Source organism: Pan paniscus, chromosome 2 (genome assembly GCF_029289425.2).
Source record: "Pan paniscus chromosome 2, NHGRI_mPanPan1-v2.0_pri, whole genome shotgun sequence".
NCBI lineage: Eukaryota > Metazoa > Chordata > Mammalia > Primates > Hominidae > Pan > Pan paniscus.
In genome coordinates, this window is record NC_085926.1 from 145,275,983 (window position 1) to 145,347,299 (window position 71,317).

General features: G+C 44.0%; 2 protein-coding genes across 5 annotated transcripts; one reads left to right on the plus strand and one right to left on the minus strand.

Annotated features, from left to right (window-relative positions):
• Positions 1–7,734: 7,734 nt before the first annotated feature.
• ZIC4 (Zic family member 4) lies at positions 7,735–28,186 on the minus strand. Of its 4 annotated transcripts, none has more exons than XM_008951893.6 (5): positions 28,049–28,186; positions 24,428–24,512; positions 17,530–18,147; positions 12,621–12,936; positions 7,735–10,548 (listed from the first exon to the last, which is right to left on the minus strand). In XM_008951893.6, coding segments are annotated over exons 2-5 (1,005 nt in total). In that variant the 5' UTR covers positions 24,498–24,512; positions 28,049–28,186; the 3' UTR covers positions 7,735–10,547. The 4 variants fall into 4 exon arrangements, with proteins under 4 accessions (XP_008950141.1, XP_003826542.1, XP_008950143.1 ...); XM_003826494.7 differs by lacking the exon at positions 28,049–28,186 and adding an exon at positions 25,662–26,284; XM_008951895.6 differs by lacking the exon at positions 17,530–18,147.
• Positions 28,187–29,029: 843 nt separating this feature from the next.
• Positions 29,030–36,280, plus strand: ZIC1 (Zic family member 1). Its single transcript, XM_003826493.8, has 3 exons — positions 29,030–32,807; positions 34,242–34,405; positions 35,079–36,280. Exons 1-3 carry the CDS (start codon positions 31,826–31,828, stop codon positions 35,274–35,276), a joined length of 1,344 nt encoding a protein of 447 aa, XP_003826541.1. The 5' UTR covers positions 29,030–31,825; the 3' UTR covers positions 35,277–36,280.
• Positions 36,281–71,317: the final 35,037 nt, after the last annotated feature.

Sequence of the window (71,317 nt, forward strand, 5' to 3'; positions counted from 1 at the left end):
TCCCGGCAGTAATCTTGCGCAAACACCCTGCCACGCGCAAGGACGCCAGCTCAGACACGCAGCGCCCCGCGCATACAAAGGAATGTTCCCCTTTTAAAAAATTAAAGAAAAAGAAAAGAAAGAAAGAGGAGGAGGAGGAGGATGGGGGAGAGGGAGAAGGAAGAGGAAAAAGGGGAAGGAGAAAAAGAAGGAGGGGCAAAAGAATAATAATAGATATGAGAATGCATTTCCCAGATGGTAAACTACCCACGAAGGGGGAAATGTAGTGGGGAGGAGTGTTGAGTAAAAAGAGAAGAGGAGAGGGGAAAATGATAACTGCTGAGGTGTCAACACCAATAGACAAATAATCTCCTAATAATAAACGAAACAATGAAATGGCTGCATTGTGTCCTATTAAGCTTTCCGTACATGACCCCATCTATACCTGCACCTCCATGCTTTGATGACTTATAGTATATGCAAAAGCAAACTTTCCCTCAGTGTTTTTTTTTCTTCTTCCCCTCTACCTGTCAATCTTTTCCTTCCAAACAGTCAGATGGTTTTAAAAGAAGGAAAAAGAGAGGAAGAAAAAAACCCTTTACCATCATCACCACCCAAGAAATGATAAATAGCATCGCATAGCTAATCGCTGGAGGGCGCATTTACCAATTCATAATCATTTATTCTTGGTGATGTATGGCTCTTACTCCTAAATCTGAAAAGCTTCTATTTGAAGGTGTAAATAGCTTTTTTTTTCTTTCCTGCAGTAAACCTTCCTGCGTTAGCAGTGATTGATCTCATGTACAATTCGTCCCAGAGTGCTATTTTACAGGGGGAACACTAGCTTTTGGAGATTAACTGGGGAGTCTGTTACATATTAATGAAGCCTGGAGATATACTAACGTTTTGGTAATTTAGTTATTTGTGTCTATAGCTATCGTCGTTATTTTCTTTTAGACCCCTGCGGTTGCTATCCATCGAATTAAAAAGTGGTCCTTAGAATTTTTTTTCCACTGGCAACTACATGCCATTTAATGTGAAAAACAAATGTTGACTTCTCTCTTGAAGGAAGTGTGTTTCTTGGCAAGACATCAAAGTGTTTTATACTGTATTAGTGGGTTATGTTAGTTTTCTTACCCAGAGCCTGATCTAAAGTAATAACTAAGGAGGAAGAAAAAAGAAGGCTTAGACATCTCTATACTAGAAAAATTATTTGATCTTCTATGATAAAGGGAGGAAGTTAAAACGCTAGGAGAAAAGTGTTCTTGGCAAGAGGGTCCTTAATACATGTGACAATCCAAACTGAATCAATGTTGGGAGTGGAGGTGAGGGAGGAGGAGCAGAGGTTGCTCATTGATTTGCAACCTGATAATTAATATCCCACCAAATGAGACATCAACGTCATTAATGCCTGTGTGTTCCTGGGGAGAGACTGTGAGTGAATTCCCATCCGGAATGAAAGCCAGATCCGACAGAGGTTGCTTCTCTGCCCAGTATAAAATGGTATTAATCCTTTGTTTTCCCGTAGGATTTTTATGGGGCGAGAGTTTTCCTAAAATACTCTGCGGCCTCCCATAAAAGATCTGAGGCATTGTCTGTGGGCAGGAAGCCCCTCCATATGCCCCCACAACTCCCTTGGCTCTTTGGAGAATGCAGGACTACAGCCAATTGAGGGCGTGGGGTGAAGTGGGAAGAAAAGTTTGCAAAACGCCATGATCAGAGTGCAGTAAGCGCCAGAACCTGCCTTGTGTAAGAAAGGTGGATCACTCCTTTCCACTTTCATGACATCCAGAAACTGCCTGATGAGTTCCAGTTAGCTCAGGGAATCTGCATCACATCTCTAAAAGACACATCCTCCCCTTGGTGCCTAGTATATGAGTCTTACCCCATTGCCCTTCTGACTGTCTACCTCCCCCACCCACTAAAAAGGAGGGCCCTCTGCATTCCCTTTTAAGGGGCCCTGTCGCCATCCTTCTCCCAGAAGCCCAGATCTGGAGCTCTGGAGAACTGGGGCCTTCTAGCCCAGTGTTTGCTTAGATGGAAGCCTCAAGAACCAACAGTCTTTCTGGAACCGTGAAACGCTGAAGCGTGATAGCGCCAGTTGGCCAGGACGCGCCCCTTTTGTTTTCGGGGGGCGATTTATGTCCTTTATAAAAATGTGGTTTGGAAAAATAGAAAGGGCCTTGAAAACATTGTTACAATGAAAAAGGGACAAATTAGAAGACATTTTCCGTGATCAAAGGAGAGCGGGAGAGAGCGCATGGGCATTCACAAAGCTTGACTTATTCACTTCCCTCCTTTGCAAGCCAGGGCAACAAGCGTGTCCCCCATTGACAAGGAGCCCTATTCAGACTGCAGGTGCGAAGTGGGCCGGCGCGCCCGACCACATTATGTCAAGGTTGTTGGAGATTAGTGTTCAGCCCTAATAACTAAAGCGCTTGATTTACATTGGAAAAAAGCCCCCTCAGCCGTGAAAACAAAATCGTTGAACGCGTGATCATTGCGAGGGCGGCTGATATCCTAATACGTGCATTGTTCTCGGCCTGGCCCAGGCGCGCCCCGGCCTCCTTAGGAAGGGCAAGGCCTGGGCTGCTGGCCGTGGACCAGGTCCCCAATCACACACCCTGTCAGGGTCTGAGAAGAAAAGGTGATGGGTGGGGCCTGCTTTAGTGAGGCCTAAGGAAGGCAGAGTGTGGTCTTCCCTGAGAGTCCCGATCTGGGATCCGAACTGTGGCAAAGCCTGAGACAGGAGAACAGTGGGGGCTGCAGGGCCTCCACAGGTCTAACACAGTCAAGTGTTCCAAGGCTGAGGCAGCTCCAGCTTTACTATGGTGGAACACCTGGGGAACTTGCCATGAAGTATTGTGAGTAAGAAAAATTTTACTCACAGGTGAAGAACACTTCGGGGTAACCAGGGAGCTGAAAAACTTACAAAGGACTAATGCACCCCCACTGGGATTGGCTGCCTCCAAAACCACTGTGGAGTGTTCAGGCCAAATTTATTTCCTGCAAGAAGAGCCCACTTCAGAAAAGCCCAGAACAACCTGCATCCCAGGACTTGGGTGTTTTTTTAAATTTGTTTTTGTTGTTGTTTTTTGTTGTTGTTTTGAGTTTTTTTCTGTTTCATTTTCTCAGGAATGGAGGGGTGGGGGTGTTCATTTTGCCCTTGGGTCTGTGTGCCCCTGTATGCCTATTTCAGGGCAGATTTTATTCCCTCATCTACTTTCTGTGCCTCCTAGACACCACCCTCCCCCACCCATGAGAAGGGATCCAGAGAACAAGAGATCTGTAGTTGGGACTGAAGAGCAGGCATTTCAATATGGATATGTATCCATTCTATCCATTCTAACTGCAATATCTTTTGTGAAAGTGAAGCTACTTAAGGCAATTTCCATAAGATCCGTCCTAGAAGAAAAGGTTCTGTGGGGACAAGGTGAGAAAGCTGTTAACTATTGTCTGGCTCTGAAAAGGTCGTAAGTCAGAGCCTCAGTAGCTGACCTGTCAGGGGAAGGTATAAAGGCTTTATTCATGCAGTTGCCGCAATGTTCTCAGCTCTCACAAAAGTGTTTTTATGATTCGATTTTCTTACCTCTTTTCTTAATTAAAAAGCTGAACCGTTAGAATAGCACCTGCATCGGTCCTGACAGTGCCTGCATACTAATTCCAGAGTCTTTACAGCTTGCAATTATAACATAAAATCAGAGATTCAATAAAACAGAAGGATTTTGCTCCCAAAGCCCTGCTAATCCCCTTTTAAAAGGGTCTGGTGAAATAATTCACAACAGTTTCCGGAAGTTGGATTACCACTCCTTTTTTTTTTTTTTTTTTTTTTTACTTTTTACAATGAAATGATAATTCACACTTTTAAAAAGGCTGTTTTTCTACAACAGGTTTTTATTTTTTTATTTTTTATAAAAGAAAGTTTGCCAGCCTTGGGGGCAATAGAAAACATTTCACTATAAATTTCTTACTCACTAAATGCAGTGGCAGGAAATGTAGGGAAAATTTTGTGGTATGTTTGAAACAATTTTCTCAGGTGAAAATGGCTAAAGTGTGACGAGGAACTGCTTATGTGCATCAGGCAACTCACTTCTCTCAGAGGAAATAAACAAGCAAATCTTTTGGGGGAAGATGCCTATTTTTCATGGCTTAGAAATATGAACATTTTAGGAAAAACATTTTTCACCGAGATGCTGGGTGTACTCTTTAAAGGATTAATGAATACATTAATGAGTTCAAAAGCTAGAGGTCTCTGTTAAACCCTAAGTAAGACCTTGCAATGACACAAATCAAGGACCTTGAGGTGTCAGTAGTTTCTCTTTAGTTTTTGGCAAAGAATACTATTCTCATGTGGCTAATCCGGTCTTACATGGGCCAGCCTTCAGTCATAGACAAGGGAAAACCAAATCATCCTTCTGATAGCCTATATACATCATCTAATGTTGTTATTGGTAGATTATTTTTTCTTATTTTTGCAATTCTACAACTACATGTCACAGCTATGATGATAGGTAATTCTTTAATTTTGCTTTCTTCTCTCTGCAGACATTTCCCAAGGCTGTTCAGGTTCAGGATCATGTACAGCCTTGCTCACCTTGTTTTGAATTGCTTTCCCTGCATTTTGGCTCACGTAGTCTACACTGGCTCTAAATGAGGGGGGGGGGAAGAAGGCAGGACAAGTTTCAAAGTGCATCCTCATGGTCACATTTACACTAGATTGACCTGTACCCATGCCCTAAGGTACTTTTTTTCTTTCTCTTCTTATCCATGCAGTTGCTTTGGATGTTTGCAAAGCCACTGGGCAATTTGGACAATTCAGGGACAAAACTCAAAACCTCCTCAAAATGTCTACTGAATTTCTGTTTTTCCTGAATGACTTTGGGTTCTGAGCTCCAAAACATTCCTAGGAATCTCCCGCTTGTTTTTCTCATTGGAGATATTTGGGTGAAAATGCAAACCTATCCTGATGCCTAGAAATGAAGTTGGTGAAGTACGTAATTTTGGGATCTTCAGTCACTTGTTGATCAAGATGTTATTAATTTTTCTGAAATGAGGATTTAGTAAGAAAAAAAATCATGATTGTGAAAAATGTCCTGATGCCTTCTTGGGAAAAATGTACTTTTTTGTGACTTTTGCCCAAACACCCTGTCCTCAGCCCCCTAGCTGCCTGCCCCCTCTCTCAACTCGCATTTTCCCACCTTACACACCCAAGACTTGAAAAGCCCAAACCGCAGAGGCTTATGATAAAATAAATTGACACAAGGCAGACTGAGCCATTGTGTTTACTGAAATGCCAGTCTTAACAAGTCATGGGGCGACATTAAGGCAATTGGTTTCTTCAGCTTCGTTCCTCACCAAAATAAACTCAATTCTCTCTAATTTTTCTTGTGCCTTTAAAAACTAATTTACGTTTTTGTCTCAGTGCCCGGGTGCCCTGGGCTCTGGAACTCTCAGAGAATAAACTTCTCAGAGAGTTAGTCTCAGAGAACAAAGTGACATTGGGGCTCTCAGCTATTCTTCGGATTGCCTGAAGGAGGTGCACGCTGCTATGGAGTTTAGGGCCCCTGAGGGCACCACAGTTTCTGCTAGGGACTGAAAATATTCACCTGATTCAGTGAGGAGCTAGGGGAATGTTTCTGAAAGACAGAATACCAAGATAAGTAATAGTAATAACAACTAGCACTAGCAAGTACATTCTAAATGTTTAAAGGATTATCTTATTTAACACTCAAAACAAACTTGCAAAGGAGGTTCATTTTAATTTCATTTTACAGATGAAGGAACTGAAGCACAGAGACGTTTCATCATGTATCCAGGGGCACAGGGACAGTAGGTGTACAAGAGGGCAGACCGCCTCCTCTTATCCAAGATCTTTTCACCAGGCCAGCATAGTTTCTACCTGGTGCTCTAATTAGGAATAGCGAATAAAAGAGCAGGATGAGGTGTAGGGATCATTAGCCGACTAAAGCGCCCCCAAGCTTCCCTGAGCATTGTCAGTTCAGGGTTGGAGGCGGGTAACTTCCCCAGAAAGCAAATGAGATAATTCTAGGGTGAGGCTAGCCAAGGGCACTTGGGGACCAGTAAATTCAACCCTCTGTCAAAGGTTACACTATTCAACTCTACCAAACAATAATGACTCAAAGGAAATCTCACCTCTCCTAGTGGCTGGGGCACTGAGGTGTCTAAGAGCACTTTCTCTTTCCTCTTCTACTGCCTCGCAATTAGAACTTGGAAGGTTCAAAGACAGGCCTTTCCTTCTCCAAAACTCTTTCGCGGAATGTCAAGGACAGCGGAGCCTCCCGGGCACCCTGTCTTTTCTCTGCATTCCAGGGAATGATTTAGGCCTCAACTCCTGGGCGCCCTCTCGTGCAAGGCTTTCCTGGGGGAATGGGAAGGTGTCGGTAGAAGGGCTGGTATCCTCTCTGGAGCCATGGGCAGGCACAGCTGTGAAGACTCCAGGCAGCAGGATTGAGCGGAGAGCTCCGAGCCCCAGAAAAGCCTTGACTGGAAGTCTCGAGTTCATTCCTAATCCCCACCTGCTCCTCACCACAATGCTTAGTCGGTTAAAGAGCTTTAATGAGTGCTGTTTCTCAAAGAGGCCGGGTCGAGGAGAGGCCCCTCTAACCTGTCCGCGAGACGGAGGAAGGGGGCCCTTTCGCGAAATGAACGGGAGGGGGCGCTAACTCCAGTGTTAATGCCCAGGGACCTCCTTCCTCAGGGACATGTCTTGGTTTCCCCTCGTGGCCTCCTTTATCACACCTGCGCGTCTCTCGCGCGCCGGGATCCTTTCTCCCAATGGTTTACCCAGGACTGCAGCCCTTGCCCTAGGAGTTGAGTCTCTAGTGTGTTATCTAAGGAGACACAGCATTCCCACCCCAGGAGTCGTTGTCTTCCCACTCCATCCAGCCCCTTGCTCCAACCAAGCCCACGGGAACCAACTCCTCAGGAGTTAAAAAAAAAAAAAAGTGTCAGGCGAACTGCTCACTGAGGTGGCTCCTGAGCAGTAGGTGCAGAGGCAACAATGTATGCGGGTATCTAGAGGTCCAGTGACCACGCAGTGGAGGAGGGAAGATGGCTCTGGTGATTCATTTGAAATAAGTCTCCCAGTGGCTGGGCCAGATAAGAGTGTGCGTGCATCGGATGCTAAAACTCACCAGCTATCTCAATCGGGGCCCAGGGAAGTGTCATGTGGGCTGTAGCCTCCCAGTCTTCAGGCATAGACCTTCGCGCAGGTATCTGAATGGAGCCTTGAGGTCTGAGCAATCACTTCTCCCAGAGGGGGCAGGGTCCAGCTAGGAAGATCTCTGCGGCCAACTGTGCCTCAGACACTCCACCAGCGCTTACTCAGGTCTTACAGCCGAACTGTCCTGTCTTTTTCTTTCCTTGTTTTGATTCCCACCAGCTATTGGACTTTTCTCTGGGAATTCAGGGGTGGTTATTTGACGTTGCTCTGAGCTGGAAATGTAGAAAGGTAGCCTTTCCTGGTAGACACTGAGAGGATCCTTTCAACTTTTTCCATTCTATAAAGTATTAATAAATTGGTTGATGATGTCAGTGTCATTAGGGTGAAATTGAGATGAGAGAAGTCTTTCTCACAATGGCTGCTTTAGGGGGTCCCTCCATTTTGCTGTCCTGAGACTAGGCCCCCAGAGATATTTGTGTGAAGCGGTGAAGAAAGACTGAGGAGAGAATTGGAGGCTTCTGGAGGGCCTCGAATCTCGTCCAGGATGAAGAAACAATAACAGGACACCAGGATTCAAAAGAGGAAGAGAAACATCACATTATTTATTTCCAAAGAAAATAGCCAAATGCAGCGCCATGTACACAAAAGCCTTTGGAGGGAAAAGGAATCACAGATTTAATATCATTTACATTTATATATTTACAAGATCAAGCCATGGCTTTCAACTTTGTTGTTCATTCAACAATCACTTTCAGTCAAACAACTTTTATTTTCAAGTTAGTTCATAATTTAACTGACACTAAAGAGACAGATGATAAATCACAAACAGTGTGGGTAGAGAGGGTACAAATAGTCTAAAGATTTCAGCCAGGTTTTTGTGTATATGTGAATTATGATTACAAAATGTTTGCCTGTCTGTATAATTCACATTCATTGCAATTATTACATTTTCTCATAAATTAGCAATATAAACAAACATATGGAGACCTTCAGTTAACAAATAAAATCAATATCAGGAAGAACATTTTGCAGCAACTGTAATAACAGCATGGGTTACAGCTTGGAAAAACTTCTTTACAAGCCATTTATTCAGCACACACAGAGTAGGGAGACCAGCACAGCCTTATTTATTTAAACCACCTTTAAAACCACCACAGGAGTTTTGGGGAAACCTGAACTGGGTGAAAGTTTCTTTGCTGGGCACAATATAAAATGAACAACTTCACATGTGAATGAAGGGAAGGATGGGCATTTACATGCATTTTCGATCACTGTGTTGTAGACCAAACCTTCTAAACTTCAATTGCCAAGACTCTGAAGGAAACAGGAAATTAATAAAACATCTCTCTCCTTCAGCTATTCTCCTTCTTATTAACGGCAGAAAGGGCTTGTTGATTGCTGCTAGTGAGAAGAAACACACAATGGGTCTATTTTTAGCAGAGGTGGCTTTGAAGGAGCAGGAGATATTAACAATTGCTTGGCTGCATTCTTAAGTTCCAAAGATCCTGGGCAAGAATATTAGGAGCCTGAGGGGTACCCAAAGGAAACCCATCTATGTGACCCAACTTGGGCTGATTGAATGCAAACCAGAGCAGAAAGAAGCAGAAACACAATTATGGACTTAGGGTATGTATTCTGCTTGCACCCTCTCTGCATTCTTTTCCTCGTGTCCCAAAGCTTGTCCCGAGGGCCCCCCAACTTCTGCATACTTCACCAGACCAGGCCCTGACCCTGATGTATAGGCATTGCTTTTGTTTATCCCTTAGCAAGACTTAGACCTAAAGTTATGTATTGATGCAGTGTGTGGATATTTTTTTAAAAGAAGTTTGATTTTTATCTCTTTAGAAACGGTTTGAAACTAACGGGGCAGAGGGAGTTTGACAGAAAGGAGAACAAATCGCTGACAAAGAACCTTTTACGTTTCATCAGCGTTGTTAGGACGACAAGCAGGAATGTCTCAGATAATAACTCCCACTTCAAAGATTTCTCAGCTCAATAGAAAGCGGACCATCCTTTTTATTCAACCACAAGGACTGGCACTAAAGAAGACTCCACTGTTTGATTTTTTTTTTCACTGTGTTTATTTTTCCCCTATTCACTGGGGTACTTGGATAAAATAAACAACAAGACAATTAAGGGAACATGGACTTCTAACTTTCCTGCCATCTTCCCCACATCCCCTTGGCCTTGGGCTCTTCAGTTTGCATCTAGGACTAGTCCAGGCCTAAGGGTACCACACACCCTGCCTTAGAAAGAAACAAGTTTCAGGGGCCGCAAGAGACTTTTGGGATGGAAAGGAAGAAGAGTGGCACGGAAAGCCAGAGTGGAAATTCCCAAGGGCACAGTCTGAACTCCTCAGACTCCCCCAGGGTGGCTCCCTTCCCCTCAAGTCACCATTAAATTTAAGCCTCCATCCTACTCAAGAGTCAGAAAGGCGATTTGCACAAAACTGAGCTTGGAATGCTCATTTGTTAAGCTTCGGAGGCTGCTTTAAAATCTTTCACTCCTGATCCTGGAGCCTCTTTGGGGCGCAGTCAAGATGCACAGAGTCCTTGTGCTCCTCCCTTTCCTGAAAGTGTCCCCTGCGCCAAAGCCTCCCACATCAGGGTGCAGAGTGAACCCCTAAACGTGGGCAAGTCGGGTTCTAGAAAGGAAGTATATACTGGAGAGCGCAGTGACAGTATTAAATGGCGTGAAAGCAAAGGTCAGCGCAAATGTATCTTAATAGAGTGTCTGTAGTGAAGTGTGCCGCCTTTGAAGCGGCCGCTCCCCGCGCGTATTTCCATGGCGAGCCTAACGCGGCATGCTGATGCACCGTCAAACTCACACTTTCAACCCCAAAACCCGACTCTTTGAACAACCCGAGCTTGATTAGACCTTTCTCCTTTTCTTTCCCCTCTTACAAACCATTTCCTCGCCTTTAGAAACTCGCCATCAAACCCAAATGCGCCCTCTGATCACCGCAGAAAGCAGAAACAAAGGGGGCTGAGCGGCGATTCAAGCGGCTCTTTTCTTCCTTCACATTATTATCCATTTTTATTATGATCGGGTACAAGTGCCCATTCGCGTGGGTTTTGTTTACCGGAAATTAAATGAAAATGATTTAGTCCGCGTCAAACAAAAATATATACTTGTATACACAAGAAAAAAGGTCTGTTAGACGTAAATATTATGTCCTTAATGAAAAGCCTGGACGGGCTCCAGGCTTGGCCTTTCAGGATTTCAGTGTGACTTGCATATTGCCATAGAAATCCTAACTTACCATGAAGATGCACCGTGGCGAAGAAACACTGCTTTGTGCGCGGGCCCTTTGATGTAGCAGGCGCGAGATGCGGGGCGCTCAGCTGCGCGGAGCGAGATTACCTTGAGAGCAACGCGGTGGACATCTGTAAGAAGCAAATGAAAAATTAAAGGCGATTAGTGACCGACCAAACATTTTTGTTTTATTTCATTATTTTAGATTGAGATAGAAAGCAAAATTGGGAGCTTAGAAACAGAAGACAAAGAAAAAAGTCCTACTTCAGGAAGGGGGACTTTTTAAACATTGGCAGAAGCAGCAAGTTCCGCAAATGCCCTCTGCACCTTAGTGGTGGGGTTGGTGTTTCACTATGGGAAGGAGTTGTTTGTTGCCGACTGCCCGCGCTGGGTCAGGCAGCCTCTGGGCCCTATTGTATTAGGTGTAGGTAGGAATTTCAGTCCCCCTTTCTCAAGGACGGATTCACTAAGGGTGTATTTGGAAGATTGCATTTTTTATTTGGAATCATGAAAATAGTTCCACTCCAGTTAGGATGTTATTTCATCTGATGAAAGTTCTGGGGGCTGCGGGCAGGAGTGCTAATTGTCTAATTGCGTCTGAAGAGGATAGAGCAGAAGAAAATTCATCAGTGGCAGGGCCAGGAATTGTTTGCTGGGCTCAGATTTTAAAATTGAGGTCTTTTGTGGGGCCCTCCCCAGAGACAAAACCTACCTCCCTCCCCAATACACACACACTGATTTTCAAATTCTTAGGGAACTGAGATGAATCTGCCAAAGCTTTATTATTTTATTTTCCTTTACTTCTTCAAGTCTTAGCTAGGATTTTGGGGCAGCCGCATTCTCCCTGCAGATGGGGGGAGGGGGGAAAAAGGACCTGATTTTTTTCCCTTTGGCAGCAATTGCAAAGGCCTTTCTCGCCCCCTCCTTCAACATCTGGTTCTTTTTTTCTGGGGACTTCATACGCAGCATATCAAATACACATTCAATCTAGACCCACTGGGTGTTTGCCTTTACAATATTTATTATTGTGGATCATTTCTCTAGTTCCTCCTACACCTTTTTAAAAATAAGACGAACATTGTGCAATTACTGACAAAGACCATCACCGAATTGACGCAATTCACCCAGACACGGCCGCCTAGGTCAGGTCTCTCCACTTTAGAGGCTTCGACTCAGTGACGTCATCAGCTCGCTCTACCCCCGGAGCCCAAGCACCTACAAGACTACACAGGCAACGCCCCTACAGGGGTTGGGGTGGGAAAAAGGCCCGGGGAGGCCTCACAGCATTGAATCCTGAAGCCTCTCTGGTGTTCCTTTGTCTGTATTTCTTGTTGTTTTGAATTCACTCCCTACTCCAAGTATACAATGTATATTGAGTCTGTGGACGACAGGCAGATGTTTATCTGTGTGCCCAGGCCACTCCATAGGGGTGGAAGCGTCTAACCACCACCCACCCACCCCCTGCTGAAAAGACGATGAATCTCCCTTATCTCCTTTATAGAGGAGGTTGGAAAAATTAGGACTTGTGTGTTTTTTGTTTCAAAGGATACCTAGGGAAGGGGAAACCATAGGAAGGCAAAGAGGAAAGAAACTGGAGTCAAGAAAACGGCTCTGGAATTCCCTTTGCCCCCTTCCCTTGATCTGAACTTCTGAGGTTGGAATTAATGTGGGGGAGGGGAGGGTTAGAGTGGGGGTGGGAGCGGCCCAGTCCTCGAGAAAAATATTTCCCATTCTGCGAAGCATGCGGGAAATTTGTGGCTTTACTTTTGTCATCTGCAGTTGACAGGATTGCACATAAATTCTCCAACTTTTTTTTCCATCTCCCTGTCTCTTTTCGCCCCTAACCCTGGTTTTATGATACCCAGTCATGAAGGCGCGTGTGGGGGTGATGGTGCTGATTGTGACTATAGAATAAATAGGGGGACCATATTTATCTTTTAAAATAATGGACATTATATTAGCGTATTCAGTGAGCTCCAGCAACTATTACAGGTGGCCGGCCGGCCTTCCTTCCTTCCGCCCTCGCCCTCTTCATGCCTCAGAAACGTGGCCTACTCTGCATTCGGTGTGTGCGGAAGCAGCAATCACAGAGGCAGCCCTAATACCGGAGGCGGCGGCAGCAGCAGCAGGGCCAGGTGGTAGCTCGGGGCTGAGGATCGCAGCGGGGGCAGCCGCTATGGGGCCCAAGCCCTGACACACGTACCATTCGCTCAAGTCGGCGGTACGCGCCGCCACCGCCGCCGAGGAGGCCACCTGGGACTCGTGGCCGCAGTCCGACGAGGGCGACACGAGGGCAGACGGTGTAGCCGAATCGTAGCCAGAGCTGGGCGGCGGCGAGCGCCCGTGCACCTTCATGTGCTTACGCAGCGAGCTGGGGTGCGTGTAGCACTTGTCGCAGCCCCGCACCTTGCACGTGTATGGCTTGTCGCTAGTGTGCACGTGCGAATGCTTCTTACGGTCGCTGCTGTTGGCGAAGCGCCGCTCGCAGCCCTCGAACTCGCATCTGAAGGGCTTCTCGCCTGGCGGAGGCAACGCAGAGACATTAGTGCTTGTAGGTCGTGTTCCCGTCAGGTGCTTGCCACCCTCCCCCATTCGTCTCTCATTTTCTGGAAAATAACTACAAAATATTTTCAGAAATCCCTTTCCACGGCGCCTCAGGTCGAGCACCCCTTTCCCTCGTGCAGAGAGCGCCCCCGGTGCCCTCTCCTGAACGCCTCCATCCCTCCCGCCTTCCTCGTCTGGGCTCATGGGGAGGGTATGGAGGAGGAGCGACAGTGACTCCATCTTAGTCGAGTTTCCATCCTCGAAAATCCTGATCCACTCGGGTTGTTTCCTCCAAATTTTCTCCACTTGGAACCAGAAGCACTTCTGCTCGGAAATACATTAACGGAGGAGCTCACAATATAGTTAACGGGGAAGCTCACATCTGCTCGATTTAAAGTTGCTGTTTCAGACAAACTTCTCTGCCGCTACCCCGCCCAGCCGTTCATCCCCCCCACCCACCCCCATCCTGGCCCAAATTGTTTCCTAAAGTAGGTTTTGCGCAAACGCCAAAGCGATGAAATAATTTAAGGATGCGCAGCCGATGCACATTGTTTGTGCATAAAGTGGATTCGTGCTGCCGGGAGAGGTATTCTGAGCAATGATTCACTTCAGAAGAGATTTTTACAGGAATGGAGCCCCCTCCCTCTTTCCTTCTACCCCCTGAGGGCAAACATTTAGCAGCATTCTTCAAATCTTGCCTAAACCTTCCGGGATCCCTCCAGATACGCTCGCCAGTAATAATATTTCATTACGCTGCTCCAGAGGCCTCCCGGAGACCGTGCTGTGGGCAGCTGGCCCTCCCAGTCCGCACTGACTTGCGATGTCGACCGGTCTGCCCAGACCACCCCCACCTGGCTGTCGGGCCTCTGGGTCCTAAGACGAGGGGTTGGCGCGGTAGGGTCCGCACAGGCCAAATGGGATCCGAGGTCTCTACCGCAACCACGCCCTTGAGCGCTGCGGCTTCGGGAAGAAAACAGCTGCTGCTGTCAGGCCAGGCCTGGCTCCGCAGCCCGGAGGGCGACCAGGCGGCTGGCATAGGCCGGGGAGGGGCTGGGATCGGTGGCTGCGATGCCCTGTAGAGCCGAGGGAAGGCGCGAGTGCACGTTAGAGTGACAATATTGGCCGGACCGAGCCCCAATCGGGGAGCTCACGGCCCCCTGAATTCGCTGACGTGTAGGAGAGGAAAGGACCCCGAGAACCCGGAAGCCTAGATTCCTGCCGGAGCTGCAAGTGCTGCGGAAATGGGGGAAGAAGGTTTCTGGGCGCTTTAAACAAATGGCTGCCTCCCAGCGCTCTGAGTTAAGGGACCGGCTACCTAGCGTCTAGCTGAGGAGGAATACGCGCAGCTGGAGAACTGTTGCCTTTGTAGTTGCTTCTCCCGCCGCATCCAGGAAAAACAGGCGCTTTGGGGCTGGTTAGAACAAACAAAGCCCCAATTCCCGAGCCCTGTTGAGGCTCGGACAGAGAGGTTTGCGCACAACCTGCGCTTCTGCGCAATCAGCGGCTCCTGAGCCCGTGTCTCCGGCACCACTCGGTCGCTGGATTCCCACCCTACAGGAGCACAGCTAGTACACTGAACACTCTGGAAGGTGTTGGCACCTGCCATTTCGCGGGACACTGGCACCGTTTTATAAAACAGTGATAGAAAGATGCGGAATAAATCAGTGTTCCTATTTGCCCCTATTTTTAACTCCTCTGATTCCTGCCAGCATTTGCAAACCCAGAACTTTCTTCCTTCTTCTCTTTCAAAAAAAAAAAAAATTACAAAAAACATACAATTCAGGGCCTGCAAAAGAACCAAGGTTATTCTGAGAAAACAGAGGTGAAATGGAATTAGAATTTGGTGCCCCTCCCCAACAACCCCCACCCCCAACAAAAATCCCGCCAAACGCTTATCCGATCTCGTGAGCGCCTCACTGGACATTCACGTAAAACAAAAACAATTATTTCGCTCCAGACGAGGAGCAGAGGAGAAAACAGCAGTGCACTGAGTGATACCGGCAGCCGGGAAGTTCGCAGGCCCCTAGGAGGCCAGGTGAGGCCGCGCCCCAGCTTGCTCCGGAGCTGCAGGAGGCGCCCTGGTCTCCGCGCTTGACATCACCCCCGCCCCCCGCCAACACCCGGCCTCCAGTCCTTCCCCCTCCCTCCAGCTCCCTGCACTGCGCCCTGGGTGGGTGGGTGAATGTGAAGAGGCGGCGTTGGGCTAGGCCCCTGCAGCCCGCTCGGAGCGTCCTAGGCCTGGGGCTGCGCTGTGAAAGACCCAGATTCTCATCCCAGAGGCCCAGCAGTCCTGAAAGGCCTCCTCTCCGACCCTGAGCCGGGTCCGCGGGACAAAGTTCGGAAGCTCGGGCTAGCTGGGCCAGCGCCATTTTCTCGCACTTGTGGCTGGATCTGGTTGTCCCGGCGACTGCGCCCCGGCGCGGTCTCTTCTCCTCTACCTCGGATCCCCAGCACTGACTCGCCCTCAGACGCCGGGGAAGGTGTGGTGAGCTCCCGGCCCCGGCCGAGGGGTCCCTGGAGAGGAGCTGGGTGGCGGTGGCCAGGCCGAGCGCGGTAGCTGGCCCGCGCCTCCCTCCCCGAGGCACCATTGTTCCGGGATCGCTGTGACCGCCACAAAGTGAATCCTTTCGGTGCGGACAGTCGCCTTCAAAGCCAGGCCCCGGATTCAGGTCAGGGAGAATCTCAGCTCCTGAGAAATTTGCTCCTGTTTGCCGCTTCCGCTACTCGAGGAAATGAAACGCCATTAATATTTGAAAAGGCAATTATTTTCCTGTTGAATCGAGAACTGTCTTCATGAATAATTTGTAGTGAGGTCTATTGCCATTTGAGAAACATTTTTTTCTCTCTCTCTCTCTCTCTCTCTCTCTCTCTCTCTCTCCTCTTTTTATGACTAGGAGGGGGATTTGAGGGAAATGCCCGAGCAGGCCAGACTCTGTAGTTCGTTGTTGGTCGTGTTTGTTTGTTTGTTTTTGTTTGTTGTTTCCCCCACCCCCCACCGCTAATGAATCAGGACCGCGAACCGAAAGAAAGCACAAAATTCTGTCCTGAAAACACGAAAACCTGAGCCAGCCATGGCGCACTGAACTTGCTTCTCTGCTGTAGGTCGACTGTGCTAAGAATTTAACCATTTTCTGCTTCACAGAATTCAAACAGTGGGCCGGCAAAGAGCTGTAAAAGTTTGTTTGTTTAAAAAAAAAAAAAAACCCTGTCATTAAAGATGAGTTCCTTCTCCAGCTCAGGACTGCGAGTCTACCTTCCGGGTGTCCGCCGCCAGCTCCCGGAGTAGCAGGCCTGGGTCCAGGATTCCAGTGTGACCTACCGCCCCTTCCCGAAGCTAAAACCTCGGGTGAGGGGGTGAGATCCATGCGACATTGTGGGAAACCCTGAAAAGAGCTCAGGGAAACCGTACACTTCCAGACAAGCTTTAGAAATAAAGTGCCAGGCTCCAAGTGGACTTTGGTCTGGTCTCCGCATGTGCCAGTGTCCGGGCCATGGACCTTCCCCGGGAACGGAGAGTTTGGGGAGAAGATAGGTGTTAGAACAACTAGCCTTAGGAAGTTCTTTGACTCCAACAATTGTCGATGTTCCAGCAAGAATAGGGGCGAGTAAGGCAAGGCACCGGGCAGTAGGAGAAGTGGGGCACCAAGCTGGAATTCATTTTATTTTCTCCTGTCCCCACCAGTCCCCTTCTCCCGCCCCCAAAATGGGGGAGGGGAGAAGATGTTGATTTCTTAAACTTCCAGTGAGGAGGAGCGAGAAAACCCTAACTAAGGAGAGTACAAACAATGGCTGCTAAACTAATTAATGTAACTTCACAGGCTGTTCTGGAAGTGTGAAAACTTTCTCCTTGCAGTTGTATTAATTAGAGATGCTCTGGCCAGAGGAGTTCAATTTTGCAGGCTCTTGAACGATACTCCTTTTTTTCTGTTAACTAGAATTAGCAGATGTAGTTGACACATGTCCCCATTTCCCTTAGCAGCTTGGTAAATGATATTTAAGGTGGATAGGTCTGTGCTAAAGCGAAAGTGAGGGTCCACCAAACATCCCTAGTGTCTGGCCACCAAGGCTCAAAAATACGTACAAAGTTAGCCCATTCGACCCCCAACTCCTAAAGAAGGCTCCAGGGCCTGGTAACCTCCCAGTCCAGGTGGGCCAGGTTATCAGGACGACAGGTGGAAGAGTTCTGCTGCGCAATTCCAAAGGGACAAGGAAAAAAGTTAGACAGCTGTTCTTATGTCTTTACGACTTTGGGGAACAATGCTGTTTTAAAATATCTTAAAATCAAACTCTTAAGCAGAGAGCACATGTTTGCACACACAGGGTCCTTAGGCATGTTCACCCTTGTCCCCACCAGAACAGAAATCCCGCACTATCCTCCCTACACACAGCCTCCGGAAACTTCTGTGATTCTAAGAATAGAAGCGCATAATTAATATTTTATGGCCTTGGCTCATGGAAACAACCCCAAAATATTTCCCCCTCCCCTCAGTTGGGACTTGAGGAAATCCAGACCCGAGGGCCTGCTTCCCCAGAGGGTCCGCACGCGACAGACAGCGCCGAATACTGACCTGTGTGAGTTCGTTTGTGTATTTTGAGATTTTCTGATCTAGCAAAGACCTTCCCACACCCCGGGAAAGGACAAGGGAAGGGCTTCTCGCCCGTGTGCACGCGGATGTGATTTACAAGTTTGTATTTGGCTTTGAAGGGCTTTCCCTGGCGCGGACACTCCTCCCAGAAGCAAATGTGGTTGGCCTGTTCCGGGCCGCCGACGTGCTCCACGGTGACGTGCGTGACCAGCTCGTGCATGGTGCTGAAAGTTTTGGAGCAGAGACTCGGGGTCGCGGTGCCGTCGGCCGCCAGCCACTTGCAGATGAGCTCCTGTTTGATGGGCTGGCGCATGTAGCGGAAGAAAGCGCCAGGACCGTGGGGCGCAGCGAGGTTCACCGTCAGGTTCATGCCCCCGTAGCCATGCAGGGCTGCGGCAGCTGCCAGGGCGTCGCTGCGGGCCGCAGGCCCTGGCGGGAAGGGCTCCGGCCGCGCGTACATGTCTCCAGGGAGCCCCAGACGCAGGAGTCCATTCAAAGGACGGCTGGGGGAGGCCTGGGGAGGCTCCTCGTGGAGGCCCGGAAACACCGAGGGGCTGGAGGCGGCGGTGAGCTGGGGGCCATGGTGTCCAGAGCTGCTACCTGTTGTCGAAACAAATAGCGCGCATGAGAACGGGTGGCGTGGGCTGCGCGCTCTTCCCTGGGCCCCGGGGGGCAGGCCCAGCCCTGCCGCACTACGGCCTCTGCAGTCAGCCGTGGAACTCAGAGCCAGACAGCGCCAGCAGTGAACCCGGTGGACAGAGCAAGGCCAAACACCTCCGCCGCCATTGGGCCGGATTGCTGTTCGGCCAAGTCCCCCGCCGCGCCATGAGCTAGAGAGGGATGGTAGCGGCAGAGTAGATGTAAGGGGTAATGGAAGGCGCAGGGCTGAGTCTGTGGGTTGCTGGGGGTTCTGCTCCGGAGGGGTAGGAGCTGAGCCCCAAGCGCACTTTGGCGGCTAACACCCCGGGGCTCTCCGGGGCACGATGCCCTGCGGGGAGTGGAGGTGACAGAAATGATGATGTTGGAGGTGGTGGTGGTTCTGAAGCGCCCCAGCCATATATATTTTCAGTGCCCCGCTTGGCTAGGAGAGGGCGGCCGGCTGCTTGCCGACCCACGCTCCCCGGAGCTCCCTGTACCGGGCCGCTAACACCACTGCCACCTGACAGTGGGGAGGGGAAAGGAAAACCACACAAAAAAACTTCTGTAAAGTTTTTTTTCTTTCTTTCTTTCTTTCTCTTCTTCTTCCCAAGGTTTGGATTTGGGCGCGCCCACCCCCTTGGCTATTAATGCCTACGCGAAATCCTGCACACTACAGAAGTAGCAGCAGGGCGCGTTAGGAAGTCAATAGAGATTCAGGGCCGTGGCCTGGACCCACAGAGAGGAACAATCGCCTGGGTAGCCCATTGGCCCGCGGCCGGGTCCGACGTCAGTGATGACAGGTCCTGCCGCACGCGGTCGGTCTCTCTCTCTCTCTCACACTTCCCCGCTCCAACCGCCACCCCCTCACACACCTCTCCCCCAAACATATACCCTCTTTCCCTCCCTCACCCCACCCCCACAGCATCTCAAGCTTCCACTGCTCATGCGCTCTGACCCGGGCACAAATCCTTTTCTCTCCCCTTGAGCCTCCTCCCCCTCCTCTCCGGAAAGCTGAGTGGATCAGCTTTGACTCAGGGCTCCTGGAAGTACTCGGGGCTGGGTTATGCCACCATTCACCACAACTTTGGGGAGGCAGCATTGCGGGACCTCAGTCGGGGCTGATGGGCAGCATCGTGTGCGCAGAGATGGCGGTCTCGTTGGGCAGTTTGTCCCTGCAGCCTGCGAGAGGAGGGGGTCGGGATCGAAGGACCGAAGGAGGTTGCTGACTCAGGAGCCAGGAGCTGAGAAACTCCTAGGCTAGCAGCCGTTGAGCCTAATTTTATTTTCTGGCTTTCTCCGAAATGTCTCGTTTCCCTCATCTTTCTGGTCCTTTTCGTCTCTCTTATTTTCCCCAAAACGTCTACCTCACTTCGTCTTCCTTTCTCCTCCCCTCCCCCTCTCTTTCCTCTATACTCTCTTCCCATTTAGCCTTGCAGGCCCCTCCTCCCCGGTGTTGGAGAGCTCAAAGACGCGCGAAACCCAAGGATCTGGCCCTGACCAGGGACAGGATAAGGCGGGAAGTGGTGACGGCCTGAAAAGGCTGGGCTCGAACCCGTGCCTTCCTGAAAGGACTCTCCCCGCCACAAGTCACACCCACCCGCAGGCCTGCTGGCCAAAGAAACAAAGGAGTCGGGCGTGGATCCAGGAGAAACAGGTTTTCGCTCTCGGATCTCCCTGGGCAAATCAGGGATCCTGAGCGCTATACCCTGCAGTCGTACGGAACCTCTGGGAAAGGGGATTTAAGGGTAACTTCCACTTTCAGCTTCGGCTACTTGTTGCCTGCGGTCCGAGCCTCCTCTGCTTCCTCCTACCTCGTCTTAGACCTCTGTAGAAAGTGCACGCCGCGTTTCCCCTTCCAGGCTCTGAGAGGGCCTGCAGGCCCGTGGCCGCCTCCGACAAGATGCCTTCCAGTGCTAGGGGGGCCACTTTGGCGGGATGGGGGTCGGTTGGTTAAAAAAAACTTAAGTTCTGGCTCAGTCGAGTGTGGCAAAAGCCGAGGGTCGGGGGTTGGGGGGCTTTGGGGGCGGGCGGTAGTCCTTTGTCTGAGCCGACCGGCTAAGGTCAGCTGCGTCGTCCGGCGATTTAAAGGGCTGCTGGCCGGGACTCCTGCCTTGTCGCTGCAGCCGAAAATGCCAGTCTAATTGCTTGGGCTTCCCTGGCGGCCATAAAAAGTGTCCCCCAAACAGAGAAAGGCTTGTATCTTTAAGAAAAGTTTTAAAGATTGAGTAAAATATCCCATGCCCCTTAGCAGAGGCAAGAAGTTTTGGCAGATACCAGCAATGCTGAATAGAAATTGACTGAACTGCCCCTCCTCCCATCCCCAGCACCAAGGACTATTCTTATACATTTCCTGGTCAGTAAATAAGGCCTTAAAAATTTTTTTTTAAAATAATTAACTGATGTATAACAGTTGGCAGATTCTTTGAGACCTTCATTTAATGCATTGTTCCTCCCTTGGGTGCACTTTAGGGAGGGATTAACTTCCACAACAATTTCTCTCCACTTAGACACGTCCAGGTCTTTCTGCTCCTCCTACAAGAAGAGCTTGGATAACTCTACCAATAGATACTCCTCAGTATTTAAAAAAAAAAAAATTAGAGAAGAGTATTTGACTGCCAGACTCCCACTCCCTACTCTCAAAACCAAGGGCTTCCACACAGCAGTTTTGTGACTAGACTCTCAGGATATGTCTCCCTGGCTTTCACTTTCTCCCATGGTTTACTCCTCCACCAACAGGCACCATCTCTCTGATCCTTCCCCTGCTCTGATCCTTCATCCAAGCAGTGGCATGGCCAGGTCTCCAGTGAAAGGTTTACACATCTCAATGAGTCATTTCACCTCACAGGTGTATGTTGAATGATGCAATTGTCTAGGCAACTCTGGACTGAATCCATGAAGGACTCCAAAAAGCAAAACAAAAGCCAGAGTATGTTTTTACCTGAGACTCCTTGCCCAGTTGTTTTTACTATCCGCATCTTAACACCAAACTTGTTCAGCTTATGTGGTATTCAGGTTTAAGTGCAGGGGAACTTCTGCAATATTCCGGCAATTAAAATATTTTTTTCTCTGCTGGACCCTAGGTAATCTAAAACTAACAGTTCAGAATGTTTGTCAAACTCACTTTAGCTTTAAGACTCTGATTTGCACAAACACGGATTTTTTTTTTTTTTTTTTTTTTTTTTTTTTTTTTTTTTTTTGAGAGGGAGTCTCCCTCTGTCGCCCAGGCTGCAGTGCAATGGCGCCATCTTGGCTCAATGCAACCTCTGCCTCCCTGGTTCAAGCGATTCTTCCACCTCAGCCTCCCAAGTAGCTGGGATTACAGGCACCCAGCATCATGCCCAGCTAATTTTTGTATTTTTAGTAAAGACGGAGTTTCACCATGTTAGCCAGGCTGGTCTTGAACTCTTGACCTCAGGTGACCTGCCCGCTTCGGCCTCCCACAGTGCTGGGATTACAGGCGTGAGCCACTGCACCCGGCCAGATTTCTTAATATATACACTGTGACCCCACCTCCATCAAAAGCTTTGAATAACAGTATGGATAGATAGGAGAAGAGGGGTTTTTAGTTGTTTCAGGCTGTGGAACCCTTAGGAAGCCTGGTGAGTCTGTTGAACTTCTAATAGTCCAGTATTTGCTGCGCATATTCATCATAGAAGAAAACACTAACTTTCCAATAGAAGGTTGTGAAAATAAAGAGGCATTTTTTTCTCCTCCAAGTTTATGGGCCCTCTGGAATTCTAACCACTGACTCTCTGGACTCCAGGGTTAAGAAACAGAGGTTTTATACACATAGTCTGCTAGCATACTACACACTTTCTGTTAGTCACTGTGCCTTTGAAAAGCTTTGAACTTGTGTATGACTTTTTTGTGCCAGCAGCAAAAGGGCAAACACATCTGATTCAGCCAAAATCCTGGAGAGTAGGCTGGCCCCATGGAGCTCCTTCCCAGATGCAGCCTTCTCTTGAAAGCTGAAAACATCTGGACCCATTTTAGGTAGCTTCTTCTTGCTTGAGTAGCCAGGGGTCAGTAGACCTGCAGGTCACTGAGGTTGCCTGATCTTTGCAAGTTCCTTAGAGCTATATGGTCTATATGTTGGTTGGCTAAACCCAGCAATGGGACCAGACATTCTCCTCGAAGGACATTTCCCCAGAGACAGCAATAAGGGATTACATAAGGATCTTCAAGGTATATCTTTGAAATAAGCCCCAAAGCAGTATCCAGTTCAAGGTGATGGGGCATCAACAACTGAGAGGTATATTTTAGTCTTTAGAGAGATCATTTTGAGTCTTCCAGAGCCTGGGAAGCAGGGAACCCAGGCTACAGAGATTATCAATTGAGCGGGCTAAGGAATGGTGTCTCCTCAGTGCTCTTCAGATTTTTTTTCCAGAAACATCTCACTATACCTGCCCCCAACACCAAATGCTTGACTGAAACATTCTATTCCTACCCATGCCTGGAGATATAACATTGTTAAGTCTACTTTTCTGCTTCATTTGTAAAGAAAAAGAGTATCTCACAACCCACAGATCTTTAGCACATGTCAAAATGAAACACTGGAAGCTTGTTTTCTTGGGGACCTATTTGGAGCATATTCCACCACTAGACCCCAAATATCTCTCGATCTTCAGAGCCTCTGCAAACCAGTGCCCAGAATCATGCCCTAAGCACTTTTGCTCACCTACCCAGACGAATACAGTGGCATAAACAAGTGATTTCCTAGTTCTTTTCTAGAAATAGAACATTTGGTGGCCCTACCATCTGCCAGAGCTCCTTAAATCACTGGTTTGAATGTCTGATCTCACTGCCTTGGAAAGAAAAAAAAATGGAGGATATTTCAGATCAACAGCTGGGCTATTTTTCCATTTTAATATTTTAAGCAATGCTAAATTAAATGATGATTGTTTGTTGTAAGTTATGCCCAGATCAGGAGGTGGGCCTTACTCAGCTGAGGGCCACTGTATAGAACCTGGCTAGAAACAAGTCTTGTCATCTGAATGTTCTGCATCTAAATCAATAGTCACTTGTTCAGTTCTTTCTTCCCTGTTTCTGGCCAGGTTGCCACCCTAAACAGAGGTAAATTTCTTTAGAGGCTAGTCACAAACAGACTTCAAGATTCCTACACAGGGAGTTTGCCTCTATTCTTATGCAAAGAAATAACATAAGCCCCAGGAGGCCATCCGTATTTCTAAGCCCAAATTGTGCAAAGGAGATGAGATCTGTTAGGATTTTGGCAATAAAAGAGGATATTCTTCTCCTCTGCTATGGAAATTTGAGTTTTAAACATCATTAATGGAACTGAGTATGGAAGAAAATATACTTGGATATGCTTTAATTTCCAAGCAAGGATTCTACAAAACATCCTGTGACAAAAGCTTACGAAACATTGCTTTTGGGTCTTCCAAAACAGTATTAAAGAATCAAAACAACTGAATTTACATAACAACTCATACCTCTCTTGAGACTTTTGCCATTAAATCATCCCCAGATAATATAGAGAGCCATTTCCTGGGTTGTCTATTTGACTTTGGTTAGGAAGGTTCCTTTGTCTACCAATGAGGGAACATCTTTGGAGGCAACCATCAGCTAGTGATATAGTTGAAATGAGGAAAACTAGACGCCTGGAAGGGAAAATACCACCCTAAATCATATGCTTATTCTAAATGGAATATTAAATTAAATTCTTCACAATGAAGGTATTCCTGACAGAGCAGCTGTCAGTCACTCCCTGTTCAGACACCACATTGTGGGAACCTCGTCACTACCACATTGCAGAAGGCTGGTATCCCTGGTAAAGATGATGTATATCATGTAAACCCCATCATCCAGATCAAAGTCTGCTTCTTTCATGGAAGCCAATACATGTCAAACCTCATTCCAATCAAATTGTCTGGAAATGAATTCAAGATGAATATGTCATAGAATAACGTGACAGTGGAATTGCAGAAGGTCAGGGGTGGTTGTTTCAATGAGAGAATCGTCAAATATTAATTCTGGAACGTCCAGATGAGTAGGCATTGAGGGGGATTAGCTGGCTGCTGGTGGGACGTTGTGTCATTGATTTGTGTGCAAATGTATTGAACACTAAGGAGTTCTAAGTTTCATTTGAACTCAAGAAACTCCCCCCAAACTCTCAACCCAACATAAACAAAAGACAAAACAAAACTTCCTACTTAAAAAAAAAAAAAAGAAGAAGAAGAAAAGAAACCAGCAAACCAATATTCAAAGGAGGATTTTAACTTACTTGACTCTTTAAGAGTGTTTCGGTAAAGCCGTAATCGTTTCCTCATCACCAAGGATGTCTTGTATCTCATTTTCTGACTTTGAGCCTGTTTGGGAAGAAAAGAGTGACAGTCACTAGTTAAACAATTTTACACGTCTGTGTGGCAACATCCTGTGGTTTGAATGTATGAATGAAAGAAGGAGTTGATCTGAAGATCTTTCGGTCTTTCTTTGACCATTTTCAAATTTTGAAGCTAAAGAAAAGGATTTTGCCGGGAACAGCCCATATTGCAAAATGATATATCTTTGGTGATAAAAACATTGAAAAATTATAATTTCCCAGCTAGGCTTTCATTTGAAACTCCTTTGTTGTTTCTTGAAAGCAGAAGTAATCTCTCTTTTAGTCAGTGCTCAAAAATCTGTAGCTTCCCAAATTTGAATTAATTGCGTAAGAAACCTTATTATTTTTCAGAAGTTTATTAACTGAAATTTAGTGAGGTGTGGTGGGGAGAGCCTACTGAACTCTGAGAGGTTAGCAGCTAAAATTTGATTTATAACTGTTGGAACCAAGAGGAGAGGAATTTCTTTGCAGGTTTTCAAATCCTGTTCTGCCTGTGGTGGTGCAGAATTCCTTAGCCTCACATTTCCCACACCCCAGACCCATTTGGGATTCATCACCGGTTGACTTTTTAAAGTTAATATAAAATTTGTCAGGTTAAAAAGGTATAATTTTAATCATTTGGTTCAAATCATCCACATTTCATAGTTGAGAAGGGTAGAAATAACACCTCCCATAAGATATACACATTACTCATCAGATTCACTTTGTGACTAAAGTTACCAAGCCATTGGCCGCCTTAAATACTTAAAGCCATCCTGAGGACCTCTGCATCTGTCAGGCAAGGCTGAGGCAGTTGAGCAGCCAGACAGAAGCATCTATCCGGCCCCCACCCTCAATTTGGCCTAGAAAGAAAAACAGTCATTGAAAAGGTCTCAGGCTGGACAAACACAGCAAGTCCTCTGTCAATGGGGATGTCTGCCCACAGAACAAGCAGTTGTTTAACTTGTTGAACCACAGGCCAAATCCAAGTGGGACTCTGTTATCTTAAATGGTATCCAGTTCTCTACGCACAAAGATCTCTCTCTCTCTCTCCCCCTCAACGTCCAACCAGAATTCCAACTAGCTTGGCGGCTTTTACCCTTCCATCTCCCCTCTTTTCTAGGTCCAGGCCTAGGAGGCAGGGGGGTAGACTCACCTTTTCCCAGAGGGTATTATTATTTTCAATTCTTTCTAACCAAAAGGCATTCTTCCCCAAAGGTAATAAGCTCCTTCCAGCACAAATCAGGAAAGAAAGGAGGCCTAACTTTGCATTCCTACAGAAGGGCGGCATGCTGGGCGTCCTCACTCTGAAATTTCCTCATGGCAGGATGTCTGGCATGGAAAAGTCCTGGTTGGTTGGCAATAATAGAATTTACTCTTTTGCTTCTGGGGGAAATGGGTGTGAGGTTCCCTAGAGATCCCTGTCCACCCATAAGGCAGCCCCAACCCAACTTCTAAGAGGTCTGGATCACTTCTGTCCCAGGTCCTGTCAGCCTTTTGTGCACTACAGACCCATAGACATGCAAACAAATATTGCAGAGATTGGACTAGGGCAGGCAACAGGGACCTTAGGAGGCTCTCTGTAGCGTTTCCATCACACAGCCTACACAGGGAACTAGGGTAAACAACTCCTTTAGTTCAAACTCTGACACCACTTAGCAAACAAGCCAGTCATCTTGCTGAAAGAGAGGTGAGAGAATTTGGGAGCAATCCTGGGGCCCGTGGACCTGAGGTCCCAAACAACCACGGAATGTAGAAACTCAGTTTCGTTTTCCCCAAATGCTTGCTCCCCACATCAACCACGGCCTCCTAATTGCCAGTCCATAGCACATCCTGGAGACTTTTTGGAATCTGCCCTCCTGGCCCCACCTTGAGAAGAGGAACGGGTGCCAGGGAGCTCCAGTGATTGATAGTGCCGGAGGAGAGCCAAGAAGGTGGGACAGTGGGTAGGTGCAAAAAGCACCATTTTTATTTGGGGGAGCCTCGGAAGCTGCAAATTGTGGGGCCGACCTAGCCGGCGCAGGACTACCCAAGGTCAGAGGTCAGCTGCAGCTAGAGACTTCAGTTCCCGAGCTGCTCCTTACTGACTAGCCGGCAGGCGCGGGAAAGGCATGCCCACCTCTCCGCTGCAACTTGTCCCTGGCGGGCGCAGAGCAAAAACCCTGAAAGCTGGCAGGGAGCTCTGAGCCAGAGAGGAAACTGGCCCCGGCCTTTGTCCGCTGCCTGATTTACTCATCTGCACCCTGCACCTTTCTGGCTCCCCTCCATTCGACCCTCAAGCGCCAGGAGTTTGCTGAGGCTGGGTTGTGCAGGGGCCTTTACTCATTCTCCTGTTCTCTAGAGGGAGAAGCTTGGGTTTCCCAGCTCGGGGCTGAAGTAAGTGTGGGCAGCCTCCGGGTGCCCAGAATAGAGTTTGTATCAGTAGATCAGGCTGGGCATTTAGCCCTCCCTTTGAATCACCCCTCCCCCAACCTGCAGGCGGCTGAGACAGGAGAAAAAAGAGCAGCATGCAGTGGTGTGGGTCGCTGCGAGGACAATACTGTCGGAAAGCGGGGAAAACATGACCTTGGAATCCAAAGGGAGTTTCCTGAAGACGGTGACGGCCGAAGTGCAACCCTCCAAAAGCCCCTCCGCTTTCCTAAGACTTTGACATGGGCCATTCATCAACCCCAACTTTCAGATCCAACCTTTGAGCCAGTCCTAGCTTTCTTTCACAGCTCAGCTCTATTCCCTCCTCATTGGCCCCTAATTTCCAATGCCCCTGGGTCTAGGCTAGGGGCCAGAATCCTAGGAGCTGCGGCCTGCTCCCCAGAGAGCTAGTTGCTGCTCTTGTTCGCATTGGAGATAAAGAAAGCCAAGTCCCGAACCCACTGCTGGCCGCGCGCAGAGAGCAGATCCCAGCAGTCAGCTTCCTGAGGCAGGACCAGGGTGAGGGAGGGCAAGGAGCCGCCCTGAGGTGGACTCAGGCGGCATCTGCCGTCAGGTTGGGGCGGAGAAGTTCCATCGTCTTGCTAACTTGGCGCTTTGACCCTGGAGAGGGGAAGCAGAGACTCTCCTAGCCACCCCCTTGGGGACAGAGCAGAGATACCTCCTGTAAAGGCCCCCTCCCGGCACCCGCCTTGCTCATTTTTCGCGAGGGAACCTCTGGGCCACGACTTCCATTCTTGTGCCCACGGTGGGGCACCCAGGCAATTCACAAGGAGAGAAGGGAAGGCAGGCAGGCAACAAACTGCTCCTGGTTCCTGTGCCAGTGGGAGCCCCATTTGTACCCCTTTTCCCTCCTCCTGGGAAGAAGGGATGGACTCATCCTCTGCGTTGCCCCTTTGCGGAAGGGCCCCCTCCTCCCCTTAGTGTCAGTGGGGTGGGGCCTGTATCCACGGTTGGGGGAGGGGGGTGGGATGAAGGAGGAGATGGGGTAGAAAGACTGGCTGGGCCTCTTCCCCCACTGGGGTTTGGGTGCCAGTGGTCCCCTTGAGGGTACTTGCTACCCGGTCGCTGGAGGTACAGGTCTCATCTGTCTGCCCCCTGGACTCACGCACTTACCCCACTCCACCTGTTGCCAGGATCGCCTCATTTCTGCACATCATTTCGGGGTGGCTGAGAGGGGACCACAAACCCCTCCAAGCCTCTCTTTTGTGGTTCCAGCGAGGCGGTCATCCTTCACTTCTCCTTTTCCAGCTTTCAGGAAGCAGTTAGGGAATGTATGATGAAGCAGAAATGAGCCGTCAGGATGATATTTTAATGGCTTATATGTCACGTTGGTGCATGTGGCTTTGAACTGGAGCCGCTCGCGTTTCCTGCAGAGAGCGCCGCAAATCCCACTTGATAACTTCTACAACCCACAACTTTTTTTTTTCTCACATTCACTCTTACCCTGTATATTTGGATGTGTTTCCTAAAAATACCCTCTTGTCAACGTCCCCGTTGGATTTTCCACGGACTGGAGAGGAGAAGACTGACTTTTCTTTTTTGAAGAATTATTTTCCCTCTCCCCCTCCCAACAGCTACCCTTCCCCCCTTAGGTCCCCTCCCTTGTTGTGTGTGTGTGTGTGTGTGTGCGCCCGCGTGTGTTTCCTGAAAGGCGGGCGAGGTGGGTTCAATATCTGTTCTCCCTAGTGAGAGGAATACAGCCTCTAGAGAAAACTTCTCCATGCAGATGAGGTTTTCTAAACTCCAGGGGAAGCAGGATCCAACTTCCCCTTGTAGGTAAAAAGACTTAGTGCCTCCGATATATCTTTTTTTTTCCAACCAAGTGTACAATAATTTTTAAAGATACCTCAGCCCTTTCTTTACCTCCACTCCTCATTCCATTCCACTCAAAGTTGGTGGGAAATGCTGGGCTGCTAGACTCAGACTTGTTGATGGGAACAGAACAATTAATTTTTTTTCCGAATTTATATTTCCCGGCACAAGCACAAATGCTCAGCCAGGTCCCTTCAGGCACCGGGAAATCATCCCGGATACCCAAGCCGACTTTTGAGCAAGCACAGCCCATGGAAAGGGCAGTCCCGCCGGCCAGCCCCAAGCGAGAATCTAGTTGGTGAGAAGACCAGAAAACCAGAAAGGCGAGGAGCGGAGGACGCTGACCCTGCCTTCCTCCAGCCCGTGCAGTCAGCGCTGGCGTCAGGGCAAAAAATATATTCATTTTCATTTTCCTCTCGCTGGGGCACGGTGAGTTTCCTAACCGGGCCGCCTATGAAAGGATGAGTTGAGGTTTCTTTGTTTGGAAAAAGAGTTTAGGGCTTTGATTCAGCTGCAAAGAAGCCAAATGAAGTTAGAAACAAAGGGTAAATTGAAGGATTCCGACTCTTGGCTTTTTGTGTTTTCCTTACTAGAAAATAATTAGACCTAATGAATATGCAGACGCTTCAGCTAAACCCTCGGCCAGGACTGCTGGGTTTTAAACAGAGCTGCGGAGAAATGCAACCTTCGTCCCCACAACCCCCCGCATCCGCGTGCATTTTTTGAAATGCATAAATGTTGCTCGGCTTAATTGATTGAGTCACAGGGATTTTTTTTTCCTGCTTTTAAGTACCATACTCCCCTACCTTTCAACAATCATTTTAATATATAGTCAATGGCTCTTTGTGGAAGGGACAAAAAGAAACTACGCGCAGTTGTTGAATAGACTTTGCGCTAGGCAAAGACAGGTTAATCGAGGGCCGCATCGCGAAAACAAGCGAGTGTTGTATGTTTGCACTGAATCCAAATGTCTGCATTTTCCTAACTAAATCAAAGGGAGTGTTATTTCTTTTTCTGCTCACTCATCTGAAGGTAAGTAAATTTTCTCTGGCGATCAAAAGCCTGGTCGGCAACAAAGACCGCGCCCGCTTTTTCCACCGTCCTGGTGTGGCGAGTTGCGGAATTTCAATAACTGTGACAAGGGTGACTGATTTGTGAACTAGAAAAGGTTTGAATGTCACAAAATTTACATTGGTCCTATCTATTGGGGATTTAAATACCAAAAAAGTATTCGGGGATCTCTAGGGAGCTTTGGGTAGCCCAAGGGAACAATAGCGCATTGGGAAATTTACAGTTTTACCTGAATGAAAGGGGCCCAAGTAGGGAACAGGAGTGAGGAGAGACAGGGTTAGCGGGGGCAGTCGAAGGAGACAACGGAAAGGCAGAAAACAGAAAAATAACGCAAGAGAGAGAAAAAGTAAAGGAAACTGGCAACAACGTTTCAAATTTGCCATTAAAAAATTCAAACCTCAATAACCTGGGAACTTAAGCGCTTTCATCCACCTGTGTGTATAAGTGTGTGTGTGTGTGTGTGTGTGTGTGTTTTCGGGGAGGGGGGTGCGGTGGTGCCGGAAGTCTGATTAGATAAAAGCGAGAAATACAGAGGCTACCGGTTACACTGAGAAATTACATTTTTTGTAAAGAGAGCATAGTGCCCGTGTGCTCCCAAGATCTTAAATTATAAACAGGAGGGGGACAAAGCAAGAGGGAAACAAACTTCAAAAGGAGCAAATAACAAAAGCCTCTTTTGCTTTCCTTGAAGGGAGGGGGGAAGGGGGAAGAAAGAAAAGAAAGTTGCTGAATCGGGACATTCTGGAAGTGCCTTTGCTGTGTTTACCAGCCCCATCCCCGCCTGCTGCACCCGGAGACGTCCGAAGTCTCTAATCGCTCAGCGAAGAGTTGTTTTCGGGAAGGGCAGCGCCGGGGTGCGGGAGGGCAAGGGAGGAAGAGGAATGCATATGACTGTGAGAAGGAAAAGTAATCGTGGCAAAAAAAAAAAAAAAAGAAAGAAAGAAAAGAAAAAAGAAAAAAAATTTCCGTGAGAAGAGGGAAAAAATTTGGCTAAAAAAAAAGTTGCTACTTCTGGCAGCCCTGGTTTGTCAAAAGGGGATGTCAAGCGCTTTACAATACCTGGGATTGATGAGGCGGGCGGGCCAATGAGCTGCGCGCGGCGCCTCGGCGCGCCCTCCGTTGGCGCGGCGGCTGAGGGCGGGGGGAATGCGGACGCACCAATGGGCGCCAGCGTCGGCAGCACGTGACACCTCCCCCCTGCTCCCATTCATCAAGGGGGGGACGGTGTCGTCCTTTCAATTCATTTATCTGCAGGAATGATTGCTGCTATCAGTCTCGCGCTCACCGCCCGGCTGAGGAGGTGAAAGTTTCTCCCCAGGAAGATAAACCGCAAAAGACAATATTGTGCATGATTTGCGCCTTTTCTTTGGCATTTTCTTTCTTTCTTCTCCCCCCACCCACTTTTTTTTTTTTTTTTTTTTTTTTTTTTTTTTTTTTTTTTTGCAAAAAGCAGAGAGGGAAAAACGGAGAGTGAAGGAGCGAGGAGGCGAGCGTGAGAGAAAGGAGAGAGAGAGAAAAGAAAGGGCGAGGGGCTAGTGGAGAAGTAAGGAGGGGCGCGCTGCGCGAGGCGGAGAGAGGGCGAAGCAGTCGCGGCACTGGCGCTCACATTCCTCTATGCTACAAATCCAGGAGGAAGTTTTTTTGGGGGGGCTGAGATGCTCCATGCCTTTCCCCGGGCAGCCTTGACGCGCGGCCCTCTCGGCAGAGACTGAGCGGCGAGAAAGTGCGAGCCGGGCCGGCAGAATCTGCCTGGCGGGCGCTGGAGCCTGCGTTACTCGCGGCCCGCAGCCGTCCGGCTACTTTGCGTTTGGCCCGGCCAGCGCCCGGGCGCGCCGCGCCATTGCCTGCAGGCTAGGACTTCGCGAGGTGGGTCGACTCCCCCTCCCTCCTCCTCTTCTTCCTCCTCTTCCTCCTCCTCTTGTTCCTCCTCCTCCTCCCGATTTTCCCTCCTCGGCTGGCGAGGGTGGGGGGGGCGGGGGAGGCCGGGGCTCGCCCCGAGCAGCCACGATGCTCCTGGACGCCGGCCCCCAGTACCCAGCGATCGGCGTGACCACCTTTGGCGCGTCCCGCCACCACTCCGCGGGCGACGTGGCCGAAAGAGACGTGGGCCTGGGCATCAACCCGTTCGCCGACGGCATGGGCGCCTTCAAGCTCAACCCCAGTTCGCACGAGCTGGCTTCGGCCGGCCAGACGGCCTTCACGTCGCAGGCGCCAGGCTACGCGGCTGCTGCGGCCCTGGGCCATCACCATCACCCGGGCCACGTCGGCTCCTATTCCAGCGCAGCCTTCAACTCCACGCGGGACTTTCTGTTCCGCAACCGGGGTTTTGGCGACGCGGCGGCGGCAGCCAGCGCACAGCACAGCCTCTTTGCTGCATCGGCCGGGGGCTTCGGGGGCCCACACGGCCACACGGACGCCGCGGGCCACCTCCTCTTCCCCGGGCTTCACGAGCAGGCTGCCGGCCACGCGTCGCCTAACGTGGTCAACGGGCAGATGAGGCTCGGCTTCTCGGGGGACATGTACCCGCGACCGGAGCAGTACGGCCAGGTGACCAGCCCGCGTTCGGAGCACTATGCTGCGCCGCAGCTGCATGGCTACGGGCCCATGAACGTGAACATGGCCGCGCATCACGGCGCCGGCGCCTTCTTCCGCTACATGCGCCAACCCATCAAGCAAGAGCTCATCTGCAAGTGGATCGAGCCCGAGCAGCTGGCCAACCCCAAAAAGTCGTGCAACAAAACTTTCAGCACCATGCACGAGCTAGTTACGCACGTCACCGTGGAGCACGTAGGTGGCCCGGAGCAGAGTAATCACATCTGCTTCTGGGAGGAGTGTCCGCGCGAGGGCAAGCCCTTCAAAGCCAAATACAAACTGGTTAACCACATCCGCGTGCACACGGGCGAGAAGCCCTTTCCCTGCCCCTTCCCTGGCTGTGGCAAGGTCTTCGCGCGCTCCGAGAATTTAAAGATCCACAAAAGGACGCACACAGGTACGGAAACAGCTGTAGGACCCCTACCCATTCCCACTTGGGCCTGGGACCCAAACCGAAAGTCAGCGGCCAGGTCGCACAAACGCAGCCTCGGTGGGATCCCGGGCGTCAGGTTCCGGCAGGCAGGCAGGGAAAGTGTGCGCTGATTTTTAGTTTCTGGCTTGAAATTATGGAAAACACACACACACACACACACACACACACAGGGCGGACGAGGAGGAGCTGGGTATATAGATTTTTTAAATGAGAAACAAAAAAGGTCGGAGAACAGGAAGCCAAACCTGGTTTGGCGGAGACCTTGGTGCTTTCGAAGCCGGAGAAAGTGGCTGGCTCCCGGCAGCCGCGGAGGCGCCAGCTGCTCAGGCTGCAGACAAATCTAAACCCTTGCTTGCTGCCAACATCTCTCTCCGTGCACTTCACTGAGGACTTTGCCAAAGGAAAGAGCTGAGGAAATTGAGGAGGCCGGGTTAAGGGCGTAGAAAGAAACAAAACAGAGACAGAAAGAATTGAGACAGAGTGGGGAAAGGAAATAATTTGGGATTGAGGAGGCTTTTGGAGCTTTATGCATATTTGAAGAGTTCAGTTTTAGTAGTGACTGGTTTTAAGAGTGGGTTTGAGGGGTGGAGAAAGTCCGAGGAAGGCAAGGAAGAACCTGTTGTCTATTAGACTCCATGAGGGTGTTTTCAAAACACCAGATTCCCCTCTTTGGCCTTTAAAAATAATCAAGACACAGGTCCGGAACAGTTAAAAAAAAAAAGTTCCCACGAGCTCAGTGTTGTAGCCTGGCATCAGGCAAAACATTCTGGGCCCCCCTGCCCCCAAGAGGCCGGGAATTGGGTCTCCTTTCCTATTCTGATTTTCCCGGGTGAGATCTGAGAACCATGCTTGAGACTTCGGGTTTAACGCCCGAGTCAGGGAAGAATTTGCGGCGTTGAGTTCTCTCCGGCCCAGATTACGCTATAAAATGTGAGTGTATGTAGGGAGTGGGGTGGGTTGGAGGAGGCGACCAGGGGATGCGGAGCGTCGGGGAGGGGGCAGGGGGAGGAGAGAAAAGCAATAGGGCAGGAGAATAAGCCGCAAACGTGAAAACTAGAAACCAGGAGCCAGGTGGAAGCAATCCGAAATCGTGTGTAGCTGTGGGTAATACGAGTTTCCAGATCTGATGCTAAAAACCGACTCCTCCTACTATTAATTTTTTTAAACATAAAAATAAAATGTAGATCCAATTGTATTAGGGATTACAATAGAGTTAAGATATTTATAATTCCACTGCAGATGTAAGAATTTATTGACGTTCCGGGTTTTTAAGCTTGCAAAGTGCTAATCCTGGGCTGCTGGCTTTTTGTTTTAATTTTTGTCTATTTGTTTAGTTTTTGAAAAACGGCCGCGGTATTTTTTTCTAATTAGACCCCTCTCATTCTACTTTGGCACCAGGGGAGAAGCCCTTCAAGTGCGAGTTTGAGGGCTGTGACCGGCGCTTCGCTAACAGCAGCGACCGCAAGAAGCACATGCACGTGCACACGAGCGACAAGCCCTATCTTTGCAAGATGTGCGACAAGTCCTACACGCATCCCAGTTCGCTGCGCAAACACATGAAGGTAATCGCCGCGCTCTCGTCGCCCCCTTTGAGGCAGGAGCTCTCTTGGCTCTCGGCTTGGGGTCGGGCGGCGAGTGGCAGACAGGCGGTGGCGGGAGCCAGAGGAAGCGGGAAGGCAAAGGTTCCACTCAGTGGAACTGGGCAGAGAAGGTAGGGCGGGACCTGGAAAAGGGGATGGGAATGTCCAAGGCTGTTTTAAATTTTTGGTTTAATAATAAAAGTTAAAAGAGGCGAGTATGAGCAAAGGCCGCCACTGAATTTGGCCCAGAGCTAGGGCTTTTGCAGGGGGTTGACGCTGCGGAAACTGCTGCCCTTGCAGCTGCCAGTGAGACGCAAGAGTTGGACTCCTGCGCCCAGGCCTGAGCTCTGGCTCACCTAAACATGGACAAGCAAAGTTCAGGGAAAGAAAGTGCAGTCTCTGGCCTCATATCCAGTCTCCCTCTTCCCAGACCTATTTTTCTTTTGTGTGTCTTGGGGACCCTGACTTTCCCAGGAGCACGGTTTCTGCCGGCCTGTGCAGAGAAATCAAGCCCAAAGTCCCGCTGATCGGGCCTCGCCTGTGTTCAGGGGGCTCCAAGGGGTCCAGGAGGAAGGGCACTCGCGGCCTTCGCCTCTCTAAGTCGGCCGCCGCACTGGCTCTTTATGTCCGTAAAAACGCGACTTTATTCCTGCAGGTCCACGAATCCTCCTCGCAGGGCTCGCAGCCTTCGCCGGCCGCCAGCTCTGGCTACGAATCCTCCACGCCTCCCACCATCGTGTCTCCCTCCACAGACAACCCGACCACAAGCTCCTTATCGCCCTCCTCCTCCGCAGTCCACCACACAGCCGGCCACAGTGCGCTCTCTTCCAATTTTAACGAATGGTACGTTTAAAATCAGAAACAAAACATCGAACAAAACCCTATTTAAGAGACTGATCACACACGTATACACAACATTACTGAAAGAACCCTGCGAATCAAAACAACCCCAACACAGACCCCGCAATCCTTTTTTAAAAAATCTGCCAATAGACCCAGGACGAGTAAGAGAGGAAGCATCAACCTTTTAAAAATTTCCTTTCGCTTTCATTATTTTTCTTTTTTTGGCAAAGGCTTGGTACCCAAGGTGCGGTAGGGGGTCGAGGGGGAGGAGGCCACCTGACCAAATGCCGCCAACCCCGAGGGCCAGTTTCTTGTCGGATTGGTACGGGCTCTCTGGGGCTTCGGCTTCTTTTTTTCTTTGTTTTCTTGTAAATACAGAATTATTAGCTTAAAACTGTACTGTTGAATTCTGTAAATAGTTATATCTCGGTTGGAGCGGGTGGGTGGGATTGTGGCGTTGTGGTCTTTGCATTGGGGGAGGGGGGAGGGACCGGATGGGCGGGGGGAGGGGGAGGGGTGGGCGGCCGAAAGCCAACTGTTTGTACTGAATGGCAAGAATGTTCTAGTAAATGTGTACCAAAATGTGAATTACTTTGTACGATTACAGTCTCCACGTCGACCTAACCCAATATTATTGGTATTAATGTGCTTTTTTTGTATAAAGTGCAAACATTTCGTCCCAAAGTCTAAGTACTTTAGTGCAGTAAAATGTTGTTTCACGTCCTGTCAAGAATTCGTATAGTACGAGCCTGGATCTGCGTGTCAAACTGTTCCATTTGTTTATGTAAAGTGATATTAAAAAAGATATAAACTATAACTGTCCGTTACTTTTGGCAAAAGATACAACCACATAATGTATATAATTCCTAGTTTCCATATTTATCCGCATGTAAAGGGCCGGTTTATCCATGTTACAGCTCTTCAATATTTATGGCTAGAAGAACTCGTATGTACACTTTAGTTTCCAGAACTGTTTGGTAACCTTTCGTACCTTATTAAAGATTCTTAAATCTCCGTGATTGTGGTAGGAATTTCTTCTTCACCCACCAGCAACCTGCTGCCTCTTCTGCCAGTCTTAAAGGGTCTCCAGAAAAGCTCTCCAGTCTCCCTTGCCTTCCCTTTCTGTCACTGCAGGTCGTATAAACGTGATAAATGAATGCTACCCTGCTGGCTCTCCGAGAGAGTGTAATTAGTATTTATATCAAAATTTATGAAACAAATTTTCGGCCGCAGTATAATTTAAATGACCTTTGCAGATGTAGAATAACAACCATAAAAATAACAGGAATAGATTGCACAGGCGACATCAATATTAATGTAGATGAATTGTCAGAAGCTCAGGGGCTCGCTCTGCAACATTGCAAATGAACTTGCAGCCGAGGGTTCCACTGCCCCCTAGATTAAATTCCCCGGGCTGAAACTGAGTTGCAGATTTACAATATCATATTTTAAATTGCTGTCTTCAATTAAACCATTTATGACCATAACTAATTTTCAGGATGTCGATGCATGCTTTTCCAGGCCTTCCTTCTTTGTACAAAAGTAAATGTCCATAAAGCGTTTCACTTATATTCTTCAAACATGATGCTAATTTAAATTAATTACTTCCTATGATATGTTATTATTCCTATGATTTTGCCACTGTTATTAGTTCTCTCAAAAATACATCTAGGGAAGAGGATTATTTTAAGTAATTTGATTATCTTTCTATCTCTTTTATTTATTTCTCATTTACTTAAGAAATTCGTTCCATTGGTTGGCATTGATACAGTAAATTTGTAAATGAGGAGACAATATAAAAAATCTAAATTACTTGTGCTTAATGACTGTAGCAGAATGCCTTTTCTCTAAATCAGATTGTCTTTCTTGCAGTTTAGTTTGATAGATTTGCAAGCTATGCTGCTTCCATGAAGTTAGCTGCGCTGGTAGGAACGCAGGCTTCTTTGTCTCTGGTTGTAGCTTGCATGATCGCCCCATTAGGCAGACAACGTAGCCGGAGATCACAAATCAGGCCCTTGGCTGTAGTTGCTAGGGTGTGGAGGTGCAGAGCAGGCGGCAGAAACTGACCTCACTGGGCAAGAGGGGCCATGGACCTGATTCTTTAATATACTCTATGTGTTCAGGAAGCCACAGGCCATATTTGACTCTGAGAAAGAAAACAAGAGGAAAAACCCCACAAAGTATAACAACCCCTTAAGATACATCTATTTTAAAGTGAAATTAATTTTTCAGTTTATACCATTGGCCAATTACAAGATAAAAATGTTCAATTTCTTTAAGAATCCTTTGTTGACTTGTCTTTTCATCTCTTGCTATTTATATTTGTCACTGTTAGTCAACAAAGTCTTATTTGCTGAGGAAGGACTTTGCTGCACTTACTGTACCACATCAAACACTGGGGAGGGTGGTGTTTAACTTTTTAAAAAATGTTATTCTGATTATAACAATAATATTGGCTTTTTTCATGAAAAGAGCGCCACCTTGCAAGGTTTAGTGAGATTTATGGAAGTTGAATACCTAAGCAGGAATTGCTGCTAGCTCCAAAAATTTGCGAAGCAAAAGCTAGCCCCAATTGGTTTGGAAGTTTGAAACTGATTAACAGACTTGCATTTGAAGTGACTCCAGACATTAGGTCCAGACATTAGTTAAAAATAGAAAGAGGAATAAAGACATCTCTTCTCTCTAGAAAAGATAACACCGCAATTAATAATCCTTCCCACTTTCATTGAGATCAGGTTGTCTGATAACCTGATATGAGTGTGATAATGATAAACATGATAATAGCGGTACTTTTGTAATTTTGCTGGTGCATTTAAGAAGATAGTAAATGATGAGTTCATCTTTTCTTTGAACATTCCTATTCCTAGATGTAGTTTACCTCAAATTGGGAATTATAACTGTCTAATTTTTGTTGTGTACCTGATGCCCCTTTTGCTTTAATATCACAGTGTAACAATTAAATATCACACTATGACATATGATTTAGTAGGATATTTTAAAGATAAATTTTAGGGGTAAATGTTTACTTCAAAATGACTCCATATTTCAAATATCTGTTTAGACTGTGAAGGCCAAATAATTTTTAAGAAAACATTTGAAGAGTAGTGTGTTTGCATTTGTGAATAATCTTACTCACAGCAAGTAAACGTAATAAAAGCCAACATTTAAGCCAACCCTCCTGTGCATTCTCTTTTCCAACACCTATCACAAAGAAAAAGTCATTAATGATGTAGGTGGCCTAAAATAATGCTTCGAAGTTAAATGTAGTCTATTATTTTGCTGGTACCTTTAATATCTGCTTCTTGAGATGTATTCTTCATACTTTTTTCATGGGCTATTAGGTTTTGAAATACATAAATGTGAACAGCAAAATATATTGTTAGACTCTCTTTAGCAGGAGCTGAAGATGCTGCAAATAGCTGTTTCCTGTGTGTAGCTTTAGATTCTGACTTAGGCAGAATGCTGTCCTGGTTCATTTTGCAATTGCATTGTATTCTGAATACTATCAAATGATTAGAACAGCTAACAAGTTATTAAAAAGTTATGTTGTGTCAACAGAAAATGCCTGAGTACAAGCAATCATATTTGAGAAATGAAGAGAAATGAGTTGTGGTATGTGTGTGTGTGCATTTGTAGAGCAAGCATATAAATATACAAGCACCATTTATATGGGGGCTAAGTAATTTCAAACATTTCAGATCCTTTGTTTTCTTCTTCAAAAGCTACCCCCAACTGCTTTAAGCGTTTGCAGCTGATGATTTTGATTTTTTAAAGTCAAGCATTCAAGTTAACCTTTAAAAAGCAAACCACCTCCAAAAGAAAGATGTAACCTTTCAATTGCCCCATCTGCTTATCTTTTTTTTTTTCTTTCTTTCTTATTATTTTTTTTTTCCTGACAATGAAAGTAGCACTAACCTTCTTTGCTGATGGGCCTGGCATTTAGATGCTTTTATTGTGAAGTTTTCTCAGAACTTTTAAAGGGCTGGCCAGAGAATTATACCCTCAAGTACCTCACCTAGCCCCAAAAGCTTCCAGAAGTTTTCTTTTTGAGGCCAACATTAAATCAGTGTCTAGGACCCCTTGTGAGTCGGTGCTGTTGGAGTTGTTACCTGAGCATACTGCTTTTCGGGAAGTGAGTTGGAGAAGGCCCTAGACCTTAAAGAGAAGATTTAGTTTAAGATGTTATGAGGAGTTACTGCAGGTGGTCTGGCACACTCAAAATAAAGGCACTTGTGCCCTTGGCTGTGGACTAGATATAAAGACATCAGCTCTTACACATTCCCAAGTTACATTTCTTTTCTTTTTCCAACTTATAATACCGATTACAAATTTATCTCCTCCTCTCTAGGTACAGAGTTCTGGCTTCCTTGTAGCATCAAGTGTAGTTCTTAGAATCATGTGTTCGTATTTGTGGGGAAAAGCATTTTCATAAAGATAGTCACAGTTGATATCAACTGTTTTAGAATTATTGAAAATAGTGTTGGCAATGGAAAGATTGATCTTGTCTGTGCCGTCAAGCCGCTAAAGGTACAAGTTAGCCACGATAGTCTCTCTTTCGGCTTTTAACCACCCTGTCCATCCTCTGTAATATGTACCATTTAAACTAGTTAGATATAGAAAGTAAGATTATTATGGGTAAGCATACAGCAATTTTTAAAAAATGATAAGCACTATTTTGGGGCAAGAAATACAAAAAATGTTAACTTATGTCACACTCAATCCTTTTCCTTAAAGTTTATTGCAAATACAATGGTGTAATAGGTGCAAAATATGAATAATGTTCTCCTTAAATCTATGCAAGGCTGGTTTCCTCCAGAGTCCCTTCCTTAGCAAGAGGAAACACATCAGGCCAAACCAGAGGCTATTTTTACTGTGGAAGCTGGGATCTGTCATCAGTTACTAAAGTTGATATCCACTTTAGAGTGAAGAACTAAAACAGTGTGAAGTTTCCAACTGATGTTATATACCAAAGGTGAGTTTTTAAAAAATAGGGTTTAGCTATCTAGAGTGGAAATATCACTTGGCAGTGAAGATGCCACAGACTGACATTGTGTCAACTGTCCACAATACTTTGGCTGCCTCTGATGGTTGTGAGACATCTCTGTAAGCATATCCAGGAAAATCCACCGGTTGTGAAAGTTACGCAGTGACATTTTCACCTATAGCACACACAAGAATCAACTATTGAGCGTGGGTATAAACATATTGGAATCACATCTTTAAAAACAACAATAGCAAGCAAACCCAAGCCGTCCGACCTTAGCAAACTTTAAAAAATTGTTATTTTACGTCTTTCGTGTAACAATGTCCATGAAGTTACAGTAAGCGGGAACACAAACGGTGAGAGAAGCTCGCATCGCGATTCCTTTTTAAACATTTCCATTCATCCGGGAAAATGCTAGCCTCTGACTAAGAAAACTGAAAGTTGTGGAGAAAGGACAGGGGTGGGATGGAGTGCGTAAAGGGAAATTTTTGCATTGGTGGATTTATTGAAAGCATGGAAACAGTCTTCGGGGGTAGGTGTAGGGGGTGCAACAGCGAGACTTCCCCACAACACCTCCACCGAAGGCTGGGTCGTCAGCGTTTGAGGGACCCTCCCGCCACCCCGCAGCCTGGCGGGGCGCTTTCCAAATCGTCGCGGCAGGCTCTGGCCGGGCAGGGCGAGATGTGCGCATGCGCGGCCTGTGGCCCGAGGTTCCACGTGCTGATGAATATGCATGAGACTCCCCCGCCCTCGCGGGCTAGAGAGAGAACCAAGCAGAGGCTCCGGCCTGTGAAAGTCGCTGGCTAGGCTCCCAAAATAGTGCGGCGGGGTAGCTGCACGTGTTTGTTTTCAAACCGCGCTGGTTTAAGTGAGTTCACAATGCGGAGCCGACAGCAGAGGCTAGAGCAACCTGGGGCTGCTGCCATTGGAACGGCGAGTTGAGCGGGCCTGTCAGGGCCTCTCCGTCGAGGGCCGGGGGCTGCATGGTGCTCGAGCCCCAGCCGGCCACACCCCAGTGCATCGGGTGGCTGGGCTTCCAGTTTACACCGGGCCTACCAGGGAGGCCTTCTTCTCTTATCCTTTCCCAAGCCCGAGCTGCCGCCCCGGCTGTTCTCATATCCCTAGCCCCTCGGAGAAGACTTAGCCTACCCCTAGTCAGAGCTCAGGCCCCAGGTGACCGGGCAGCGGCTTGGGGGAGGTTCCCTAGGCCCTTCCCTAGATCCAAGTCTGGGTGCCGGCTTGTCTTTGTCTTTCCGCCTCTCTCTCCCACTCTTTTCTCCTACTTCCTCTTGCTCTCTGGCATTTCCCCAGCCTCCCACCGCCCCATTTGAGATACTAGGAGCCATTTGCTTGAATGACTGTTCTAGGGTTTCCACTTGACCCTTTGCAAATAATACCAGTCAGCTTGCCTGTCTTGGAGTTGAAATGGTCCTGTTGAATCCAAACGTGCTTAGGTAGCGCAAATGTCGGGACTGGTGGAGGAACTGCCCTGGCCTAGAGACCAGAAAGGGTAGGGTTTGGTGAGAGACACCTGGGTTCAGTCGCTGGATTATTGCTTTCCTCTCTAGTGAAGTCCTTGGGGATCTGCATGGTATTTTGTGGCCAATGCGCTGACATTTCCAGAGTGAGCGTATAATCTGTCTAGGTGGAGTGGCCAACGCTTGTAAACAAAGGGGAGGGGCAACAGAGGGTCCCTGGGTCACTCTAACCTCTGACCGACTAACATCTACAGCCTTTGGGTGTTTTAGTAAGAATCCTGGGTCCCATAACATCAGAAGTGGTTGCCGACAGATTCCAATCCTACTCTAGATTTTTACTTTCATTTGAACAGGTAGACCCACTTTGTGGAGCTTATCATTTCATTTCCCTCACTGGGAACAGGATGCCTAGGTCAGTGCTGGGCTCACACTGCAGTCTATCCCAGGGCCAGTTCCATCTGTGCCAGTTTTGGAATACGGGGACCACAGTATCATTTCACCCGACAACTACCACTCCCCAAGCCTTCAGCGTGGAACCTGAGGACGCAGGGAGGGAGGCTTTGGAAATGTTCCTGCCAGGACAGTGCCTTTTTTCCTACCCAAACTCCCGAGTCTCCGAGCTCAATAACGCAAGGATGGCTGAAGAGCGTCTGCTCCATGTCTCTTTGCCGGACTCAACGACCCTCACCCACTGCCACCGAGGGCTAGGCCCACAGAGGCCTGGCAGAAGCCACTCACCCCTCACTACTCATGACTAGGAAGAAAGTGGCCGGGGCATGAGGGTTCGAGTTCTTCTGTCCTAGGTCCCGGAAGCCAGGGCTCCCAGCGTCTAGTCAGGGGCGCAGAAACCCTCGTTCCTCCAAACCCCCGCCGCAGGGACCACTCCAGAAGAAACCCATTCGTGATTTGGGTCCCTTTGTGTTTGAGTATTGTGGGGAGTGGGCTATCTAGACTCTAAGGACTCCAAGCTAACGATGACCTGTGTGGGCCTTGCTCTGAACAGAAAACTCAAACTCAGCGTGGGTTCCCGCGTCTTCCCCAAAAGGCCAAGGCCCAAAGAACCCTTTTCATTTGGCGAGGGGCTTGAGGAAGGGAGGGGCTGGGGCGGGAGAGGGTCGGGGTCTGCAAGCCAGCGGCCCGGCGCAGCGGACTTGTCCGGCTGCTCAGCTCGGCAGCTAGCGTCCGTGCCGGCAACGCTGTTACCCTCTCCTGGGCTGGAGAGTGGGGACATCCCTTCCCCGCCCCTAGGCGTCCCTGGGGTCGGCGCCAGAGCCCGGGAGCGCCGGAGGCTCTGTCTGGATGGCGGCGAGGCGGGCTCTGGGTCCTCTCCTGGCCAGGCCGAGCTTAGTATGTGGAGGCGGCGGCGGGAGTGCGGGCATGGACCAAGGGAAGGGGGACACCCAAACCGCATTGGTGCTTTCCTTTCCCTCCACTCGCGCCGTAGCCCTCCCCAAATTGCCCGTCTCCGGTATGACTGAATCTGTCTGCTGGCCTCTCAGCTACCAACTCTGCCCGAAATCTAGATCCCAGACCTGGTAAGTCGCGTTCCTCCCCTACCCCGCCCCGCCACCTTACTAGCGGACTTGGCCCGCGACAGCGTGCGCGCGCGTGGCCTGAGGCGCGCGCCGAGAAGTTGGGCTGATTTGGAACTGCTGCGCTAGTTCGGCCTCTGCCGCTGGGGTGTATACGTTTATACGCCGTACGCTCCAGGGTAGTCAGGAATGTCGCGGGGCTCCCCAGTGAGGCGGGAGCGAAAAGAGTGCAGGCCCACTCTTCTGGATCCTCTTGGCCCTGTTGACACCAAAGCCATCTTTTAAGAATAAGCTTTCTGCTGGTCTCTAAAAGGGGAAAGGGGCAGCGGGGGAAGAGAATTGTCCCTTTCCCTAAGCAGTTTCTAATCACTAAGGTCTTCAACAAAGTTTACTGGGCGGTTTCCATTTGAATGCTGTGAAATTGTTATTATTTCTATTTTAAGTTAAGGTTTCTAAGAGTCACAGCTTCTCAAATATACGTGCCTCTTGAGGATGCTTCGACAATTACCTTGTCCACTAACTGCACTTCCTTCCCACTGGAAAAAATAAACTTAATTTTTCAGTAGTTGCCTTAGGTCACGTCGTTTACATGTCACTAATGTGAAGAAAGAAGTAAATAAAAACAACCTTGGCATTTCTAGTTGGAGCTCCGGGCGCTTTATTATTGAAATGTGAAAGATGGATTTTGGGGTGGGAGGGGGAGGTAGGGCCCTGGAAGAGGGCTTTTGAACCACGGTGCCCTGTTGCAAGGGGCTGACCTTTGGCTGACACGGCCACGGAGCGGGCAGTTCGTTAACGAGGATTTGATACATTAGACATTCGAGCTGGGCGTGTAAACCTACACTCTCAATCCAGATTTCGCTCAAATTAGTGTTCGAGGAAATGATCTTTCTAAGTCCTGAGGCTTAATCAAGTGTCAGGCAGTCCAATTTCTCCCTAAAAAGGGCAGCGAAGGACACCGGGTAAAAGACACATTCCTAGATCCTTAAAAGCAAAACAAAACAAAGCCCCCCAAATAAAAACGACAACCAACATACAAAACAAAGCAAAACAACAAAACAGAAACATTTTTTGAATAATTCCTAAAATCCTTTAAGTTGCCACTTTGAGGCAATGCTTATAAATAAGGTTAATCACCTCCTTTTAATGAATTCCGTTCTAAGAAATCCTAACACCAGTCAAGGCTGTGAAGACAGTGTCACAGTTACGACAATACTTTTTTTGAGATTCATATGTGTGTGTGTGTGTGTGTGTGTTGTGTGTGTGTGTGTGTTTCTGTTTTACTCGCTGGAGATACTAGAGTGTGACAATTTATATCCACCAGGCAGTGGGGCACATGGAAAGGGGATAGTCACAGGTTTTTAAAGCCTTTTGAAAGTAGATGCATCTCTATTTAATTTGGTTCGACTTATTCCCAGACTTTGGAGCTCAGAAAGGGAAGGCAGGCTGGCCACTAAGTCCCTGGTCTGGCGCACAGCGGCTGAAACTGCAGCGTTTCGGCCTCACAGATGGGGCTGGAGTTGGAGACGTCGCTGCGGCCAGGACTGGGAGGCCACTTGCTTGGCGGGTGAGGCGGCTCACGCGGTATTTATTGACTGGCTCGGGAAAGGTGTTCTTTTACTTACTTGTCATTAAAGTTCTAAGTTTTAAAAGCGCATTCCCAGAAAATGCTTTTATTCTCTTTCCCCCAGTAACAGAGCCCGCTAACTGCTTTCAACTGGAGAAGGGGAGAAATTCACTCCTGCACGAGTTCCCAGCCACTCTCTGGTGAAAGCGGGAGGGCGAAGCGAAATTGTGTTCTAGCTCTGAGCTCCGCAGCCCTCCAATGGCTGACTTCCTTCAGCTGCTGTCCTGGGGTGCCGATCGCAGCGGCAGACGCAATTTTCCGCACCTGCGTGTTGTTTTTTGCCGCCGGGTTTTGGCGGAGCCATGCAGGCGCGGTTCCTGGGACCCGAATTTATTCCAAGAGAAAACGCACAAAAATCAGTTGTGGTCTCAAATCTTTATTCAAGGAGTCTCTGCCTCCACTCCCCCCTGTCCTCCGGTTGTAGATGAAAAGGTGGAAAGTTAAACGAGAAAGGCAACTACTATCATGAAAAAAGATACTCTCAGGATTCTAGGGAAGAGAAATTGTTCCCCAACAGCCTACGTTGAAGAAATCCCAAGAGGATAGGGCCCATGAGAGCTGCAGGATTTTTTCCAGAAGTAGTTCTGTAGACTCAGTCCCAAGCATGCGCCGATGGCTTCCCAAACTCGGGTCCCCCGACTCTTAGTACATGGGCAACTGCGGGTGATTGAACACACTTTTCTGGACGATAGAGGCCAAAGTCCCCCTTGGAAAATCAAACCTTTCCATAATCTTGATAACTCCCCAGTGTGGGAGGGTTGTAAAGGTGAGAAGAATGGAGAAAGAAAAAGTTGGAGAAGGATGGGAGAGTAAGGAAAGAGGGAAGACTGTGGTTAGTTAAGTGCGAGGTCGAGTTCATTTTCCCTCAGTGGCGGTTACCAGCACCAGCTCACGGATGAGAAACTCTCCGGGATTCCCAACTTCCAACTTGTGTCAAGCTAAAGTAGAAACGGTGGGTCCATTTCGTTTAAGGTCCACATTTTTGGAGTCAGTGGAAAACAGTATTACGCTGACCCATATAAGAGTGGAGGGAAGGAAGCACTCACTGTTCATAGACTTGCCCTATTTCTCCCTGGCCCTTTTTTCTAGAACTTTCAACACCGTTTTACCCCAGGAGCCTATAACGGGTTTGGGCCTCCAGACTCTGTCGCAGTCTGAGGTGCCTGTGAGTCCCCCGGAGCAGCAAACACTGGCATTCTAACTGCGACAGGACTTTCGAGCGAGTGCGAGGAAAGCCCCTTTCGACAGTTCTGAGGTTTTATCCGACCCTGCCCGGGACTCCCTCCCTGCATGCCCCCGGAGCTCCAGTCCGGGCCACCCGGGGGCTGCTGGGGACCTGACGCAGGCAGCTCCGCCACTGACGTCAGGGGCTGCTGGCGGCTGGAACCCGAGTCCAGGCCACAGGTGCCCGGCGTGGGCATCATTAATTATCAGGCACGAAATGTTGCAAAGAAAGCGCAAGCTATTCTGCTGGCAGCTGATACATATATATATATATCTTTTTCTTCTGGGAGGAGGCAGCGGGAAAGGAAAAGGTAAAATGCAATAAGAAACAGTGATTTGGTTTCTTAAGGCATTGTTACTAAGTTCTCACCCTCCTCCCTCCAGGTCTGCCCCTTGGGTCCACTCTTTTGTACTTATGAGCTCCGCACTTTCCACTTGGTTTGGGGGATTCCTAGTGGAAGTGCCAATATTTGTTCTTGTGGGAACGGCATTGCTACAATTTCCTTGTAGATTCCAGCACAAGGGGCTGTCAGCCGAGGGGGTATTTGCTTCCTAAAGCTGGATTTATCTTGTTCATATCACCCCTTCCATTTGGTCAGATCCTTAGCCAATATCTGATATTATTATTGTTGTTATTAAGTAAAAAGGAAACAACAACCCCTCCCCATACCGACAAGGCCAAAAGAAATGAGCAGTGAAATTCGGCATCAGGAACACAGCCTTTCATTTGTAACAGCAAAAGCACCTTTCCTTTTTTTCTTTTGTTTTAAAAAGAATTATAATAAGTAGCTTAAAATAGAATTTTAGGCAGCAATAAAGTCTTCAAAATCACATTCGCTCTTGGTTCTAGTTCCAGTGCATTTTCAAAATCCTTCTTCTGAGGATCATTGCCGAATAAATACAGGGCAGAGCAGGGTCATTGTGAAGTGAATTCTCTCTTGAGCTCTTCCTTGCAAAGTGAAAAAAAAAAATGTCATTCATAACGGAATTCCACAGGTGATACTAAAGTGATTTGCTGGAAAAAGAACAAAGAGAAATTAGAATTAAACTTTAAAACCCACCCAAATTTAGATAATTTTTATGTAAGTGGAAACAATGCTCTGCAAATTCTAATGGCTGGAATATTATCTCATTTGTCATAACTAATTTCCTTGAAATTAACTAACTGAATTAAAAACTCCTCCTGGAAGAACCTGTGTATAAAAATAGAACTCACATGTGTCATTGCATATTGTCAGTAAATAGCAGTTCTTGAAAATACAAGATTATCTTTATAAGTATGCATGTAAATGTATTTGTCAGTATCTACAGAGTCAGAATAAAAAGCTGTTTAGTTATACTTTATAGGAGGTACAAATATCCAGAAAAGTATGAAAAGTACTTATAGGGCAAACTGTTTTAGTGTTTAATAGACAGAAAAATCATGAACTAAATTTTAATTTTCTTTTGGAAATTTCATATCACTGTAGATGGTCTTTTATCCAGAATTATGTTGGTGATGATTTTATTCTTAAATTAGTAATTTATTTTTAACCATTAATTACATGGTAAACACAACACATATATATTTATTTCTCAGAAATGTGTAATAATTATTTTATAAAATATGAGTGAAAAGGAAGCTCATTCTTATATAAAGTATAATCTATTTGTGGTATTTAAATCTTTATGAAGGTGAATTTTAGAAAGCTAAATTGGTCACAATAATACATGTATAAAATTTCATAAACATGCATCAATAAAATAACTCAGGAGTTGGTGTGTTAAGAGTATTAGAAAAAAAGAGATACCTGCACAAATATAAGAACAATGAATATAAACCTCATTTGGGATAAATAAAAACAAGCAAAAGTTCAGGGTCCAAATTTTTTTCTTTAACAATTATTAACTATTTTTATGGCTTGTAATACTTAGACTTTTATTTTAAATTTCAAACATGTGTGTTAATGAGATTGAAAAATATTTGGAATTGAGGGCAACAGTTAATCAGCATTCAGTAACTTCAGTGCTGTGTTTCTATTTTATATACCACTTCTTTCACATACTATAAATCTTTCTTGAGGGCTCTGCTATTTTTGGTACAGCAGGCTGAAATTTATGGGTCCAAGATATATTCCAGACTATGTGTATAACACTTTGGCCGGGAAAAAATCCCAGGAAATCCACTAGATTAAAAAATTCAGCTAATATTATTATAGTTTTCAAATCAATAAATATTTACAGATTTACACCAATAATTAAATGGAAGTGCCAAATTTTAATGTCATTATGTGTGTTTGTCTTCAAATAGGTGATTTTTACAATTTAGACAATATTTTATCAGGGTTATGTGATTTTTGGTGATGTTTCAGTTATGATTTCACTCTCTGATCTGGTAAAGTCAGTTGATGTCCTTGGCTCTTAGCTTTTTTACTTGTGAACTTCAGTGCCCTGGACAAGAGGCTTTCTAAATTTTTATACAGTTCTGAGAGGAGTGATTTGGCTTACTGTTGCTTATAGATTTTTTAAAAAAACTTTTAAAGATAGAATTTTATTTGTAAAAACATTTAAATAAGGGTAGTCTACTTAATTGACTTGGGTATAAATGCAGTTAACTGACAAGTCATACTGTAAAACCTCATTGTTAAAATTTTTCTTTTTCTGAGAGTCTTGTTTCAGAAATAAGCACTCTATTAAACAAGGGAAAATACAGAAAACCTACCTTTCTCTCTTAATTTGAAAACAAAATACTGTCATAATGTTTTCTTTATATGAATAATAATACATATTTTTCTGAATCGGGGATAGAATGTACCTACAAGATGGAAGCAATGTTAAATTCAATTGTTAAAAGGCGTGCATTTGGTACAGTGTGAACTTTAGGTTCTGGACATTGGTAAATAGATGTGAAATATGTTTGCTATATTCACTGAATGCTATACAAATCCCACTATGTTAAGTAATAAAAATAAGAAGAAAGCATAACAACTCTTCTACATATTCTCATTGCTGGATCAGTGTGAAGAGTGAAATATATTGAGTACATTATTCAACCTACAGGTTCTGCAGCTGTGGCTTGTTACCTATCAGCTGACTGCACCTGAATGGATTAATTGATTGATTAATTAATTAACTCAACAAACATTAAAGACAAATATGACCATTGTTATATAGACTATGGCATTTCAAAAATAAATTCCAAATACTTTCTTCACTCCAGGAATTTAACAGAAGAGACATATATAGTTAAACCATATACAAAGTAAAATATAGTATTTGCCATAAGAGAAACATACATAAAATTAGAATTTTTAAACTTTTTGCTTCCCTTTAGAAGATACTGGGTGTTACGTGCTCTTTTAAGTAAGAACAAAATGTATCCCAAACTTCTCCTTCATCCATCCCCTGTTCCCTTCCCCTTTTTGCCTCTTCCTCCTTCTCTTCTCCTCATCCTTGCTCTGGAACCTAAGGCAATATGAAATTTTTAAAAGGTGCTGTGAGCTTTCTGTCTGAATCCTCGCTAGGCCTTTGTCTTTTGGGGGCAGTTTTGTCGGCATGCCCATCTGCAGTTAGCTAGCTTGGACTCCCATGATGGGCTTAGGCTCTGTGAGTGCTGGGCCCCAGGGCTGGTCAGAGCATTTTGCTCCCAGGATGTCCACTTCATGGTTGAAGGGTGTCAGATCAAGCAGAGATCAAGTTCTAACAACTCCAGAAAAGGATTTGAAAAAAAAGACACTGCTTGGCCATCAGAACACTTAAACTTTGCAGAATAGTACAGTATTCCTCCCCCTTTTATTACTTGTTAGATTTAAATACAGATTTCCTTGTCACTAACAAATAAGCCTTTTCTTACTTTTATTATAGTTTAGTTGTTCATTTTTATTCAGCTTAAAGTATTTACTATAAAAGTGTTGGGATACTGACAAATTTTTCATAAATTTTCAATTTATTCTGCAATATTAAGTCACATTTTTCCTTTCCCTGAGGCTGACTTGTTCTCTGGCAGTATTTTTAAAGAAAATTTTATGTCCTGCTTTTAACATCGATAGTAACCCTCATGAAACCAGGGAATAATTCATGTTCTCTGAAACTGGTTGCATTCAAATTCTATAAATTCCTGTTTTCACTCCTTTGTTGCTGTTCTTTGGTTCAATTGGAGAGTGGTGTAACATACAGCAGTTTGATTAGTACTTGCTAGCTGTTTAGATGAGTGGCTTTGGGCAGGAGCATTTGCAAAGAGTGTTTGAGTACTTTGTTTTGTGTATATTTTGTCATTTTCATGTGATTTATTTTCTCTTTATAAAAAAATTATTCTGAACAATTTTAAACATATACAAATATAGAGAGGAGTATAATAAACCTCTATCATCCAACTTCAACATTTATCAATTTATGGTCAATCTCATTTAGTTTATACTTCCTTTCACTATTCTCCTTCAAGATTATTTTGAAGCACATCCTAGATATTTATATGCAACTATTTATTATTTAACTGATATATAGTTAACAATTGTTACCAAGCAAATGGCTTTCAAAGACAACTAGTATGTTTTCTGAACACTGCCTGGTTTGAGGTTTTGCGTCATTATTCTCACTCCTTTTAACAAAGTGCTGCTTTTGATACCAGAGCCTTTATTAACCACTGGAATCAAGAAGCTCTGTAGCTCTCCAGAGGAAGAGGATAATTTAGTTGATTATCATTATAATCAATGAAAATGGAAGCTTCAAGTGGGAAATCTCATAATTCTCAGGGCCCAATAAGTATGGTAGAATAAAAATAATTCATTCAAAAGTTTCTGAGTGTAAGAAGATATGGTGACTAAGAATTTGTGGGGGCTTTTTGAAAAAAAAAATCATGTGAACTTGTACTGGTATAAAGAAAACTATGGTATGAAAAACTGTCACTGAAAACCACTGGATTTCAGCTTTGAACCACCTAGAGCAACCTCCCAATTATCAATAAAATAATTCATATGTTTATGCCTGTGATTTAGCTGTAATTTTTAAAAATTTCATTAAATTATATAAAACCATATGTTGTGGCTTTTTTTTTTTTTAGAAAAAAAGCACTTATCTTTTAGAGATCTATGCTGAACTATTTATGGATGAAATGATATGATACCTGGAATTTGCCTCAAATAGGTGTAGGTGAAGAGGAAGTGAGTGAATGTAAGAAGAACCAAGATTTTCATTGCTGGGTGATGGGTACTTGGGAATTCATGACAGTATTTTCTCTTCTTCTGCATAGGCTTAAATTTTTTTCTTAAAAATTGTTAAATATGACATGTAAAGTCAGGAAAAATCCCCCTAAATGTTGACATATCCATTTATCTATCAGCAGAGAAGTCAGAAGTTTTAAAGAAAATATTTGAACTTTAAAATTAGAAGGGTATTAAGTTTGTTTCTCTCAACCTGGACAACCTGGATATGTAGTTCAACAAAGCAGTGAACCTCTCTCAATCTTGAATTTCACATGTATAAAAATGCTCCCTCTGGTTTAAATAGGGACTCATATTTTTCCAGGCCCCCTTATACATTACATATCAATTTCTAACACCTTGCAAGAAAAAGATATTGTTTAATAATTTAAACTTGCAGTTACTTGAATGTTTGTCATCTAATTGTTCTGACATATATGGAAATATCTAGTTGTTACATTCTGCTAGTGGTTGTTTTGTGCATTGATTATGACAAAACTTCTCTCAGTGTGTGGCAAAAATAATGATAGTTATAGATTTTAAAATGAGATTATTGCTATAGCATAATGCTGGGCCATTCACTTTCCTGGTGGAAAACGTGAACTTTTGGAGTTTGGAATTAACTCCTGCCTCATTGTTTCTTCTTCCGTAACATAGCTGACCTTTACACTTTATTTCCAGGACATTCCTGCTGGAGTTTGAAAACACATTCACATTCTCAGCTATAATTCATTATAAAATTTGGGATTAAATGATAATCTCTGGATTTGGGTTTTTATGATAGGCCTTTATTTTTAGTTTACATTGTTGTTCCCCATTTTATAACCAGATCTGGAATATGAGAGATGAGAACAAGCAAGTCCTACAAAGTGGCAAAATTATCTTTCTTCCAAAGTTTATCTGGCTCACAAAGTGTAATATTGTCTTAGTTTCCTTCCCTGAGCTTGCTATAACCAGCTTTTACTGCCTGAGACCCAAATCTCATCTAAGGTCTATAGCCCTAGACCCTACCATGAGACTAGGACATTAGAAGCATCCTAGTTCTTTCCTCATTGGAGCTAGATCCTGGTCAACACATCTCCAGCAGCAGTGGTTCTTCTTATAGCACTTAGAAAATGTGGCTTATCACTGTCTTATGCCTGCTGAAACAGAGCTTTGGTACCAAACTATATCTGAACATGCCCAGTTTGGCATCAAATTGACTGACCTTCCCTCGTCCATCCTTTGCACTCAAGTAAGCTTTCTCTAGACCAGTGTTTCTCAGGACTTGCATCCAAATCACCTAGGAGGTGTTTGTTAAAAATTCCTGGGCATCACTTTAAGTCTAATAAACCAGAATGCCTGGGGTAGGGGTGGTGATCAGAAATCTGCATTTTAATAAGTTATATTTAATTTTTTTTTGAGACAGTCTTACTCCAGTCTCACAGGCTGGAGTGCAGTCAGCCTCGACTTCTCAGGCAATCATCCCACCTCAGCTTCCTGAGTAGCTGGGAGTACAGGTGCAACACCACATCTGGCTTTTTTTTTTTTTTTTTTTTTTTGTATTTTTTAGTAGACACTGGGTTCGACCATGTTGCCCAGGTTGGTCTGAAACTCCTGGGCTCAAATGACCCACTTGCCCCAGCCTCCCAAAATGTTAGGATTACAGGCATGAGCCACTGCTCCTGGCCAAATGTTGTGCTTTAAAACTGCCTGATGCCTGTACTTTCTACAGTCTGAATTTTGTTAGACATTCAGAAAAAGCAAAACAAGACTCTGGTTGGGCTCTTAGCAAACAAAGCGGGTGGTCTCAAACATATTACTTGTACTATGGCCCTTACTGCAATCCATAGCCTTCTTTTTGATCTAGCATTAGAATGAGAACATGTACATGTTATTCATAATAATAATGTACATGAAAATGCCTCTAAATTTTTAAATTTTGAATTGATATATGATAATCATATATATATATGTGGTACATAGTGATGTTTCAATAGATATAGTGTATAGTGATCAGATCAGCGTAATTTTAGCCTATCCATCATTTCAATTCTTCTTGTTGCTATGTATCAATTCTTTGTGTTGGGAAAATTCAATATCCTCCTTCTAGCTATTTGAAACTATATGTTATTGCTAACTACAGTCATTCTACAGTAGTATGGAATACTATAAGTCTTTCCTCCTATCTAGCTGTAATTTTGTACCCTGTACAAGTCTTTCCCTATCCCTCCCTTCCCGCTACCATTATCAGCCTCTGGTAACTTGTGTTCTGCTTTTTACTTCTATGAGGGAAAGTGCCTTTAAAAAGTTAAAAAGCTAAAAAGCATCTTATAAATGCAACGTATTGTTTAACAGTCAGTTAATGAGCTCATAGTCTATTTTGGGACACTGTACAACTTGCTCCCTGAATATAGTACCAAGATAATGAAGAACATATTTTCTGCCCAAGAGAAACCCATAATGAAGATCACATGCACACATAATGTTACAAGAAAACAACTGGAAAGCAACATACCTGATTCATACCAAATATAATCTTTAGTTATATAATTCTGGGTGTCCTAGGAGATATAGAATAATTATGTATCAACACTCCCATCTGTTGGTGTATCTATCTATGACTCTCTATATTCATCTCTTCCAAATATCTACTATTCGCCATCTCTGTATTTACCTGTTTTTAACATGAATGCAATGCAATTAGAATGTAAGCTCCATGAAGGTGAGGATTCTTGTCTGTTTTGTCCACTGATATATTTCCAGCATACCAAACATGACTGTTACATAATAGATACCCCATACATAATAGTTGATTGACTGACTGACCAAATGATTGACTGAATGAAGTTAATCAGGAAAGGCTCCCAAAAGATGATGAGTGAAAGGGAGACGTCACAGGTGCCTACAGATTGACTAGGAATGGTTACAAAGCTGGAGACCTGCAGGACTGTAAGACAGAACTGATCTTAGTAGTGACTATCTCTACATTTGACAGTTCCAGTCAGTCAGCTATGGGCAACTCAGTAACCAATGACTTTTGGTGGTAGTAATTGTGGTTATCTGGCTTATAGAAGGACTTTTTTTCTTTTAGATCCGAGACTGTTTTGAAATGTGACTTAATTACATTTGGGGATGTAGGCATGGGAGGGATTTTTTGGATTGGGAATTTTCTTCCTCTAGGAATTGTGTATGTTTGCATTCACATATACGCTGGATAGTGGCACATGTTTTTTAGCTCTGAATAGACGTGGTTTAATTGTAGCAGAGATTCCTTTGCAATTTCATTTTCCAATCTATACAAGAAAATATTTTCTCTTAGAAGCTAAATGAGGGTAATCAGAGTTGAACAGCTACTGATCCTAAGCTACTTGCGCACAGACGAGATTCTAAGTGCATCTTAAAAATACAATTTGGCAATCTTTTAATCTGTGTTATGTGTGAAATTTTTACTGTTGAAAACACTACTTGCACATATAGCAATTTACTTTGTTGTCTGTATCCCAATACTGAAAAATGGTGATACCATGTGTGAGCATGTATTTTTAAACTGCAATATTCAATGTTTTATTCACATGTTTAACAAGCATTTATTAATGCTTCCTATGTGCCAGGACCTCTTCTAGGTTATGGAAATATAAAGATGAATAAGTCAAAATTCCTCATGGAGCTTATATTCTAGTAGGGTGATGGGTAACAACAAAAACACTGAAATGACAGAAAAAGTAACTTCAGATAGTCACAAGTGCTTTCCTTGAACTAAAACAGGGTGACGGGATAGAGAAGGTTTTAGAGGGTGGAGAGGCTAGGGTAACCAGTCGTGACCTGCCTGAGAAGGCAACATTTGAGCTGAGACCTAAATGATGTAAAGGAGCCAGCCATGAAAAGAACAAGAGTAGGCGAGTCTAGCTGAGTAAAGAGAAAGGTAAAGGCCCTGGTGTGGGGGGCACCTAGCTTGGCATGTTAATTAAACCAGTCATTTATTCTTCTGAACAAATATTTGCTGAAAGCCTCTTTTGTGCTGAGTATAACATATTCTACTGGGGAAATATTGTGCTGGGGGAATGGTGATAAACAAAACAGCATCTTGGGTTTCAGGTCTCAAAGAACTTATGTTCTGGTGGGAAAGAAAGACAAGAAAAGAAAGAAAGAAAAAGAAACAAACAAGAAAAGTATTGGATACTGCTAAGTATAATACTGAGACAGAACAACATGATAGACATTTTTGGTTGGTTACCTTAACTTGAGAGGATAGAGAATGCCTTTCTGAGTAAGCAACCTGTACAATAGGAAGGTGGCAATATGTTCACACTAGTGTCACATACTGCCTTTGGATATTCCAGAGTCGGGGTTGGGACATAGTAAACTAGGCTGAGGATAATGTGTGACTCTGTGGAGCTACCTGTAACCCCCATTAATTTCTCTTCTACTTATGAACACATACGGGAATTTATAAATTGTTTGAATTCATAGAAAGGGGGAAACAGCTAATAAATTTAGGTACTTCATTATTAGTAGTGAATTACATGCAAATCTACACACCAAGCATTTGGGATATTGAGGCTGAAAATAGTTGTTTTAATTGATGGGACAGTATGGCAGAATTAAGGGATTTCTGTTAAAGAATAGTTTTAATAGCAATTAACCTTAAAAAGAAATAATGAGAGTAGTACAAATTAATATATATTTGAACAACTCTGCAAAGGCAAGAATCCACCTTGGTTTTGGCCTTCTCATACCTTTTGGTTAAAAGCCTGTATTCAGCATTGAGTACATTTTCTGGTATTTTGCATTTTTTTAACTGTTGGGGTATTGCCTTAGTTTATCCAGAGGAAAAGATATTGTGTATTTAAGTTAAGAATCTACTATCACAAGGAATAAAATTCTACTTAAAGTAGTTTAAGTTGAAGGATTCTTATGAAAGGAAAGAACATGGACAGAAAACAAAATGTAGTTTCTACATGCGAATGACACTGAGAAGTAGGAGGCCATGGGCTTTCTGTCTCCACTCATCTGATGCATCTATGCTCCTGTTTTTCCTTTCATGTAAGCTTTATTTCCCTATCCATGGTCCCTTTATCTCTCCATAAATTCACCTGATATGTGGTATTGGTTGACCTTTGTTTCAAATTCATGTGGCCTATGGTTCTAGTCCTCACAGTTCTCTGACTGACTTAGTCCACACTGACCCAATTCTAAATTAAATTCCTGTGAAAGATAATCAGATTTTTCTTTTTCTTTTTTTTTTGAGACGGAGTTTCGCTCTTGTTGCCCAGGCTGGAGTGCAATGGTGCGATCTTGGCTCACCGCAACCTCCGCCTCCCAGGTTCAAGCAATTCTCCTGCCTCAGCCTCACAAGTAGCTGGGATTACAGGCATGCACCACCACATCCTGCTAATTTTGTATTTTTAGTAGAGACAGGGTTTCTCCATGTTGATGCTGGTCTCGAACTCCTGATCTCAGGTGATCCGCCCACCTTGGCCTCCCAAAGTGCTGGGATTACAGGCATGAGCCACGGCGCCCGGCCGATAATCAGATTTTCCACAGCTTGAATTAGATATATGCCCTGGTCCACAGGCATACTGTAATGTTATATTATCATTAACAAATAATAACTCCATTATATAAAAATAATTAATGAAACTGAAAACAATATAGGGATAAAGTATTTTGATAGTCTCCTTCACCCACTGCCAATCATGACCCATTTACCATTATTCTACTCCCAACCCTCCCTAAGCTAAACTTGGTTTGAAGACACACACACATGCTCCATAGAAAACATACAGTATCATATAAATTCACTTCTCTGTTTGATAAATATTAATTGAACACACTGGAGATTCAACATTGAAAGAAATGAACAAAAATTCTTGCCTTCATGGAGCTTAAATTCTAGGGGAGGCAAACAGACATAAAATTAAATAAGTAAGGGCAGTCACACATTGCTTAACGATGGGGGTATGTTCTGAAAAATGCATCATTAGGCAATTTTGTTGTCTTACAAACATAATAGAGTGCATTTCCATAAACCTAGTTGGTATAGACTACTATACATGTAGGCTACATGGTAAAGCCTATTGCTTCTAGGCCACAAACCTGTATTAGCATGTTATTGTACTAAATATTGTAGGCAACTGTAATACAATGGTGAGTATTTGTGTATCTACACATATCTCAACCTAGAAAAGGTACAGTAAAAATACTGTATAAAAGACAAAAAGTGGTACATCTGTACATGGCACTTACCATGACTGGAGCTTTTCAGACTGTAAGTTGCTCTGGGTGAGTCAGTGAGGGAGTGGTGAGTGAATGTAAAGGCCTAGAACATTACTGTACACTAGTATAGGCTTTATAAATATTGTACACATAGGCTACACTAAATTTGTTAAAAAAACTTCCATAATATACTAACCTTACCTTACTGTAACTTTTTTACTTTATAAACTTTAAATTTTTTAAAAAAATTTTTGACTTCTTTTTGTAGTAACAGCTTAAAACACAAACACATTGCATAGCTGTATAAAAGTATTTTCTTTCTTTATATACTTATTCTACAAGCTTTTTTCTATTTTTAAAATATTTTATTTCTTTTTTACTTTTTGAACTTTTTTGTTAAAAGCTAAGATACAAACACACACATTAGCCTAGACCCACACAAGTTCAGGTTCATCAATATCACTGTCCTCCACCTCCACGTCTTGTCTTACTGGAAGGTCTTCAGGGGCAATAACATGCATGGAACTGTCATCTCCTAATAACAATGCCTTCTTCTGGAATTCCTCCTGAAGGACCTGTCTGATGCTGTTTCTAGTTAATATGCATATATTTTTGCAAGTAGAAGGAATACACTATAAAATAACAAAAAAGGATAATATAGTAAATCTGTAAAACAGTAACATAGCCATTTATTATCATTACCAAGTATTATGTACCACACATAATTGTATGTGCTGTACAAGCATACCTCAATGATATTGAGGGTTAGGTTCCAGACCATTGCAATAAAGCAAATATCAAAATAAAGCACAACACATAAACGTTTTTGGTTTTCCAGTGCATATAAAATTTATGTTTACACTATACTAGTCTGTTAAGTGTGCCATAGTATTATGTGTTAGAAAACAATGTACATACTTTAATTAAAAATACTTTATGTCTAAAAATGCTAATGATTATCTGAGCCTCCAGCAAGTAATATATTTTTGTTGGTAGAGTGTCTTGCCTCAGTGTTGGTGGCTGTGGACTGATCAGGGTGATGGTTGCTGAAGGTTGGGGTGACTGCGGCAATTTTCTAAAATAAGATAATGAAATTTACTGCATCAATTAACACTTCCTTTTATGAGCCATTTTTGTATAGCACAAGATGGTGTTTAAAAGCATTTTATTTTATTTTTATTTGTTTTATTTCTATTTTTTGAGACAGAGTCTAACTCTATTGCCCAGGAGTAGTGCAGTGGCATAATCACAGCTCACTGCACCCTTGACCTTCTGGGCTCACAATCCTCCCACCTCAGTCTCTCAAGTAGCTGGAACTACAGGCACACACAACCATGCCCAGCTAACTTTTAAAATTCTTAATAGAGATGGAATCTTGCTATGCTGCTCAGGCTGGTCTTGAGCTCCTGAGCTCAAGCAATCCTCCTGTCTCAGCCTCCCAAAGTGCTGGGATTACATGCGTGAGCCACCACTCCTGGCCATGAGCATTTTCCCACAGTAGAACTTCTTTCAGGATTGAAGTAAATCCTCTCAAACCCTGCCACTGCTTCATCAAATATATGTAATATTCTAAGCCCCTTGTCATTTCAACAGTGTTCATCGCATCTTCACCAGGAATAGATTCCCTTTCAAGAAACCACTTTCTTTGCTTATCCATAAAAAGCAAATCCTTATCCATTCAAGTTTTATAATGAGGCTGCAGCAATTCAATCACATCTTTAGGCTCCACTTCTAAATCTAGTTATCTTGCTATTTTTACCACATCTGCAGTGACTTCTTCCACTGAAGTCTTGAACCCTTGAAAGTCATCAATGAGGGCTGGAATCAACTTTTTCCAAACTCCTGTTAATGTTGATATTTTGACCACTCCATGAATCCAGGATGTTCCTTTTTTTTTTTTTTTTGAGATGGAGTTTCACTCTTGTTGCCCAGGCTGGATGCAATGGCCTGATCTCGGCTCACTGCAACCTCCACCTGCCAGTTTCAAGAGATTCTCCTGCCTCTACCTCCTGAGTAGTTGGGATTACAGGCATGTGCCACCGTACGTAGCAAATTTTGTATTTTTAGTAGAGATGGGGTTTCTCCATGTTGGTCAGGCTGGTCTCGAACTCCTGACCTCGGGTGATCCACCCGCCTTGGCCTCCCAAAGTGCTGGGATTACAGGTGTGAGCCACCGCGCCCAGCCCAGGATGTTCTTAATAGCATCTAGAATGGTTTATCCTTTCCAGAAGGTTTTCAATTTGTTTTTTCCCAATCCATAAGCAGAATCCATATTTGTGGTAGCTATAGACTTACAAAATGTATTTTTTAAATAATAAGATGTAAATGTATTTACTCATTGATCCATGGGCTACAGAATGGTTGCTGTATTAGCAAGCATGAAAACATTAATCTCGTGCATTTTAATTAGAGCTCTTGAGAGACTAGTTGCCTTGTCAAAGACCAGTACTATTTAGTTCTAGAAGGAAATTAAAAGTGCTACTCCAGTAAATATACAAATCATAAGAAAGTGAAACAGCCTGATTTCTGATATGGAGAAAGACCTATTTTTTTTTTTTTTTTTTTTCTGAGCAGTAGGTCTCAACAGTGAGTTTAAAGTATTTAGTAAACCATGTTCTAAACAGATGTGCTGTCACTCAGTCTTTCATCTTCCATTTATGCAGCGTAGGCAGGGTAGATTTAGCGTAATTCTTAAGGGCCGTAGGATTTTTGAAATGACAAATGAGCATTGGCTTCAGTTTAAAGTTACCATCTGCATTAGTCTCTAAGAAGAGAGTCAGGCTATCCTTCAAAGCTTTGAAGCTAGGCATTGACTTCTCTCTAGCTGTGAAAATCCTAGATGGCATCTTCTTCCAATGGAAGGCTGTTCTTTCTACATTGAAAAATCTGTTGTTTAGTATAGTCACCTTTTTGATCTTCTAGATAACTTGCTGCAGCTTCTACATCATCATTTGCTACTTCACCTTGCACTTTTATGTTATAGAGATGGCTTTTTCCTTTAAACCTCATAAACCAACCTCTGTTAGCTTTAAACTTTTCTTCTGTACTTTCTGACCTTTCTCAGCCTTCACAGAAATGAAGAAAATTAGGGCCTTAATCTGGATTAGGCTTGGGTTTAAGAGAATATTGTGGCTGGTTTTATCTTCTATCCAGGCCACTAAAGCTTTCTCCATATCAGCAATAAGGCTGTTTCACTTTCTTATGATTTGTGTTTTCAGTGGAGTAGCAATTTTAATTTCCTTCTAGAATTTTTCCTTTGTATTCACAACTTGGCTGTTTAGCACAAGAGGCCTAGCTGTTGGCTTGGCTTTTGACAGCCTTCCTCACTAAGCTTAATCATTTCTAGCTTTTGATTTAGTGAGAGATGTGTGACTCTTCCTTTCACTTGAACAGTTAGAAGTCATTGTATGATTATTAATTGTCGTAATTTTAATATTATTGTATCTCTGGGTATAGGGTGGTCCAAGGAGAGGGAGAGTGACTGGGGAATGGTTTGTTTGTGGAAAGTCAGAACACACACTTATTGATTGTTTGCTATCTTGTGTGGGCATGGTTTGTGGCACCCCCAAACAATTTCAATAGTAACATCCAAAATCTCTGATAACAGACCACCATAATGGATATAATAATAATAATAAAACAGTTTTAAATATTGTGAGAATTACCAAGATGTGACACAGAGACACAAAGTGAGCACATGCTTTATGCAGGGTTGTCACAAACCTTCAATTTGTGAAAAAACAAAATATCTGTGAAAGGCAATAAAATGAGGTAGACCTATACTTTTTTTTTTTTAGACGGAGTTTCACTCTTATTGCCCAGACTGGAGTGCAATGGTATGATCTCAGCTCACCGCAACCTCTGCCTCCCAAGTTCAAGCGATTCTCTTGCCTCAGCTTCCTGAGTAGCTGGGATTACAGGCATGCATCACCACATCCAGCTAATTTTGTATTTTTAGTAGAGAAGGTGTTTCTCCATGTTGGCCAGGCTGGTCTCAAACTCCTGACTTCAGGTGATCCACTGGCCTCAGCTTCCCGAAGTGCTGGGATTACAGGCATGAGCTACTGCACCTGGCAGACCTATACATTTATACAACTGGCTGTGCAGTAGATTACACCAGCATTGCTACAAACATGTGAGTATTGTGTTATGCTACAATACTACAATGGCTAGACATCACTAGGTGATGGGGATGCTTCAACTTCATTATAATTTATGAGACCACTGTCATATACGCGGTCTTGTCATTGAAATATGGCATATGACTGTATGTCACTATGATACTTTGAAAAACTGTGCATGCTGTGCAGAAAAATAAGTCATGAAGATATATAGGAAACAAAAGAGGTGGTTATAGGACAGTTCAATGTGAAGGTAATATTTGAGCCAAGACTTCCATCATAAGCAGAGGAAACAGCAAATGACCTGAATGCTTAGACAATATCAAGGAGTTCTATGAGTCTGAAGCATAGTGAACAAGGGAGGGAAAAGTAGGAGAGGTCAGAGTGATTAAGGGATTTGGAGAACTGGGGGAGAGAGAAAACTGGTCATTTAGGTTCTTGTTAATAAGTGTAAGGACTTTGGATATTATCCTTGGTGAGGTAGAAGGCACTGCAAGGTTTTCAGCAAAGTAACTTGATCTGACATATTTCAAGTGGATTATTACGGCTTCTGTGTTGAGATGAGACTGAAGGAGCTAATGGCAGGCAGATGTTAGGAGGCTATGACAATGATTCAGGGAAGAGAGCTTAGTAAGTTTGACAAAGAAGTAGCAGAAAAAGTGGTAAACAGTCAAGATTCTGGAATGATTCTGAAGGTAGCATGCACAGTGATTTCTTATGGATTATATTTGGGATGTGAAAGAGAGAGGTCAAGGTTGACATGTTTTTGACCTTGACTAATTGGAAGAATAGAGTTTTCATTAACTGGCATATGGAAGATTGTGGAAGGGGAAGGTTTTGGGGGTGTGTATTAGGTGAAAATCAGAAACTCAGTTTTGGGGATGTCAAGTTAGTTGATGCCTTCAGATATTTATGTGGAGTAGTTGAACAGGCAGATGGATTTTTGAGCCATCTGCATAGTCACAGTATTTGAAGCCTTGAGGCTAAAAGAGACCACCAAAATTAATACATAGATAGAAGTTTAAGGCCTGAATCTTGGGCACTCAAACATTCAGAGGTCCTAAAGATATAAAAGAGCTAACAAGGAAGACTGAAAATATTGAGTGAAGAGAAGGAAAATCCAGGAGAGGGTTGTGTCCAGGAAGTCATATGAAGACAATGTCTCAAGAAGGAGGGAGTGATCAGCTGTGTCAATATTGATGGCAGGTCAATTCAGATGAAATAAGAGAGCTGATCATCCAATTCAGTAACATGGATGTTAGTGACTGAACATGAACATGAATAAGGGAGATATGATCATGGAGATAAAGATGTCTTTGGAGGGGGTTTGAAAGGAGACAATAGGAAGAGAGGACTCTGAGATTGTGAGTATATACAGTGAATAAGTTAGTCACATTGGGTATCACACAATTTTGTCACTGAACAATATGTACTGAGATTCCTGCTGTTCTTTATAGCTCTAACTTATTTCTCTTAATCATTTCATAGTTTTTAATTGTATGAAGGAATACAAAGTGTTTAAGATGGGTGTCTAAATAGGTTTTAGCTCGTGTACTTTATCACCAAGAACTTCAATAACCCATACCCTAAAATACTAATATAAATAATGTTCAGTGGAAATCCAGAGATGCGGGTGAGGCTAAACATTTTGAATGGTCATACAGAGACAAATGTGGACACTAGCCTGCCTGCAGTGGAAATTTCATCATGGAAACCAGTAGGAACTAAAGTCTTCCAAACTGGCCTCTCTGATTCCTCTTTTCTCTGCATTAGGACCAACACTAAGAAGGCAAACAGTTCTTCACTTCACAAGATACATCAGTTCAGGTCACACATACTTTTGCCAGAAATATGTGTATATATTTAAAACATTTAGGTCACTCTTATGAAACCTCCTGTACCTTTTTGATTCCTTTGTGCTAAAGATTTTTGTTGTTGTTGTTGCTTTGAGGTAGAATCTTGCTCTGCCACCCAGGCTGGAGTGCAGTGGTACAATCATAGCTCGCTACAGCCTGGACCTCCTAGGCTCAAGTGATCCTCTCATCTCAGCCTCTTAAGTAGGTGGGAATAAAGGTATGCACCACCACACCTGGCTAATTTTTTAAGTTTAAAAAAATTGTTTGTAGAGATGAGGTCTCACTGTGTTGCCCAGGCTGGTCTTGAACTCTAGGCCTCAAGCAATTCTCCTGCCGTGTGGTCTCCCAAAGTGCTGGGGTTACAGATGTGACCCATCATGCCTGGCCTATGCTAGAGACTGGAAGTCTTTTTTATATTTAAAAAAAAAAAAAAGGAGCCTTGCTCTACGGCCCAGGCTGGAGTGCAGTGGTGCAAACCCAGCTTACTGCAACTTCCGCCTCCTTGGTTCAAGTGATTCTCCTGCCTCAGGCTCGCAAGTAGCTGGAACTACAGGTGTGCATCACTAGGCCCAGCTAATTTTTGTATTTTAAGTAGGGATGGGGTTTGCATGTTGGCCAGGTTGTTCTCGAAATCCTGACCTCAAGTGATCCACCCGCCTCAGCCTTGCAAAGTGCTGGGGTTACAGGTATGAGCCACCGTGCCCAGCTGAAAGCCTTTTTTTTAGTTGTTGTTTGGACACCAGTGTCCATGACGAGCATCCTTGCTTTCCTATGCTATTCTCTCTACTGTCAAAACTATCTTATTTTGGAATGCTTTGTCATTGGAAACCCCATTTATTTCTGAACTCTTTTTTCAGAATGGAGCTCTCTCCCCAACCTTCCACATTGCACAGTTGCTTATGAGCCTTGTAATTAATAAAGATTTGCCAACAGTTGCACACCCATTGACATTCTGAGCTTATTGAAAAAAGTAGGTGAGCAGCCGTTATTGGGCCAGGGCCTCTAAGTGTATGTTGCCAGTGGGCTGTAGATTGGAACTGTGTATGTTGCCAATGGACTATAGATTGGCTGTTGTCATTTTTAGTAAGAGAGCTCTGAACTCATATAAATTCAGGCTAAATTTCCTTGGCAGTTATGAAACAATTTGAAATGTAGACAAATTAAAGATAAATTTTCAAATTGAATTACTTCCTCTGTTGGGTTTATTTAAACAATTGTAGTACAATATAGACCCTACAAATCTTAAAAAATGCTCAAATTATTTGCTTGGACTTGTTGATTTATATTTCAAATTACTTATAAAATGACAGCTTCTACAGCCAGCCTTACTTTCATTGTGTCAATGCTCTTGGCATTGACACAATGATCTAGAATGAAGGTTGAAAACTCAGACACCTGTAGGAGCCTAAGAAGGAAAATAAGCAAAGCTTCTCAGCGTTAGAAATCACTAGGGAGAGGTAAGAAGTGGGGAAAACCAGAGAGAGGATGCTGTGCTGCAGCCCGTTTTTGACACGTGACAATGCCCAACTAGCGCTAACACTCTCTCAAGTTTTTTAAGGGAAGATTTTAATATGATATCTTTCAGCTTGGAAATGTCAACTAACTCAAAGTTTTTTTTTTCTTTTCTTTTCTTTCTTTCTTTTTTTTTTTTTTTTTTGCCCTCTGCCCAGTACATTGCAGGCCAAAACACACATACTTCTGTAGGCTAGATTCAATCCCCGGTAAGCAGTTTTCAACTTATATAGCACAGAAGGATCAATAATCATGACAATCATTTGAAACTAGTTCTTCACACAGACTTAAAGAACAACTGGCTGCTAATGATCTAAATGTTGTCAATTCCAAGTTGTTCTGTACGTTTTCTGTTTCGTTAAAATGTTAAATCCTAGTACCCTGTTGTTTGAAACCTGATGATTAAAAGTAGAATGACCATATATCCTAAACTGCTGAAGACAACCCTGGCTTAGGCTGATAGAAGTTAGAACTATTAATCCTGCTCCCTTTCATTCCCAACCTGTTCCAGCATGGACAGTCAATTATAAAGACATCTTAAATTGTCCTTTTTGTCTCTCTTCCTCATTTATTACTTAATTTCTTCTTTGTTCCATTTTAAAAAGCTGTCACGGAGCATTTTAAATATAGAAAGGCAACTTGTAATTTTAGCACTTTGGGAGGCTGAGGCAGGAGGATTGTTTGAGCTCAGGAGTTTGAGACCAGCCTGGGCAACAAAATAAGACTCCCATCTCTACAAAAAATACAAAACAATTAGATGGGGATGGTGGCATATGCCTGCAGACTCCTTCAGTCTCAGGAGGCTGAAGTGAGAGAACTGCTGGAGCCCAGGAGGTCAAGGCTGCGGTGAGCTATGATCATACCACTGCGACTCCAGCCCGAGTGACAGAGTAAGACCCTCCCTCAAAAAATAAAACAATAAATAAAAAAATTTAAAAACTGGATGAATAGTATAACAACCCCCATGTATTAATAGTTACTCAGCTTCAACAACTGTCAACTAATGGCCACTCATGTTTCTTTCATACTCTCACTCTACTCCCCATTCCTATATTATTATCGAGAAAATCCCAGAGTTGGTATCATTTCATCCATAATTTCTTATGCCCTTTAAATCAATTTTTTTGTAACAATCTACCATTGAACATTTAAATTTTAACCCACTGAATTTCAAACTGTCCTTATTTTTCCCAACACCTTGATTTCCTTTTAGCCTTTTTCCTTTCTACTCTGTCCACCAGGAGCCTGTGCTTTTATTCCCCAATCTTAGTACAGAGGCACTTCATGAGTATTTCTTGAGAACTGTTTAGAAGTTGTTAAATATTTGTTGCTGCTTAGGAGAATATCAAATAATATTTGTGACTAACAAGGACAAATAATTTTGAACTTTATTTTTTCTAGTCCTTCAACTGCATCTATCTTGTCAAATCTTGATTTGCTCATTGGGTTTTCTCTTGGATGATTTTTGGTGAATTTATATCATAGACATGTTATATACTTGGAAGATTCTTCCCAGATTCCAATTCTATGAAGATCTCTTGTTCATATTGTTACTTAGACATTTTTGGTTAGGTACATGTATTCTGGTAACTATGTCTTTTGATAAACTGAGTTGCAAATAATCAGAGAAAACGAGCATGGTCTTTAAACTTGGAAAACATTTTCTTTTAACTTTTATTTTAGGTTTGGGAGTACATTTGAAGGTTTGTTGCATAGGTAAACACGTGTCACAGGAATTTGTTGTACATATTATTTCATCATCCAGGTATTAAGCCCAGTACCCACTATCTTTTCTGTTCCTCTCCCTCCTCCCACCCTCCACCCTCAAGTGGAGCCCAGTGTCTGTTGTTTCCTTCTTTGTTAAACTTGGATAACTTTTTTAAGAGCTCAAAATAATTTTATTGTGTTAGGGTTTCTTGGATTTTTGGATTAACTTTTGGATTAATTTTTTATATATATCTATGACTGCACTTTGTATAATACATGTATATATAATTTGATAATACAAATAATTGCTTCTTGAAATAAACCTGTTTATTAATTTATATTTTTTCTATTTGGGAACCATGGGTAAAAAGTCTTACATTTCTACTACTCTTTGATTTCCTTCTATGTTTTATTTATATTTTTCTTTTCTAGAGATGATATTATTCAATAACTTATATTAGTATTTTCTCTTTTATTGAGTCTTACATTTTTTTTTTCTTTTCTTTATATGTTGGTAAGTCTCCACTTGCACTTCCTTCCCTCCCCCCTTATTCAATCTTCACACAGGTCCAACTTCAAAATTTTGTAAAAGCATATGCTATATGTAGCTTAATATTAAGAACTACACTTTAATCATTTCAAACCCCACTAAATTATTAAATGTATTCTTGATAAACATATATCTCTCATACTAGATTGAAAGCATCTTGAGACCAGAATCCCAATCTTTTATATCTCTGTGTCAATGTGTCAATATAGTTTAAATATGGTAGACTCTCCAAATAGCTGTTGACTTAAAATATACATAGGAAAAATTAAGTCTTATTTCTATGTACTTGCTCGCCATAATATAAATAAGTACATATGTGTTACAATTTTATACATAGTAAACATTTAAGATATTAGCAACATTAATAGCATTCTCAATAAATTACAGAAAAATTTTGGCCACAATTCCACCAATTTCATTTTACTGATTCTACTCAGTAAATAAAACTGTTTTTATTAATCCATTTTCCTTCCCAATCTTTCCTTAACTATACAATTAGATAATTTCTGCACAGTTTAAAATATTAGCATTGCCATATTTTGCTTGCTTTAAAAATTAACTATATTGAAGTATAATATACATACAATAAAATAAACCCATTTTAAGTGCACATTTGCAAAAGTTTCATAAAGTTTTGACAAATTTATATACCTATGTAACAACCTTCACAATCAAGATATATAAAAACATTTCATCACTTTATTCTAATGAATTCTCTGAAACCCTGGATCCAGGCAAACCCTGATATGCTTTGTGTCACTAAATTAGTTTTGCCTTTTCTAGAGTTTCGTATCAACACAAACATATAGTATGTATTATTTTGCAGATAGCTTCATTTGCTCCACATGATGTTGTTGTTTATTTCAGTATTTTATTCCTTTTTATTGCTGTGTAGTATTCAGTTGTATGAATATACAATTTGTTTCTCCATATATTTGTTGATGGCTGTTTGGGTTGTTTCCAGTTTTAAGTTGTTAGGAATAAATGTGCTACAGACATTTTGATACCAGTCTTTGTTGGATATCTATTTTCATGGGGGCGGGTAGATATTTAAGAGTTGAATTGTTGGTTGATATGGCAAGTATAAGTTTAGTTTTGTGAAAACTACAAAAATGTACCATTTAAATTTTTCACCAGTACTGTAAGACAGTACCAGTTGCTTACATCCTCATATGGTATATGATTATTTTTATTTTTCCTTTTTATTTTTTATTTTTTTGAGATGGAGTCTTGCTCTGTCACCAGGCTGGAATGCAGTAGCACAATATCGGCTCACTGCAACCTTTGCCTCCCAGGTTCAAGCAATTCTCCTGCCTCAACCTCCCGAGTAGCTGGGACTACAGGTGCATGCCACCACGCCCAGCTAATTTTTGTATTTTTAGTAGAGACAGTGTTTCACCATGTTGGCCAGGGTGGTCTCTATCTCTTGACATCATGAATCATCCACCTCAGCCTCCCAAAGTGCTGGTATTACAGTTGTGAGACACCACGCCCAGCATATTTTTCCTGTTTAATATCATTTTGTGGTGTTTTTTAGTTTTCATAATCCTTAAATACATTTGGAAAACACATACATATGTGTGTGTGTATATATATATATTTAATTGAAAAAAGATATTACAAAGTAAAGGAATTATTCTTTTTCTAGTTATTGATACAAGTATCTGTAGCCTTACTGTACCCACAAATTTTTTGGCCAGGACAGACCTTGGGTAATATTTGGAAACAAGTAAAGATTTTGCTTCAAATCTCCTCTTTCCTCTTGGAGTTCATGTCTGTTGTCTGTACTTCATTATTCATATATATTCATATATATTTAAATATTGAAATAATATATTATAATAAACATAATATATTTAAATATATTCAACATGTTTAATATACCAATTATATATATTCAACATATTTTATATATATATCTATATGAAGATTAAAAGCTTCTTAATCCTGTGTTGTTTGAAGACTTATCCCTTCTATTTGTAAAGCTAGCCATGACAATGCATTTGTCATTTCTGGATTTTCTCTGACTTTTGCAGGTGTCTTTTTCTAATCCTACAAGGAGTACAAGAAAGGACAAAATGCTGAGAGTGTGTGCATGCATGTGTGTGTGTGCCAACATGTGTTTTACTGCCCTGGGAAAAGGAGGTGTCTGTCTCCAATACCTTTATAGTATTCCACTGTGGGATCATTTGAGAATGAGTTTCCTACTTTTTGAACTTTACTAAATTATCTAGTCCTTGTACATCTCCTGCTTTGCCTGGCTAGGCAGATGGAGTGTAAGCTTGATGTGCTTCTCTGCCAGAGTGACCGTTCATTCTCCCAGGTGTTCTGAATTAGGTACTTTAGTCCTCAATCACTCAGTCACAATTCGTAGTCAGACTAGGTTACAGCCAAGTAGTCAGCCTCAGGGCATGGCCAAGTTCAAGTTCAGCTTATTAGTATCAACCTGGGCCATGTCTTTTGTTTCTGTTCTCATAGTTATGTTAGGAAACTGCAGAATTCAGGCTACTTTAAAAAATTTAACTGCCGGCCGGGCGCGGTGGCTCACGCCTGTAATCCCAGCACTTTGGGAGGCCGAGGCGGGCGGATCACGAGGTCAGGAGATCGAGACCATCCTGGCTAACACGGTGAAACCCCGTCTCTACTAAAAATACAAAAAAAATTAGCCGGGCGTGGTAGCAGGTGCCTGTAGTCCCAGCTACTCGGGAGGCTGAGGCAGGAGAACGGCGTGAACCCGGGAGGCGGAGCTTGCAGTGAGCCGAGATCGCGCCACTGCACTCCAGACTGGGCGACAGAGCGAGACTCCGTCTCAAAAACAAAAAACAAAAAACAAACAAACAAAAAATTTAACTGCCTTCTCCCCCCGAATTTTTACTTTGGAACAGCTAGAAAGGGTTAGAATTTAGAGTTAAACACACTCTCCTGTGTGCATATATGTAAGTATGATTGTACATATGCTTTCTTCACTTGTTCATTTATTTGCTGTTGAAAAAGAGATAAAGAGTATAATATAATTTTAAACAACACAAGAGAGTACAAAATTGAAAGTTAAGACCCTCTACTTTAGGTGTCTAAACTTCTTTCCCAAAGGCAACAACAGCTAGCATTTTCTTGTGTATCAATCCATAAATTTTATATTTACAATCAAAAATATATTTGTATTTATATACTTTAATTTATATCCTTTCCAAAGGCTCAGATGTATCTGGCTTATTTTCATGTAAAGTGTATCTTGGCTATTATTCCAAGATAGCACATGCATGTCTACCCTATTCTTTTTAAAAACTATGTTTGGCCACATAGTATTCTATTGCATGGATGTGCATACTTTATTTTTTATCTATTTATTTTTTATTAAGATAAATATTTATTTTTAGGTTTTGATTACACATTTTAAGATTCTTTTGTTGACAAATACAAATTGTATATATTTATGGTGTACAAAGTAATGTTTATATATACACACACACACATTGTGGAATGATTAAATCAAGCTAATTAACATATCCATCACCTCACAAACATATTTTTTTTTTTTTTTTTTGCGGTGAGAACATTTAAAATTTATGCTCTTAGCAATTTTTAAATAAATTTACATACTTTATTGAATAAATATCCTATGAACAACCTTATTTTCAGTTAAAAAACTTTTTTTTCCTACTAAAGATAATACTACAGTGAGCATTCATACCGATGTATGAAGATAATTATTGGAGACATTCCTAAAGTTGATTGTTGCCTCTAAGCATTTTCATTTTTATAGTTATTGCCAAATTCTCCTTTAATGAAGTTGCTTCAATGTACTCTTTCACTAACAACATTTGAAAGTGCCTGGTTTCAGACTACATACTGTCAAACTTTTCAATCTTTGCAGACAAAATCATTCTTCTTCTATAAATAGGAAGCAAATAATCTTCCTTTTTTCATTCTTCTGCCACCATTAATTTTCTTGGTTTTAACACAGAATAAGATATTGAATTTTATAACTTATTAGAGTTAACCATAACTTTCAAATGTTGATGATGTAATCACTCCTTATAAGGGAGAACAAGGTGTTTCTCTGGGCCTGCTTTCAATTTCCATGC

Coding starts and splice junctions, on each gene's coding strand:
- ZIC4 (XM_003826494.7), bottom strand. CDS start 25,796: ATGCCGCCCTTCTGTAGGAATGCAAAGTTAGGCCTCCTTTCTTTCCTG. Junction 24,513..25,661: donor ATAATACCCTCTGGGAAAAG/GTGAGTCTACCC, acceptor CTTCCCAAACAG/GCTCAAAGTCAGAAAATGAG. Junction 12,937..17,529: donor ACACAAACGAACTCACACAG/GTCAGTATTCGG, acceptor TGCCTCCGCCAG/GCGAGAAGCCCTTCAGATGC.
- ZIC1 (XM_003826493.8), top strand. CDS start 31,826: ATGCTCCTGGACGCCGGCCCCCAGTACCCAGCGATCGGCGTGACCACC. Junction 32,808..34,241: donor CCACAAAAGGACGCACACAG/GTACGGAAACAG, acceptor CTTTGGCACCAG/GGGAGAAGCCCTTCAAGTGC. Junction 34,406..35,078: donor CGCTGCGCAAACACATGAAG/GTAATCGCCGCG, acceptor TTATTCCTGCAG/GTCCACGAATCCTCCTCGCA.